The 72,089-nt window shown below is 39.1% G+C and overlaps 1 protein-coding gene across 1 annotated transcript; it reads left to right on the top strand.

Annotated features, from left to right (window-relative positions):
- Positions 1-38,320: 38,320 nt before the first annotated feature.
- Positions 38,321-65,117, top strand: LOC113100225 (pyrin-like). The gene is made up of 10 exons (XM_026265016.1): positions 38,321-38,650; positions 38,834-38,941; positions 45,021-45,074; positions 45,870-45,911; positions 54,480-54,521; positions 59,973-60,014; positions 60,147-60,188; positions 60,446-60,502; positions 61,316-61,342; positions 64,415-65,117. Exons 1-10 carry the CDS (start codon positions 38,623-38,625, stop codon positions 64,948-64,950), a joined length of 978 nt encoding a protein of 325 aa, XP_026120801.1. The 5' UTR covers positions 38,321-38,622; the 3' UTR covers positions 64,951-65,117.
- Positions 65,118-72,089: the final 6,972 nt, after the last annotated feature.

The following is a 72,089-nucleotide window of genomic DNA, read 5'->3' as shown; positions in this document are numbered from 1 at the left end:
ATTTTGCTTTTAGTTCTAGTCTTGCTTGTGCTATCAGTCATGCGGGCTTTTAGTCTGCTTTTAGTTCTAGCATTGCTTGTGCTATCAGTCATGCCTTGCTTTTAGTCTGCTTTTAGTTCTAGCCTTGCTTGTGCTATCAGTCATGCCTGCTCTTAGCTTTTAGCTTGTAGCTTTGCTACCTAGCTTTAGCTTGTAGCATCTAGCCATGCGGTTAGTCATCATTGTTCTTTGAGCGCGGTTCCAGCGTGCCTGCCTGCTGCTACTATGCCACAATGAGAAGGAACCCAACCTAGTCTCGTCAAACTTTATTTCTTTTCTTTTCCGTTTGAGAGTTTCGTGTTCTGAGTTAAGTTTTGTAACGTCGACCTCGTCTGCGCGTTTGAACTCCAACCAGCCACACAACTCCAGCTTCAGCCAACGCCCAAGCACGGGCTCCCCAAGACGTCACTTCAGCCACTACTGAACTTCCAGCCAATCAGCGACACCGGGATACCCCTTTCAACGGGAGTCCCTTTCACAGCAAACGAAGGCAACGTATTCCCAGATATTTGTTGTGCTGGTGTATCTAATATAATTTTAACCCCATTGAGGAACTCAGTGCGAGCGCTAATTACGTGATTGATGGTTGTTCATGTTTATGCAATTTAACGTATTGCTGTAAACTTGGGATTCCATATTTCCATTCTCTTAAACTCATCTTTCCCTAACTTTCGATCTTCCTGCAACTTGTGTGAATGTGTGTGTGCGTGCGTTTATGTGTTAGATTAGTTTATATGTCTTAGATTTGTCTAATAAAGCCTTATTCATATTGAAAAGAGAAGTATCTTGTGTTTTGTGCTTACAAGTTAATGTCTTAAACTGCCGATCTTGTTACTGTGCTAATTAATAGTGTTTTCACTATAGTTTGGATATTAGTATCCAGTGCAGATTTGATGTTAAACAGCTCATTCACTGAACCGCAGGTGCGTCTCCGTGAACAGCCGTGAAACAGTGATTCTGTTCAAATTCCCTTTAAAATCTTAAATGATTCCCTTTGAGCTAAATTGACCTGTTTCCGTTACAGTGGTGAGCCATGATCAAATCAGACAGGATGCTCCCTATAAACTCAATCATGATACCCTGACCAATTCACCTGCTTATTGTGAACTGTTTCAAATCAGTTGAACTTGGATTTTATATTAACTTTTCACTTTTATTATGAAAACACTAAACACTCAGCGACAGGGTCAACCATGAATACAAATATAAACAATAATCGACCAAGGACCATGGCAAAAACAAGTCTAAATACGTAACTAAAACAAAGAACACCTAAACACAGTTAGGACAAGGGTAACAGAAAGAGAGCTACAAAAACCATGAACAAAACTACCAAAACATGTGACATCTTAATACAAAATTCTAAACAAGAAACATTACACTAATACAAAACAAACACAACATTACCATTCTGTAACCATTATTTTAAACATCCATCCATCCATATTCTTCCGTTTATCTGGGGCCGGGTCGCGGGGGCAGCAGTCTAAGCAGAGACGCCGAGACTTCTCTCTCCCCAGACACTTCCTCTAGCTCTTCCAGGGGGATACCGAGGCATTCCCAAGTTAGCCGAGAGACATAGTCCCTCCAGCGTGTCCTCTGTCTTCCCCGGGGCCTCCTCCCAGTGGGACGTGCCTGGAACACCTTCCCAGGAAGGCGTCCAGGAGGCTTCCGGAACAGATGCTTGAGCCACCTCTGCTGGCTCCTCTCGATGTGGAGGAGGAGCGAGTCTACTCTGAGCTCCTCCTGAGTGGCAGAGCTCCTCACCCTATCTCTAAGGGAGCGCCCATTCACCCTGAGGAGAAAGGTCATTTCGGACGCCTTTATCCGGGATCTTGTCCTTTCAGTCATGACCCACAGCTCATGACCATAGGTGAGAGTAGGAACGTAGATTGACCTGTAAATCGAGAGCTTCGCCTTGCAGCTCAGCTCCTTCTTTACCACGACAGACAGGTACATCGACTGCATCACTGCAGAAGCTGCACGTATCTGCCTGTCAATTTCCCAATCCATCCCTCCCTCGCTCGTGAACAAGATCCCAAGATACTTGAACACCTCCACTTGAGGCAGGAGCTCTCCTCCAACCTGAAGGGGACATGGCACTCTTTTCTGACTGAGAACCATGGCCTCAGAATTGGAGGTGCTGATTCTCATCTCCGCCATTTCACACAGGGCTGCAAACCATCCCAGTGCATGCTGAAGGCCCTGGCTCGATGAAGTCAACAAGACAACATCATCTGCAAAAAGCAGAGACAAAATCATGTGGTCCCCAATCCGGACACCCTCCGGCCCCTGGCTGTGCCTAAAAATCCTGTCCATGAAAATAGTGAACAGGACCTTGTTATAAAGGGCAGCCCTGCCGGAGTCTAACATGCACCGGGAACAAGTCTGACTTACAGCCAGCAATGCGAACCAAGCTCCTGCTCCGGTCATACAGGGACCGGACAGCCCTTAACCCTCTGGAGTCTAAGGGTATTTTTGGGGCCTGGAGAAGTTTTGTCATGCCCTGAAATTTGTGCTTTTTTCAGTTTCTTATAAATATCTAAATGGCTAAAGTCTAATCTCACTGAAATCAGCACAAACTGGGCTATAATAATATGTGAAATGCATGTATGTACATGATTGTATTTTTGTGAAAAGAAAAATGTTATTGCATGGTTAGTGAAAAACTAAAAATGTTAAAAGACTTGAATAAGGCCATAAAACATAAAGAACAATGGTTCCCAGGATTTTTGAGAACTGGAGCTTGTAGCCTAGAATTTTTTATTTCTAAATTATGTGAAAATCATCTTGTTTACTCACTTACAGAAAACAATATATTGATTTAAATTTTCTAAGACACTTTTTGTTGGTACAAGTCATATGCGAGTCATATCATTGTGATTTACACCTGAGAAGACAAGGGCCTGCATAATGAGTGTCATAATGAGCCTTTAAGGCCCCGTCCACACGGAGACAGAGTTGACCCCAATCCGATCTTTTTTTTCCTCGTCTCAAGAAATAGCCGCGTCCATACGAAACCGCAAAATGATGTAGTATACATGCCAGACCAGTATGTGGCGCTGTAATTCTGCCACAGAGATACAATAAAAAACGGAGAAGAAGACTTTGACTATGCTCATAAACCTTGCGCGTGGTACACAAACGAACATGGAACAATACATTTATTAACCTTTGTTAATGTTAGTTAATAAAAAGACAATCGCTCAGTGTTTGTTCATGTTTTTGTTGCTGTTACGTGACAGAGCTGTCTGACTAGGGGGGAGATGTGGGCTGATGAGTTAAACAGTTTATTAGGAACAATCAAAGCTAACTTTCAAACTAATTTTTTTGCATCATTACTCCAGTCACACAATCCTTCAGAAAACCTTTTAACAATCTTATTTTCTACAAAAAAAAACATGTATTGTTATTATTATTATCGTTATTATTATTAATAATATTGAAAAGAGCTGAGAATATTTTTCAGGTTTTTTAGGGGGAATAAATTGAAAGAACAGCATTGTTTGTTACATTTGTTACAGTTATCTTTAATTGTTACATTTATATTATTTACATCAAGCTTTTGAATGGTATAGTATTGTATATTGTTATTGAAACTTCATAATGTTTCACTTGATTATACATTTAGTCAGGAATTGTAGTTTGGAAAAGTCTTTGGAAAAAGTCTAACTAGTAAAATGTTTACACGATATGTGAAAACTAGTACATGTATATAAATAAATAAAAAGAGACTTACTTACGTTTATGATCTCTACTGAATAAAGTGTTTCATTATTTTTTTTCTGAGGAAATCCATTTCTCAAATCCTCAACCACATCACATCTTTTTGGGATAAATTATGCCGTATTCCTCTCATCTCGAAACAAACAGTAAAATAAAAAAACTTGAACAGTCTCAGTGCTTTTTCTTCTGTTGTATAGGCGTATTCAAACAGTGTGCTTCAGTTTGAAACATTAGAATCTGAATAGAGCGTTCAGTGCGGGGGCGTTGTCTCAGAAGATAATGAAGAGAGACATAAAAAACAGACATTGCGTGGTTTTCATATGGATTACTTTATCACAGAATATTTGTTTTCAGCGGCACTTGTTTAGTTTAAAAGTAGACATGTAAAGTGTTCTATAGATATCTCTCTCATGTCTCTTCGTTGAGTATTCACAGAGTTACAGTTCATTTTAATGATGTGTTTGTAAATGAAGATCAGTGCAAAGGCTGCACACAGCACACCTTGTTTGTTATATTTATTTTTTTAAGTGCACAAAGTTTTGTTGTTATTATGTCTGTATCCAAAAAAAAAGTAGACCCTTTACAGATTCGATTGATGTATTGATCTTATCTGTACGATTAAAACTGAAAGTGTAATTTAAGCTCTTTTCGGGGTTATCATGAGAAAATGACTCATAACACATATACGCGTTAATCGACTTCAGAGGGTTAATCCGCTTCCACCTCCTCCTCCATTGACTCCATTGACAGTTTTCTTCACAAATAAGACAAGAACCATCAGTGACCAATTATCCACACCGCAGAATGAGGATAACGTCACAATTACCAATGCACACTCTCTCTACTCCTTCTCTCCACTCTCAGAGATGGACGTTTCCAAACTTGTCCTGTCTAATCATCCTACTACTTGATCCGATCCCCACTCACCTCTTTCAAGCGATCTCTTCTTCAGTCATACCTTCACATACTCACATTATCTGCTCCTCTCTTCACTCTGGAACATTTCCCTCAGCATTTAAGCAGGCTCGGGTAAGCCCACTGCTTAAGAAACCATCTCTAAATACAGTGCTTCTAGAAAACTACAGACCGATCCCCACTCACCTCCTTCAAGCGATCTCTTCTTCAGTCATACCTTCACTTACTCACATTATCTGCTCCTCTCTTCACTCTGGAACATTTCCCTCACCATTTAAGCAGGCTTGGGTAAGCCCACTTCTTAAGAAACCATTTCTAATTACAGCGCTTCTAGAAAACTACAGACCGGTATCCCTTCTCCCATTCATTGCAAAGTCACTTGAGCAAGCTATGTTCAACCAGCTCTCTATGTTTCTTGTACAGAACAACCTCCTTGACAGCAACCAATCTGGCTTCAAAAGTAGCCACTCAACTGAGACTGCCCTACTCTCAGTTACTGAAGCCCTGTGAATGGAAAGAGCAGCTACAAAATCCTTAGTTCTCATCTTACTGGCCCTGTCTGCTGCTTTTGACATCGTTAATCACCAGATTCTTCAGTGTGTCTTGGAGGGGTGATGTCACACCAACTTGTTACTGGGGTTCCTCAAGGCTCAGTACTTGGACCACTTCTCTTCTCCATCTACAATACATCATTAGGATCAAAGCATGGCTTTTCTTATCACTGCTACGCTGATGACTTTGTACCCAACTCTACTTCTCATTCCAACCAGATAACTCGACGGTAGCTGCTCATATTTCAGCCTGTCTGAGTGACATTTCTAGCTGGAAGAATGACCATCACCTTCAGCTCAACCTTACTAAGACAGAACTCCTGGTGGTTCTAGCTAACCTATCGTTTGTTCACAATTTCTCTATAAAGCTGGGTTCATCAACCATAACTCCATCCAAGACAGCCAGAAATGTAGGAGTTGTGATGGATCATCAGCTAAGCTTCACAGACCATATTGCTACAATGACCCGGTCCTGCAGATTTGCCTTATACAACATTAGGAAGATTAGACCCTTCCTGTCAGAGCAAAGCCACTCAACTTCTTGTCCAAGCTCTTGTTCTCTCCAGACTGGACTATTGTAATGCTCTCCTGGCAGGCCTTCTTGTACTATCAAGCATTTGCAACTGATCCAGAATGCAGAAGCGAGGGTTGTCTTCAATGAGCCAAAATAAAAGCTCACGTTACTCCTCTCCTTATCGGGTTACATTGGCTACCAGTTGCTGCTCGCATCAAATTCAAGGTACTGATGCTTGTCTACAAGATGACCACTGGCATGGCACCAACACACCTAAACTCACTAGTTCAATCTTATGTGCCCTCCAAAAGTTTGCATTCTGCTAGTGAACGACGCCTTGTGGTGCCATCCCAAAGAAGTTCAAAATCACTCCTTTTCATGGAGTGTGCCCAGCAGGTGGAATGACCTCCAAATCTCAATTCGTACAACTGAGTCTTTACTCATTTTCAATAAACATCTAAAAGACACATAGTTTTCGACAGCACTTAACCAACTAATACTAGCACTTTTCTTTCTGTACTAGACTAAATGAGACTTGTCATGGCACTTGTATACTGTTGTTGTTCTCTTGTTGATCTGATTGTTTCTATTGTTCTCATTTGTAATTCGATTTGGATAAAAGCGTCTGCTAAATGATTAAATGTAAAATGTAAATGTAATGATGATTTTGTCCTGTTCAAGTGCTTTGTAGTCAGAAATAAAAGGAATTATGGAGCACAGTCAGTTCATGAATTCATTCTTGTCTATATCTAGGGGAAATATTGTTAATAAGCCTTTCTGTCAATTAGGCAAATTTCACTGTATTCAAATGCTTATTTATATACATTAGCATACATGGTTGTAACGGCAAGAGAAAGAAATGTAGATGTAGTGGAATTTTTTTTTACAGTACTACAGCTAGCTATGTTTCTCCCCTCTGCTCTATTTCAAGTTTATGGCCCACCTAACCCAGAAACTCAAAAATCAAAATATCTCCAAGTTTCCCAGTGGTAAATAAGACTCAAGAGGTCGTTCATCTCCAATTTCCGACTAGGAAACTCGTATTTATGATAATTTTTTGGAGCATTTCTCTGCCTTGACAAAAAGTTGATTCTTAAGCCAGCATTGGAGGACGCGGCAAACCTGTTGAACATGAATCTGGAGAGAGGGCGAGAAAACGAATAAGACGAATAAGTTGAGCATATCCCGAAGAACATCATTGATAAGAGCCTGAAAGAAGGCGGGGGCGTTAACCAAGTCGAAGGAAAGAAACATTTATTCAGTGTTTCTGAGTGGCGTGTTAAAAGCGTTCTTCCATTCGCCCCCCTTTTTAATATGCATGAGATGATAAGTGTTACGGAGTTCGAGTTTGGTAAAAACCTTTGGCCCCTGCAGGACTTCAAAGGCTGAGGACATCAGTGGTAAGGGATAGCGATTCTTTATGGTGATGTCATTCAGCTCCCGATAATCAATGCAGTGGCGCAAAGAGCCGTCCTTCTTCTTGACAAAAAAAACCCCCAGCGCCGGCCGGAGACAAGGAAGGAACGATGGTGTCGGCTCTAAGGGATTCAGATAAATAATTCATTCGGGAGCCGAAAGGGAGTAGAGCTTTCCCTGTGGGGGCGTGGTTCCCGGGGCGAGGATTGATAGCGTATTCGTACGGGCGGTGAGGGGGAAGAGACATGGCTCGGGAACGACCGAAAACCCCTCACAACTCCTCTGATACACCAGACAAATCACCTGCCTCCTCCTGAAACTCCGAAACAGAAGACACAGGGGAAACAGCAGAGACTAAACACTCAACATGACATGACACTTTCCAAGACTAGATAGATCCCTTGGCCCAATCAATGTGAGAGTTATGGAGCTTAAGCCAAGGATGGCCCAGAACAACCCAGAGTGAAAGGAGAACGAAAAATAAAAAAGGATATTGTCTCTCTGTGGTTACCGGAAATGGTAAGAGTCAATGGAATAGTCTCCTTCTGTACTCTAGGTACGGAGCGGCCATCAAGGGCAAAAAGAGGAGTGGAGTCTCTTAAGTGTGTGAGAGGAATACCTTGCTGAAGCGCCCACTCCTGGCTTTTACCGGACACGTGGAAACAAAGTTCTTGGAGCTTGCACAGTATATGCAGAGACTGTCACGTTCTTTAGACAAGATCCGAAGGCCTCCCAGCAACAGCGGCTCTGCATCCTGGGCTAGGTGGGGGGAATGGAGTTGGCAAGGGGCGAGGAAAAGAGAGCATCGTCAAGGCAAGTGAGCTCAGTGCCGTTGGTTGAATCGCCTCTCCACACGAATGGCTAGGTCGACAAGGTCGTTGAGCCGAGTGTGGATCTCATGGATGAGGACTTCATCCCTCACTTTAGGAGTCAGGCCCTCCAAGAAGCGTTCGACCAACTCAGGTTGATTCCAGCTGTTGGTGGTAGCTAAGGTTCAGAACTCCATTGAAAAGACTGACATGGAGAGTCTCCCCTCCCGGAGTGTGGAAAGCAGACAAGAAGCCTCCTCACTGTAGGCTGATCGGTCGAAGACTCGAATCATCTCCTCCTTGAAATGCGAAAAACTTGAGATGCAATCCGTCTCTGTCTCCCAGCTAGCCATTCCCCATTCACGAGCCCGACCAGAGAGCAGAGAGAGAACGTAGGCAACCTTGGCTCTCTCCTTAGCATATGTGATGGGCTGTAGGGGAAAACACCACCTCACACTGAGTTAAGAAAAAACAACATTGCGTTTTCCAGCCTTGACCCTTACGCACAGATTGTTCCAGGTTCTCTGAATCTTTGAATGATATTATGCACTGTAGATGGTGATAACTTCAAAATCTTTGCAATTTTTCTCTGAGAAACTCCTTTCTGATATTGCTCCACTATTTTTCGACCCAGCATTGGAAAAATTGGTGATCCTCTGCCCATCTTGACTTCTGAGAGACACTGCCACACTGAGAGATCCTTTTTATACCCAATCATGTTGCCAATTGACCTAATAAATTGCAAATTGGTCACGTTCCAGCTGTTCCTTATATGTACATTTAACTTTTACAACCTCTTATTGCTACCTGTCCCAACTTTTTGGAATTTGTAGCTCTCATGAAATCCAAAATGAGCTAATATTTGGCATGACATTTTAAAATGTCTAAATTTCAACATTTGATAGGTTATCTATATTCTATTGTGAATAAAATATAAGTTTATGAGATTTGTACTGTAAATTATTCCATTCCTTTTTTACTCACAATTTTTTTGGAATTGGGTTTGTACATTGTGATACGTTTTCTTGAGTTAAATAATAGCTCAACAAAGGATACAGACATTAGACAAAGGAACAAGGAGGTTATAAATACTCACAAGTGAATTACAATAGAAAACACCTGGAAATATTCATTTTCAGTTATCTGAGAAAATAGAAAACTACTACAACATGACAACAACTGGCACAGGAAACAGGACAATGCAGGAACCATGACATTAGGCCAGGGGTTTCCAGACCTGTTCCTGGAGGGCCACTGTCCAGCAGCGATTCCATGGTGGTGCAAAAATGCCACCACCAAGGTGAAGAGACAGAGATGGTCTCCGTGGTCATGATGGACCAGACATGGACCGCTTCTGTGACAGAGCAACCCAAGGGCCAGCACAAGAAACACAGAGGACAGCGGAAATATCTCTCTGACAGCCAGAGCTGAGAGCATTGTACCTCGGAGCGCTGGGCTGAGGGGTCTTGACACCACCAGACTACTGAACGCTGAGACCACCAAACTTATAATCACCAACATGGAGACCAAAGATCTGGGTGAGTTTCAAGTATGTGAGTGAATGTTTTTACAAGCATAGTGTTTACAAGCATACACAACCACCTCTGACCTCCAAAATTAGTAGTGTTACCAGAAAAGCCTGTTACATTGTCTTTGACTTCTCAGGAACAATAACTTGTATTCAAAGTATTCAAGGAAGTTTCAAGTTAAAGATGAAATAAGATACAATAATCTACATCACCTGTGGCAGTTTTCTTTCAGCACACGCTTTTTTGAAGCATAGTTTTTTTTTTTTTTTTGTCACGGAAATGTTTCTGAGTGACTTATGAGGGATGATTGCATAATTAAACTATTGTTCGCCAGTCAAACACACTGAACAGCAAAACATTAAGGCTTTTACAAATAGACCAGCTCTAACATTGATAACTACAAGAGTTTTGATGCATTTGAAAAGCAAAAGTTGAGTAAATTTTTACATGAAATTTCATAATTCATTTGTCCACATACAATCAAAAAATGTGAAATAACACATTGTTACTTAAATTTTTTTAATTAAATGTTTAAAATAATGGTTACAGAATGGTCATGCCGTGTTTGTTTTGTATTAGCATCAAGTTTCATGTTTAGAATTTTGTATTGTTTAAGATGTCCCATATTTTGGTAGTTTTGTTCATGGTTTTTGTAGCTCTTTTTCTATAATCCCTGTTCTAACTGTGTTTACTTGTTCTTTGTTTTCCCATGATTAGTTACGTATTTAGACTTGTGTTTGCCATGGTCCTCGGTTGATTATTGTTTGTATTTATGGGCTTTGTGCCGAGTTCCAGGTTTGTCTGTTCATATCATGGATTGTTTCAGGTGTGGATATATTAAATAACTTTAAATCTGCAAATAGATCTTAGTGATAATGATTCGTTTTCATAGCACATTACAGGTAAACAGGGGTATACAGTATTCAAGTATTGTTAAACTATATTTTGTCAATCCTGATTTTACTCGATCTCAGCGCAGCTTTTGACATTGTAGACCATTCTCTTTTACATTCTCGAATTGGAAAAAGTTTTTGATGTTACTGACACTGCTTTAAATTGGTTCAAGTCTTATCTATCAGATTGTAGGCAGTTTGTGTCCCTGTGTGTGCCTGCAGGTCCAATATTGGCTTAGTGCAGTTTGGTGTTCCACAGGGTTCAGTTTTGAGTACTTTACTTTTACTTAGATCCCTTGGTCTTAAGTTTATTTTTTACGCAGATGACACTCAGATTTATATTCACTCAAAACCTGGAGATAATTCGGCTGTTGCCTTTCTTGAACAATGCATATTGGAGGTAAAAATATGGATGTCTCAAAATTTTCTTTGTCTCAACAGTGACAAGACTGAGGTTATGCTGATTGGTTCACCCCATCAAATACGTAAAGCTAATATCTTCAATTTAAAGATGGATGGGTCTATTATGAAGTTTCAAGCAAAATTTTAAAATCTCAAACTTAACTTTTGATCCTCATGTTCAGAACATGGTTAAAGAATCATTTTTTCACCTTAGAAACATTGCAAGACTACGTCCCATGTTGTCTTTTTCAGTGGCTGAAAAACTGATCAATACGTTTGTCTTTTCTCGAATAGACTACTGTAATGCTTTGCTCGCGGGGGTCTCAAAATCTACTTTAGGCAGATTGCAGTATGTTCAAAACACAGCTGCCAGACTCCTGACAAGTTCCAGGACAAGTGAGCACATCTCTCCAGTCTTGGAGTCCTTGCACTGGTTTCCGGAGGTTTCGGATTGATTTTAAAATTCTTATGCTTACCTACAAGGCCCTGCATGGTTTAGCTCCAGAATATCTGACTGAACTTTTAACTGTCTACACCCCAATGCGTAATCTTCGTTCATCGGATTCTGGCTTTTTTACTATTCCTGTAACTCGTTTACGCTCTCTTCTGTGGCACCTAAACTCTGGAACTCTCTTCCTACTGAAATCAGACAGGCTGAATCCCTTATTATTTTTAAATGTCCTCTTAAAACGTATTTTTTCCGGTTAGCATGTGATATGTTTCTCTGATGGTCAATCTCATTGTATTTTTTTTTTTTTTTTTTTTTTTTGTATGCCTTGGTAAAGCACTTTGAGATGTAACTTTTAAAGGCGCTATAGAAAATGTAATGTTGTACAAACCATAAGGCAAAACCGGGCATGTTTAGTATCACTGGACTCGGCAAGGATTCAGGAGTCAAAAAAGCCGACAACAGTGAAAATTATTTGACCAGACCCAAAGTTATAAGCATGTGAATATTTGATTTGACCACTAGGTGATGCTGGCTCAAAACTTCTCAGGCTCATTCAGGGCATTGTGCTGATGACCTATGCCCAGTTTGGTAATGATATGTCATTTTATTTGTAAAATATAGCTTTTTAGTACAAAGTTCTACATTTACATTTACATTTAATCATTTAGCAGACGCTTTTATCCAAAGCGACTTACAAATGAGAACAATAGAAGCAGTCAGGTCAACAAGAGAACAACAACAGAATACAAGTGCCATGACAAGTCTCAGTTAGTCTAGTATAGAACGCATAGCCAGGTATATATAATTTTTTTTTTTTTTTTTTTTTTTTTTTTTTTTTTATTAAATGAAAAAAGAGACAAGAAAAGGAAAAGTACTGGTGTTAGTAGGTTAGGTGCAGGCGAAAAAGATGAGTTTTTAGATGTTTCTTGAAAATGAGTAAAGACTCAGCTGTACGAATTGAGATTGGGAGGTCATTCCACCAGCTGGGCACAGTCCAGGAAAAGGTCCGTGAGAGTGATTTTGAATTTCTTTGGGATGGCACCACAAGGCGTTGTTCACTTGCAGAACGCAAACTTCTTGAGGGCACATAGGATTTAACCAGTGAGTTTAGGTAAGTTGGTGCCGTGCCAGTGGTCGTCTTGTAGGCAAGCATCAGTACCTTGAATTTGATGCGAGCAGCTACTGGTAGCCAGTGTAACCTGATGAGGAGAGGAGTAACATGAGCTTTTTTTGGCTCATTGAAGACAACCCTCGCTGCTGAATTCTGGATCATTTGCAGGGGCTTGACAGTACATGCAGGAAGGCCCGCCAAGAGAGCATTACAATAGTCCAGTCTAGAGAGAACAAGAGCTTGGACAAGAAGTTGGGTTGCTTGCTCTGACAGGAAGGTTCTAATCTTCCTAATGTTGTATAAGGCAAACCTGCAGGACCGGGTCGTTGTAGCAATGTGGTCAGTGAAGCTTAATTGATGATCCATCACAACTCCTAGGTTTCTGGCTGTCCTCGAAGGAGTTATGGTTGACGAGCCTAGCTGTATAGAGAAGTTGTGATGAATCAATTGGTTAGCTGGAATCACCAGTAGTTCAGTCTTTGTAAGGTTAAGCTGAAGGTGATGGACATTCATCCAGCTAGAAATGTCACTCAGACAGGCTGAAATGCGAGCAGCTACCGTCGGGTCATCAGGCTGGAATGAGAAGTAGAGTTGGGTGTCATCAGCATAGCAGTGATAAGAAAAGCCATGCTTCTGAATGACAGATCCTAAAGATGTCATGTAGATGGAGAAGAGAAGTGGTCCAAGTACTGAGCCTTGAGGAACCCCAGTAGCAAGGTGGTGTGACTTTGAAACATCACCCCTCCAAGACACACTGAATGATCTGTCAGAGAGGTAGGACTTAACCCACAGGAGAGCAGTTCCAGAGATTCCCATCTTTCTGAGGGTGGACAGGAGAATCTGGTGATTAACAGTGTCAAAAGCAGCAGACAGGTCCAGTAAGATGAGTACCGAGGATTTTGAAGCTGCTCTTGCTAGTCGCAGGGCTTCAGTAACCGAGAGCAGAGCAGTCTCAGTTGAGTGGCCACTTTTGAAGCCAGATTGGTTGCTGTCCAGGAGGTTGTTCTGTCCAAGGAACATAGAAAGCTGGTTGAACACAGCCCGCTCAAGTGTCTTTGCAATGAATGGAAGCAGGGATACCGGTCTGTAGTTTTCAAGAAGCGCTGGATTTAGAGATGGTTTCTTGAGCAGTGGGCTTACCCGAGCCTGCTTGAATGCTAAGGGAAATGTTCCAGATTGAAGAGAAGAGTTGATAATGTGAGTAAGTGAAGGTATGACTGAAGAAGAGATCGCTTGAAGGAGGTGAGTGGGGATAGGATCAAGTGGACAAGTAGTAGGATGATTGGACATGAGAATTTTGGAGACGTCCATCTCTGAGAGTGGGGAGAAGGAGGATAAAGAGTGTGCATCGGTCATTGTGAAGTTTTCCTCAGTCTGCGGTGTGGAGAATTGGTCACTGATGGATCTTGTCTTATTTGTGAAGAAAGCTGCAAAGTCGTCCGCTGTAAGAGTCGATGGAGGAGGTGGAGGCGGCGGATTAAGAAGAGAAGAGAAAGTCTTGAAGAGTGTCCGAGCATCACAGCAGCTGTTAATTTTGTTGTGGTAGTAGGATGTTTTAGCTGTGAAGACATTTGCAGAGAAGGAAGAGAGGAGAGATTGATACACACTGAGGTCCATAGAGTTTTTTGATTTCTGCCATTTCCTCTCTGCAGCCCTGAGTTTAGAGCGATGTTCTCGGAGAACCTCGGACAGCCAGGGGGCAGATGGGGCAGTGCGTGCTGGTCTAGACAACAGTGGGCAAAAGTTGTCCAAGCAAGATGTTAAAGTGGAGCAAAGAGTGTCCGTAGCACTGTTAATGTCCAGAGCAGAAAACTGAGAGAATGGTGGAAGAGAGGATGAAACCACAGCAGATAGGTGAGATGGAGAGAGTGAGCGTAGGTTCCGTCGAAAGGTGACCTGCGTTGGAGTGTGTGCCACTTCAGGAGTAAGTGCTAGGTTAGCAGTAATGAGGAAGTGATCAGATGTGTGCAGTGGAGTAACTGAAGTGGTGTCCACAGAGCAACAGCGCGTGTAGATGAGGTCAAGTTGGTTGCCCGATTTGTGAGTCGCTGTAGTGGACACTAAATGTTCGACACCAAAAAATGGTTGACATGGGAAACTTTTTATCATTCGACAAGGCATGCTGCACCTAATCTAAAGAGACCAGTTTTGTGATTTTAGGCCAAACCATTCAGAAATTATAATCAAAAATATGTATCTCCTAAAACATCGCCGAAACACTGCAGGCAGTCTCAGGTCATGCTTGTTATAACACACCAAGTTTGGTCTCAATTTGCCAAACCATTGCGAAGATGCAGCCTCAGATCCATTTTTGCATGCTTTTCGTAGAATTAATATGTGCGTTATTCAATAATTTTCCTTCTGTGCCTTGAATTTTCAACTTTCGGTTCTATGGGCTGCCATAGAATCAGGACTATGTTATTTGTTCATTCTCTTTGGCCTTTATTTCATTGACTGAAGTACAAAGGAAAAAAAAACATTTTGCCAGCCAACTTAGTTTTATTTTGTAAAGTTTCTTTTTATTTTAGTCGTGGTATTGAAGGTGGAAGAGAGCACTAGTCATTCACTCCCCCCACCTACTATCCCTACCTGTTGTATCTGTATCTACCTTAACTTACTCTCAATACCATAGGCATATTAGAGTATGCAAGATAATTTTATTCAAAGGACAGTTCAGCCAAAAAGCGAAAGTTCTGTTCCAGGTTTGGAATTTTCATTTTTGGGTCAACTATCCCTTTAGCGAAGGTTTTAAATATGACTAGTATTTTTTCCTCAATGTGATAAAAGTAGTTACTAAAAGTAGTTTTCTAAAGTACCTCAATTTTTCTTCTACTAATAACATTGTCAACAGTTTCTCCTTTCCTTCTATCCCTAAATCAGACCAGACCCCTGTACTGCAGGATAAATCTGAATGTACCAGCACTGATCACGTTTTAAACAGTTTAAGCTGAGCAGGGAGGCCCTGACAGTGCTGCAGGATATTCTGAGAAGTGGCAAAAGGACAAAAAAAAGTACATAATTACTATTATTTACACATGTGAATATGCAAAAAAATGCATACACTCATTAACAAAAAAATACATCTGCTTAATATCAATGGCAAATAAAGTTCTTGTAGGATTCCTAAAGAAAACAAAATCATTGTAAAACAATAAAACAAATACAGATGATGAACATTCTCAGAACTTTTCAACTTGGATTTCAGAGATATTTCAGTTTGTATTTACCGTATTTTCCGGACTATAAGTCACACTTTTTTTAATAGTTTGGCTGGTCCTGCGACTTATAGTCAGGTGCGACTTATTTATCAAAATTAATTTGACATGAACCAAGAGAAATGAACTAAGAGACATGAACCAAGAGAAAACATTACAGTCTCCAGCCGCGAGAGGGAGCTCTATGCTGCTCAGTGCTCATGTAGTCTACACTGAAAACATAGAGCGTCCTCTCGTGGCAGTAGACGGTAATGTTTTCTCTTGGTTCTAAATAAATGCGACTTATAGTCCAGTGCGACTTATGTTTTTTTCCTCGTCATGATGTATTTTTGGACTGATGCGACTTATACTCATGTGCGATTTATAGTCCGAAAAAATACGGTATGTTCCGCATGGAATCACAGAGAACAAAATGCTAGCACCACCCCAAATGCACAAGTTTTTTTTTTTTAAATATCGATATTCCGTTTTTGAGAATCGATACAATATCACCAAACAAAATATTGCGATGTGTATCAATATTTTCTTACACGCCTATAAACCATGCCTGTTAACAACAACATCACAATGAATTTTGGCAAAAATGTGTCTATTAAATTGTTAACTTAGTTTAAGTCTTTTCCCAGCAGGCAAATTTTCTCCAGAATAGTACAAAAACAAGAGAAAATGAAAACGCTTAAAAAATATATATATAAAAAGACAGGTTTGCATAAACTTTAACTTGCATTAACATAATAAAATATGACACAGAAGGACATGCATACAAAATACTTAAGTGCTAAAGTTTGATTAAAACATTTGTAGACATCTCTTACATGACAGCAATACAAAAACAACAAATGTAGATACTATTGTCTTATAGGGTTGTCCTATTGTTTGTAGGCTTCGTGTAAAAAGGAAAATACCCTGGCTTTTGTATTTGGGTAAGTATTTGAGTAAATGAAAACAATACTTAAATTTCAATGTGAATTCCCCCACATAACTATCACCTGCCTTGTTCTTTGAATATAAACATCCTTGTAGTCTGCACGCAAGTGATTATGGGAAATGGTAGGGTGCAAAGTGTCTTTCAGATGAACACTTAATTTTCCTGGGAAATTAAGGGGGCATTTAAAGTCACTTTAGAAATTCATCAGCCTTCACCATGTTGCGGTGACGCAGTCAGCCTTGGAATGTGGCCCATGCGGGCACATTCTGACTTTGGGACAGCTTACGTCATAATGCAATCGCACTTCACATCTGTAAAATCTTCGGTTTGGTAGCCTTTGACACTCCACTCTGATGGAATTGCACTTCAAATGCACACTCCGGAGTCCATGTACTTCAGTATGTGACAGTTGCTGAGTCAAAGGGCTAGCTCCACATACTCACAACATGTTCCTTGAAGACCAGCACAGGAAAGTTGCAATCTGAATGGTTCATTAAGTCCAGTGCAAAAAAAGTTCATGAACAAACTGTCCAGAAATTGTTCATGGTACACCAAGTCCAAAAACTCACAGGTGTGGTGCTTGAGGGAACACCCGCCATGGCAAAGAAAAAGGGCCGCATACCCATTAGATCCATAGCTGTAAGGAGGATTTAGGCTGAGTGGATTCCGTAAGCGGGTTTTTATTATAGGATCTGAGCATAAAATCCAAACAATATTCACAACTCGTGGTCGGGTCACAGGCTTGGGTCAAAACACAGGCAAAACAATCCACTGGCAGACAAATCCAAAACAGTAATCCAAAAACGTGAGTCAAAAGAGCAAAAGCAAAGATCAAAACAAGTATCAACAATGCAACAATGAAAGAACGCTTGGTAAGGCAGTGAACTGGCAATACTTGTGAGGGAATTTTGGGCATACTCTGCCCATGGGAGGAATATGCTCCATATCTCCTGTTCATGGCTACAGTATCAGTACAGTATCTACCAATCTCCTGATTAAGACGCTCTACTTGACCATTAGCTTGAGGATGATAGCCAGATGTGAGACTGACGTTGATGTTTAAATGTTTGCAAAAAGCTCTCCAAACACGGGATGTGAACTGTGGCCCACGATCAGTCACAATATCATCTGGTAGTCCGTAAATCCTAAATACTTGATTGAACAAAACCTGGGCAGTTTCCATGGCAGTGGGTATTCCTTTCAATGGAATGAGACGACAAGACTTAGAGAAGCGGTCAATGGAGACCATAATGGTGGTGAATCCTTGAGAGTTAGGCAGATCAGTGACAAAGTCAATAGACTGGTGTGACCAGGGCCGTTGAGGAATTGGTAGCGGTTCTAGAAGTCCTGCAGGCAATTGTCGAGGTGTTCGTGACTGAGCACAGATCTGACAAGCACGTACATAGTTACTGACATCTGCAGATAATGTGTGCCACCAAAAAGAATTTCTGACCAAAGTCGTGGTGCGATTAATTCCAGGGTGTCCAGAAGCAGGGGATGTGTGAACCCATTGAATGGTTCTGTTACGCAGACTGGTTGGAACATAGATTTTCCCAGCTGGGCACTCTGGAGGGGATGGTTCTTCGTGTTGGGCATGTTGAATCTCTTCCATAATGTCCCACTGGATGGGTGCGATGATGATGGATGGTGGTAAGATGGTTTCTGGTCTCATCTGTGAATTGGCAGAGTCATAGATACGTGACAATGCATCTGCCTTACTATTTTTGCTCCCTGGACGGTATGTGACTGCGAAATTGAATCGAGTGAAAAAGAGTGCCCATCTTGCCTGACGAGGATTCAAACGCTTGGCATTCTTGATATACTCTAGGTTTTTGTGGTCTGTAATGACCTGAAAGGGATGAAGGGCGCCTTCTAGCCAGTGTCTCCATTCTTCAAGAGCGGCCTTGATGGATAATAATTCCTTGTTACCAATATCGTAATTTCTTTCGGCTGGAGTTAACTTTCTTGAGAAGAATGCACAAGGCTGTAACTTGCCAGGTGTTCCATGACGCTGAGAGAGGACAGCACCGATTCCACAGTTGGAGGCATCAACCTCGACGATGAAGGGAAGTTTAGGATCTGGATGCTTAAGAATGGGAGCTGTGGTGAAACTGGACTTGAGCTTATTGAATGCTGAAGTAGCTGCCTCTGTCCGTACTAACTTCTTGGGTTTTCCTTTAAGTAGTGAGGTGACAGGTGCAGCTATGGTACTGAAATCACGGATGAATCTATGGTATAAGTTTGCAAATCCTAGAAATCGTTGTAACTCCTTAACAGTGCTGGGTATGAGCCAGTCTGTGACAGCTTTTACCTTGATGTCATCCATCTCAACTCCTGAATGGCTAATATTGTATCCCAGGAACTTAATTGATGTAACGTGAAACTCACACTTTTCCGCCTTGACAAAAAGACCATTCTGGAGTAGGCGTGAAAACACAGTTCTTACATGAGAGATATGATCCTCCATGGAGCCAGAGTAGATCCTGATTCAAGAGATCCTTGAAAACCGCATTAACAAAGGACTGGAAGATTGAAGGTGCATTGGCCAACCCAAATGGCATAACCAAATACTTGTAGTGCCCCCTGCTGGTGAGAAAAGCCGTTTTCCATTCATCACCCTCACAGATTCTGATGAGATTGTAGGCAGATCTGAGATCCAATTTTGTAAAATAGCTGGCCTCACGTAATTGCTCAAGAGAAGAAGGGATAAGAGGCAAAGGATGGCAATTCTTAACAGTGATAGCATTGAGTGCTCGATAGTCAATACAAGGTCTTAAACCACCATCTTTCTTGTCAACAAAAAAACCCAGATGCTGCAGGAGAGGTGGATGGCCTAATAAACCCATAAGATAAGGCTTCTTCAATGTATTCTTCCATGGCCTTGGTTTCAGGAATAGACAGCGGATAAACACGACTCTTAGGTGGAGAGGTGTTAGGAAGGAGGTCAATGGCAGAGTCCCAGGGGCGATGAGGTGGCAACTTGGTGGCCTTGTCTTTGCTAAACACCTCGTCTAAGTCAGCATACTCAGTAGGGACATTAGTGGGTGGTGAAGGTGGATTCTTGGCTAGATGAGTCGTGCAGACTGGAAGCTTGGTGGGCAGCTCTAGACAGTGAGAGTGACAATGAGGTGACCAACTGACCAACTCCTTCTCCCTCCAGGAAAACTGTGGCTCGTGCGTAGACAACCAAGGATATCTTAGGATAACTGGGTTTCGTGGTGATGATATAACATATAGAGTGATTTCTTCCATGTGAAACAGGCCAACTCTAAGTTTTATGGGAAGTATTTGATGAGTGATATGACCTTTACCGACAGGACCATCATCAACGGCAGTAACAGCAATAGGTGGCTCACATTTGATGGTAGGAATGTTCAACTGCTTAACTAAATCTTGATGGATCACATTTGCAGCAGCTCCAGAATCTATTAACGCTGAAAAATGATGGTTTTCATTAGCAACTGACAAAATGATGGGAAGTGACAAGCATAAACTGATTTGTAAAGTATTGAACATGTGACTCACTCGATAACTTGAAAAGGGGTTTGCAGCAGGTTTAACAGGACAATTGGAACAGCGATGTCCTGATTCACCACAGTAGAAACAGAGTTGATTGAGTAATCTTCTTCTCCGTTCTTCAGGTGGTAAGTGAGTTCATCCAATTTGCATGGCTTCAGAAGGAACAGACTAACATGGTGTTTGCGCAGTAATAGTAGTCACATAAGCGAAGTTAGACTTGGGACTTGGTTGAGTTCATAAAAGATTGTCAATCTTGATAGCAAGGGTAACAAACTGGGAGAAGTCGAGGGAGTCATCTTTACATAGTAATTCCGCTTGTAATTTAGCAGACAGACTTGAACGAAAGATGTGCTTCAAAGCAACATCATTAAACCCACTTTGTGCTGCGAGAGTGCGAAACTGGATAGCATAGTCAGAAGCTGGATTGTTGTCTTGGCGTAACTGAGTTAGTTGAGTTGCTGCATCCATGCCCCCAGCAGGATATTGGAAGACATCACGAATTAATTGAGTGAAATAACTATATGACTGCTGGATATGTGTATCATGATCCCAAACAGCAGTAGCCCACTCTAATGCTTTCCCGGTAAGCAAGGTCATGATAAATGAACACTTTGTATGGTCTTGATGATAAGTTTCAGGTTGGTTAGAGAAATAGATAGAACACTGTCGTAGGAAACCAGTACAGCTGTCAGGAGAGCCATCAAACTTATCAGGTAATGCAAATCTTACCGGGTCAGGTCGTGGGGCAGGGAGAGACTGAATGTACTGTGTCAAATGCTCATTGGTGGCTTGTAGCGTCAACAACTGGTGTTGAAAACCATTCAGCAGATCCTTTTGATACTCGATGGTAGAAAGGAGTTGAGAGACTTCCGCTGGATCCGCACCAGGCGAAGTATTCTGTAAGGAGGATTTAGGCTGAGTGGATTCCATAAGCGGGTCTTTATTATAGGATCTGAGCATAAAATCCAAACAATATTCACAACTTGTGGTCAGGTCACAGGCTTGGGTCAAAACACAGGCAAAACAATCCACTGGCAGACAAATCCAAAACAGTAATCCAAAAACGTGAGTGAGAACAATGAAAGAACGCTTGGTAAGGCAGTGAACTGGCAATACTTCGCAAAATGGCAGTGCAAACAATTTACTTATATACAGGGTGACAGGAAATGATGTGGCAGGAACAGGAAATGGCAGAGTTCAATATTCAGGTGAAGGCTCCCTCTGGTGGACTGGAGCCTGATCAAACGTTACAATAGCTGTGGTCAGTTGTTCTGTTATGCAAGGGGAACGAAGCAGGCAGAGAATGCGGATCTAAGTGCAGGTAGAGTGGTGAAAACAAGGTCAAAGAATAAACCGAAACACGGGGAGGACAAGGAGTAGAACAATGCCATAACATTACTGTACATCAACTGACAAAGCACAAGAAACACAAGCACTACTTAAACACAAGAGAACATGCTATGCAAGATAACGAGGGGGCATGGTAAATGGGAAACACCTGGGTAACCTAATCACAGTGAACCAATACGCAAATGGACTACAAACAGACTATAAAACAAGGCACGGAAACACTTCAACATAAAAGTCCAGACAGACCACAGAGAACATGTAACAATAGTAGGAAACTAAATCAGTTTGGAATGCAGAGTCTGTGTTGGTCCTGAAATTACCGTAATCATAGTAATACACAAACACTAATTTAAACTTGGCCATGTATTTCTGAACCGCGATTGGTTAGACTGCAGTCAGATACATCATCTGTCTCGAGCATCTTTCACACTGCTGTCTGACCAGCAGACAGTCATTATCTGACCTGGTCACGATCAAACATGTTAGATAAGCTTGGTAGTGAAAATTAAATGTATGTTCTTTCTCAAGCCATCATAAGTTTAAATAGTACAACAGTATGTTGGCTTTCTTAAGTCAACATAAAAAGGGTAAGTAAAAGTGCAGTTATTGCTATCAAAATATTACAGAACTTTTGCAGAGAATATTACAGAGATTTTAATTAGCTCTTTTTAAATTACCAAGCTCTGTTCTACAATATAAAAACATTACCATTACAATTAACATAAAATAAGGTCCAAAAGTGAAAATGTCACATTTTTAATTTATCATCATGTTGGCTTTAGTCCAACCAGTAATGTTCAATCTTCTGGTGAATCCCTACACATAAGAAATCTGAATAAAATATGTGAACTGGAAATTGCTTTCGATGATCTGACTGTAGAGTCTTTACAGTGAAGACATGACAAGAACATCAAAAATAAATAGTTTGAGGAGAAGAGGGAACCCATCTCAGCAGCTGAAGATCTGATTCAGTTTCTTCATCAACAAGAGTGTATAAATAATCGATAAATGAAATATGTAAAACAATTAATATAAGTTAATGATTCCATGGAACATAAACTAGAGGGGGTTTCTAGACATTTAACTGATATTCTGTCAGATAACATGAAAACGAACCTGAAAAATACTTCTGAACAGACCTGACTGAGTTAACACGGACACCATTGAAGGATTTCTGAGACCACTGATGACATCTCCCAATCTAAGAGATAAGGGGAAATCAACTGATTTGGAACTGGCTTCTGGGATGTTAGAGATGTAAATTAGAGGATCCAGACATCCAAACGCTGTATAAATTCAACAATCATCATAAATAAATCATTATAAATAAATGTCAATTTTTTGCTCTAAATTTCATCATTTAGATTTTGGTGAATAAGGGAAAACTAGGTCGATAATGATATCTTTATGATCTTATGAATTCTCATATCAGCATAATTTATTCCGACACTCAAGACAATTGAAATTATCAAAAAAATGCCTGTTAATTAGTAGTGTCTGTTTGACCATGTGTGACAGAGTACAGTGTGCATTTATACCAGTTAAGCCAGTTTTCCTGGAACAGAAAGTGATTGTAGATGTGTGTGTGAAATGTATTTGGTAGGTGTTTGTGCAAGTATTCTGAGGCAAAACACATGGATGTTAACACACCATCTTGTGAGTTTCTGATTATAATACGTTTTTTTCTTTTTATATTTTTCTTTTAGCATCCGTGTCATTCAGAGATGAAGTTCATTTGGTTGATGCTGCTGATTATTAGGGAAATAACAAATACAAGATCAGGTAATGATTTACTCCTTTCAAAGAGCTTTGTTTTAAAGAAATGAAGTGTGTGTTCATGTTTAAAAGAGTGATGAAGATATAATCATTATACAAGGAATAATGTACAGTAAGCTATTTATATATTATTCCATCATATTACATGGCCACTCACCAAATAGACCAATTAGTCATCATGATATTGATATTTTTTGTAGAAATTACAGAGACCGAACATTTAGAAAAATATAAGCTTTCAAGAAGAGTGGTTAGTTATACAGTAATGTCTTGGATAAAGTTTTTTTTCATAAGTATTTAACCACTGAATGTTTCAATTGATTGATTCATCAAGAGACCAATATTTTTCCCCATTTTTTTCAGAGAGCTATGCAGTAATATTTAATAATACATAGCCAAGTGCAAACCTTGCTGATTTGCATAAAAAAATGTAGAATGAGAAAAAAATGTGTCTTAGGAAAAGTGTATCTCTGTAGTGTTGTCTCCCGCTGATCTGAAGAATCACACTCAGTCTCTTCAGTCTTATTAGTTAACACTATCTAGTGACTAAATAAGTCACACTGTATTATCACCAGTGACCAGATTATGTAATTTCACTCTGGGGGAGCAACAGGAACAAAACATCTCCCTCCATACTTGACTAGGAGGGAGTAAAAGAGCCAGCCTCCCTTAACCCTTTTTTAATAGAAAACAATGTTATAAGCATGAGTGTGCAATTGGTTCAGCACTTGCCTGTTGTCACATTATGCATAAAATGCATAAAAATAAATACAAAACATAACAAATTGAATATCACAAGATTATAATAGTTGATCTTCAGCCCAGATACCTTATGCATTGTAGAGGGCCACCCTTGGGCAGAAGTTAGGCTACCCAGGGAATGCTTCATCATTAGACCTCTTCATCATCCTTCAAAAGTTTGCTCATTTAAGATTAGTTTGCTTAGCCATCCTTCATAATAATCATCCAGGCTCCTTTCTGTGATCATTTGTTGATTGTTTGGAACTTTCATCACTTCCATTTGCTTAAAATTGTTGAAGATTAATGTTCTTAATGTAGGTAATATACAGGAAAATAATAATCCTCCTACTAATATTGCAACTCCTAAAAACATTCACAGGTTAGCAAACCATGCTCCAAATTTCAAATCAGTCCAATTCCAAATTTGTTTGTCTCTTCCAGCATTTGTTGTAACTTCCGCTCTTCATTTTTTAATTTTAGTAATAACCTCACTTAAAGCTCCTCCAGGGGCAAGTACAACATTGATCTCCAAACATAACACAAACTCTTCCCTTGTCTGCCAAGAGCCAATTAAGAGCCTTTCTGTTTTGCCATGTCATTCTACTTGTTGCGTGCACTTGGTCCCCTAATAGTGATAATGCATAATCTGTAAAAATAATGAATCTTTGTTGATTATAATAGATGTAATTAATCCACGTATCTTTGTTTGGTTTACCCTTGACAAGATTCAAATGGCACCCTCTAGTCAATTGGCCCTTTCAGAGCCAAAACCGCTAGGCACAAATTTGGAACTGTGGCACCTGGGGCCACCTGAGCAACACCCCAAAGGCGCTGGGCCCTATAGCCAAGTGTAAAATTTGGGGTCTTTTGCACAAAATCTCTCCCTAAGTTCTCTTTGTCACTAACACAGTCAGAGCCGTTTCAGTGCTTTTATGCTTGAGGAGAAGTGCTTTTGTTCAGAAATCCATATGGCTTCATCCTTCGGGGCCACGAGCAAGGGGCCCCTGATATGTGAGAATCTCAAACTTCAGAGCCTTACAACATGTTGTCCAGGTACAGGAGACACCCCGCTTTTGTTTAACTGCCCTCTGTGCTCAGTGTCTGTGCAGTTTTTGTAATCACCATTTAAACTAAATATCCTGTAACAAGATTTCTTAATCACCCAGTTTTGATATCACTGTAAGTGGGATCTCATTGCCCTGGCTATTGATTTGTGCCGCTAATCAAATTTCTGCGTCAGAGAATACTTACACATTTAAGGCTGAAATGGGGGGACCTGCAGTATTGTAAGATAAATTTTGCTCTGTAATCGGGTGAGACGGGACACGCAATCTAGTCTGAGCACACGGAATTTAGGGTACGCAGAAATATCCCAGTCATGCTTTAAATAACAGGCTAATGGGAACCAAAATCCACCCTATGGTCCCATCAGGTAATTATGCATCCATTTGCAATTTATTAGAATAGGACTTTGTCCGAGAACCTTAAATATGTAATTTCTCAGAGGAATCTGGCAGGAGGGGGTGTCGCGAGGAGCATTATATCAGGGAACCTCGTACGAGTGGCCAAATACGTTGCCACAAGCAGGACCTGCTTAGGAAAGGCATACTTGCGCAGGCCCTGAAGCCAGCTGTGTGCCAGTGCATCTGTGCTGAGTGTTTCCTCGGTCAGGGAGTAGAACTACTGGCAGTGATAGGTTTCTGGAAAGGCAAACAGGTCTATCTGAGTGGCTCCGAAACTTCTTCAAATCAGCTGGACCATCTGGGGATGGAATCTCCATTCTCCCGGGAGCGAAGCTCATGACTGTTCTTCAGCCGTACGGTTGAGCAGACCCTGGACATAATGAAACCTGGTCCGGAGCTCAGAGATGGTCATATTCCCACAATGAGAACATGACTTATCCACAAATGTCACCTCAGCACGTTTAATGCCCAGACATGTGAGGCAGTGATGGTGACCATCACCTGGAGCCAGGTATTGACCACATCCAGAAACACACTGGTGAAAAGGAATCTTTAAAAAGATAATCTCTTTTAGAGAAATTGGCTCTTTCAGAGAAATGGTCTTTTAAGTGCTGAGGTGCACAGGGGAGATGGCTACTTGCATCACGACAGGGTGTAGTGCAGCCTGAAGTGCGCAACACACTCAACACAGGAATGACTACCACTGAAGTGCCGTATGCCAACACAGAAAGCTTCCAAGAGTGTGTTGAATTTGTAGACACTTGAAGACACTAGTAGGAGCAGAACGATTTTGTCACTTGGCTCTGAAGCGAAAAGCTGGTGTGCATTGCTAATAAAGATAACATCTATTTGAATTTTTTTTTTTACTTTTTGAGCTCCAGGGCGTCAGCGGCCATTCAGTGCTCATGAAAGCACCTCACCTTGGCCAGATCTTCTGGAATTTGCAGCTGACTCTGATGTCTCTGTAATGGTTAGACATGAGATATAATAATTTTAGGTAAACCTAACGAGCAGTCTTTATTCTCAATAAACGATTATTTGTTGCAGAGCATATATTTTTGGCTGTAATAACAATATTATATACATTTAATAATTAGTATATCTTGAACTTTTGACTGAATTGCCTAACAACTTTTACGACTTTTAAGGCCTGAAGCCTTGTGCCTACAGCCAAATCATAGCCATGCTGTGTCATACAGCCATATTTCACTGCCACTCATGTGATATTGCTCCTATATTATTCTTTTGGAGGTTTACAGCTACTCCTAACTGTCCAGTAATGTATAAATGTTATAATAAATATTTCCTTTTGTAGACAGAAAATCATATATTTTTGCAGGGTGAATAAATTATGACACCTCAGGTGATGACACAAATCCTGTAGAGGACAGGGTCATTTAATTTGTGTACATGTGCTTAACCCTTAATCAATTTTTCGAAAGTGCATTAAAATAAAAACAGTAGGCCTATAAAGTCCAATACAAAGAACTAAGAAAGCAACAGAAATTGAATCAAGCCAAGTTTAATTATGTTTTAGATAATCCTGCTCTGTTGTGCTTTGGGACACGAGCTAGACAGCCTATTGCTTGTTTCAAATCTCAATGTTTTCTCTCTCTATTTTAAAGAAATTACCGTATTTTTCAGACTATAAGTCGCACCTGAGTATAAGTCGCATCTGTCCAAAAATACATCATGATGAGGAAAAGAAACATATATAAGTCGCACTGGACTATAAGTCTAATTTATTTAGACCCAAGAGCCAAAAGAAAACATTACTGTCTACAGCCGCGAGAGGGCGCTATATGCTGCTTAGTGTAGGTGTATTAATGTATTTTTAGTAAATATGTGGTAATAAAATAGTAATCAATACACCAATTTTTATTTATGGTTATTTTAAAGTTAGGGAACAAATTAGTACAACATGGCCACAATTTAACTAAAGTCATGCTAACGAAATCTCAATTAATTGCCTTAATATTTTTTTGTTATGTCCAGGACAGTGGCGACACTAGAAATTCTGGGCCCCTTTCAACCTCTGGGCCCAATTTACTCTATCCCCCTTTTTCCCCTGGTAGCAACACCCCTGGTACAGGGCTCCATTCAAGCAAACTTGACATGCCTCTCCTTGTCTAACAAGCACAAACCATGATAATATTGACTATGAATAGAAATATGAAAGACTACTTTTTTTCCTCAAAACTTCAAACAAAAATGGTTCAATCTAATGTGAACACTATTGGTTTAAAATCCAAATGTGTGTAATGGAGGCCAGCAAGTAGGTGCTGTGCAAATAATTCTCACTCAGTCATTTAGCTTCCTTTTAGTGCATCCTCCTCCCATGCTGGAAACCTAGGTTCAAGGCCCACTTGGAGCAAGTATGAGGTGCGGCGATGAGGACCAGGGGGAGAAGGGTTACATTGGTGCCGTGACCCATATGGGAGTGATGATTAGGGGGGTGAGTGTAAAGAAGGCCAGCGAGTAGGTCCTGTGCAGGTAAACCTCACTCCCCTGATCTCAAGAGATGCACTAGCAACAGATGCTAGTGGTTTCAGTCACTTAGCCTCCTTATTAGTGCATCCACCTCCCATGTCGGAGACCCAGATTTGAGGCTCACTTAGAGCAAGTATGAGGTGTGGTGATGAGGATGCGGGAGATAGGGGTTGAAGTTGAAGGATCAGGTTTAAGAGCAAATCACAATCAATTAATACTGGTGATTTATTGTGGATGAATTGTGAAGTTTTCTAATGTTTAGTTTGTAATATGGTGTAGATGGTTGTAAGAGTGTTTTTCCCCATCTTTTTTGAAAGAGGTGAGAGTAGTAACGCATGTACATTTCAATACATGCATGCTCTCTATTCATGCTCTCTTTTTTTCTATTACAGAGCAGTATGCAGTAGTGGGACTTTCAGATCCTGTATTTGCTGTAGCTGGTGAAGATGTGATTCTGCCCTGTGCAGTCAAACCCAACATCAGTGTTGTGGATATGAGAATTGAGTGGTTTAGACCAGATCTAAAAGACTCACAAGTGCATCTCTATGAGGATCATGAATACAAAAACATAGAGCAGATTCAGTCCTACAGAGGGAGAACAGAACTGATTCATCGAGAACTACAGAGAGGAAACGCATCACTCAAACTCTCAACAGTCCAAGTCTCTGATGAAGGAATTTATAAGTGTTTAATTAAGTCTAAGTACTGGTATGATGACACCACTGTTGATGTCAAGGTTGAACGTGAGTGAACCAATGAAAGCTAACCTATCACTTTGGATCTACAGTAGGTGGCCATCCAAAATGATCGTTCTGCCAATGCGAGTGCCACCGCTGTCGCATCTGCTAAGTACATTTGCAGCTTTTGACCACTGAGTTGAGCTTTAACCACAAGTTACAAAACAAGTGCATCAAAGCACATTTTCACAAATAGCCGTCACCTTTGCCTCACCGATGTGTTAAATTTGACAGCTGCAGTAGAGGAAAATGAAAGAAAAAAGATTAAAATATTGGTAATACTTTAGAATAGGTAACACTTATTAGTTGCTTATTAGCATGCATATTACTAGAATATTAGCCATGTATTAGTGCTAATTAAGAACATATTAATGCCTTATTCTACATCCCTAATCTTACCCAATACCTAAACATAACTACCTTACTAACTATTAATATGCAGCAAAATAAGAATTTATTGAGACAAATGTTGTAGTTAATAGTTAACAAGTTTTAACTATTCTAAAATGTTCCCTTTATATTTAATATTCACAGATGAAAGATTAGTAGCCTACGTATGAAGTTATGTGTGTTTCTTAAAATGAATTCCACCCACCCATTCAATTCTCTAACCTACTCACCATATATTAGATTTGACACATTTAATAGGTGTGCAGTATTATTTATATAATATGAATTATGTGTTATATTATTCTAAAGAAATTGTGATTTGCTTTTCTTCGGAGCATTGAAAGTGGTAGCCTATTTTAGTGAGCTACCATATAATTTTGCTCCAATTATTTAGGCCTAATAAAATTTTTTTTTACAAAATTAAGTAAACCTGCACAATTTAGTTAAATCATTGAAACTCTAAAGAATGGACTGATTGATAAAACATCTTCATGTTTAAACTCAAGTTCTCTTTATAATCAACAAAATGCACATAATGTAAAAAAGAGCTTCATTAATTGACAACTTCAGTGATTTTAAAGGGAGCCTTCTTTACTTGCTTTCATATGATTTAAGTAAAGTAAAAAAAAACACTGTCCATATGAAAGAGCAAGAGATAGACAGCTTTATTTTTCAACCCCCACAAGTTATACAGATCTATCCCCAAAAAACAATCCCCTGGACTGGATTCAGTCAGATTTTTTGGCTGCGGGGAACTCTGCTTCACAGCGAGCGCAACTCATGCTAACTGACCCAGTTTGATGTAACCGTCTGCCGTTTGATGTAAAAAGTCAGTTTTAGGCTAATACAACATTTAGCAAGGCAGGAAAACATTCAGTCTACCTGAAGGACGACGTATTTCATTGTAAGTTCATGTTGTTAAATAGAAAGTTAAAAAAAATAGTGTAGGCTATTCTTAAAATTGGACCTTAATATATTGAAGTACAAATCTAAACACCAGAAGCAACCTACACTCTCTAAGTGTTCTTTCATTGAAATGTATGCATTTTATTTATTCATAGGCTATGTGGTGGAAATAATATTTTAGTTCAAACCTATAAGTGCCATTGTTTAAAAATAAAATGCTTTATTGGCTAACGTTTCTGTGACGATCGCGTTCTAGATAAACACAGGGAGAGAGAGAGATCCAATAGCAGGTATGTCTTTATTTAGGGTAATCCAAAACGTGATCGAAAACAAGCCAAGGTCAAAACCAAAAAGCAGTCCAAAACAAACAGAGGAGGGAACAGGAAAGGGAATGGAACGTGAACTCGGAAAACGAGGGGTCTCGGAGGACGAGAAGACTATGAAGAATCACGGAGAACGAGAAGACTGGAAACAGGAAAGGTAAGGACTCCATGCAGACAACAGGAAAAGACTGATAAATATAGGGAGGCTAATGACAATTAAGTGAAGGCACCTGGTGCAATTATCAGGAGTGCAATTACTGTAATGAAAGGACAAGACTATTGGAATACTAGTGCCTACGGTGAAGTGCCTAAAGGGAAGTGAGCCCACTAGTGGACTCCCAGGGAAACAGAGACTAGACAGCGTGACATTACCCCTCCTCCACGGAGCAGCTGCCAGATGCTCCACCCGAACCCAAGGGAAGACCAAATACACAAAGAGACCAGGAGGGAGGTGGAGCGGCGGAGGACCAGGGGGAGGGATGGAGGGCCAGGTAAAATGGGGAAAACAGAGACAAGAGGACCAGGTAAAATGGGGAAAACAGAGACAAGAGAAGTTCAACACAAAACAAGGAGTCCAGGAGGGAGGTGGACCGGCGGAGGATCAAGGGGAGGGATGGAGGGACAGGTCCTTAGAGGGAAACAGAAAGAAAGACACAGACAAGAAACCCAGGAGGGAGGTGGACCGGCGGAGGATCAGGGAGAGGGACGGAGGGCAAGGTCCATAGGTGGAAAACAGACAGAAGAACAAAAACAAAACAACCACAAAAACACAAGTCCAGGAAGGACCTAATGTGACGCCCACCAGGGCGGAGAAGAAGACCACCACATCCGTGCGGTAGAATAAACAGGAGGACAAGTCTGGTTGGGAAAGTCTGAAACAGAGAACATGAACAAGTTAAGGGTAGCCTCCGTGGCCAAAACAGGATCAATCGGGTGCTCAGAGAGTTCGACTGAGACGTGACGAGACTCTGGAAGTTCCGCAGAGGCGAGGAGAGGAGAGACTCTAGTAGTTCAGCAGAGACGTGGAGAGGCTCTGGTAGTTCCACAGACAAGTGACGAGACTCTGGTAATCCCATGGTGTTTATACTGGATTCCAGAAGATCAATGCTGACTTGACTCTGCTCATGAAGATTATTGGGGACTTGCCTTAACAATAAAATTAAAGGAATCCAAGTCAACAACTCTCAACACAAAATTAGTCTATATGCAGATGATTTACTATTATACTTACAAACTCCATCCCAATCACTTAACGAAGCATTCAATGTCATCAACAAATTCTCAAAAATCTCTCACTACAAAATCAACTGGAATAAATCAACTATACTTCCGCTATTAGGAGACTATGTGGACTCTGCAGCTCATGAACCCTCCCTTCCCCTCAACACGGATAACATCAAGTATTTAGGTATATCAATTTCCCCCAGGCTGTCAGAGCTATACAACCTCAACTATGCCTCACTCCTTAAGAAAATAGAAGATGATTATAAACGATGGATCAAGCTCCCACTCACAGGCCGTATAGCAACGATCAAAATTAAGATACTCCCCCAGATCAATTACTTATTTTCATTGATCCCAATTACCCCGACAGACTATTGGTTCAAAAAATTTAATTTCCTCACCACTCACTTCTACTGGAAAAATAAAAGACTAAGGATAGCACTTACAACACTCCAAAACGCAAAACACTTAGGCGGACTTGAAGCACCAAATTTCATGCACTACTACCTGGCAAACCAATTACAATACCTATATAAATGGACTCAACAACACACACATTCCAATCCATGGCTTGATCTTGAGCAATACTTGTGCTCCCCCAACTCAATCGCAGACCTCCCCTTTCTACCACAGTCAATCAAAAAACTAGACTTCTATCATAACATTACAATAGCAACAACTCTGACAGCCTGGTGGAAAACCAACAAAATCACCCCAAGCTCCATGTAGGTATACCCCCATCTGGCACAACCCTGACCTCCGTCTTTAAAATAAACCAATCCACTTCCCCAAATGACAACAAAATGGCATCACCCACCTTCACCACGTATTTGAAAATCATAAATTTATGTCATTCCCCTGAATTGTCCAGAAATTCGGGATTGGGAGAGACCAATTTCTCCACTACCAACAGCTTAAATTTTTAATTCAAAGCAAAATAACTCTAACACCCTACAGCCTTCTTAAATAAGTTATAAGTTATAGGAGATAGGCAACCACACAAGAAAACTTATATCTAAACTCTACAGCTTCATCACTTCATCTAACCCCACAATAACCCTGCTCAAGGGGAAGTGGGAAAGTGTCCTCATGCTATCCTCCGACCCAGATTTCTGGACACAGATCTGCAGGAACAACTTCACTATGACCACCAACACCAATTTACAACTCATACAATATAAAACCATCCACAGAATCCACATCACTCAGAGTAAACTATTTAAAATGAAATTATCTGACACAGACATCTGCTCACAGTGCACCTCTGGGAGCACAGACACCTATCCCCACACAACCTGGCTCTGCCAGCCTGTTCACTCTCTTTGGACCACATTAACCAACACACTATCTTCGATTCCTGGACTGCAGAGTCCCACTGTCTCCTGCACTCTGTCTCCTGGGAGACACTTCAGAAACCTCTATCCCTTTCAAATACAAATCCCCAGTTCTTGTCTCTCTAGCAAATCGCTAAAAATTTTTTTTTTCAAAACTGGAAATCAAAATCTTTTTGCCATTTTTCCCATTGGACTAACCTAATTACAGAATTCATTTTGACAGAAGAAACCATAGCTCATAAAAAGAACAATATATCTGCCTTTAAAAAAACCTGGAATCCCCTCATAACCTTTGTACAAATTCAACAGCTGATGTAACCACGTACTTTCTCACTCACCCTCTCTCCACCCCTCCCCTCCAACCATCCTTACCCCCCCCCTCCAATATATCTGCCTTAACAACACCTAACAGTCACACACTTACAGACATACCAATCTCACACTTATAACTACTCTCTGTCTGTCTGACTGTTTGTCTGTCTGTCTGTCTATCTGTCTGTCTGGCCGTGTGTCTGTCTGACCGTCTGTCTGTGTACCTCCCTGTCTCACTGTTACGGCTTGTCACTCTTTATTATTTACAAACATATGATCAGTCTTATTTTATTATATGAATAAAAATAAAGTTGACCTCCGAAGACGGGGGGATGGTGGCTGGGCCAAAAAAAAAATGGTGACTTGCATTTGTTCTTGAAGATCATTGGTGACTTGAATTCTCCCATGAAGAATCCCGGTGACTTGAATTCTCCCATGAAGAACCCTGGTGACTTGACTCTGTCCTTGAAGATCAGCAGTGGCTTGACTCTGTCCTTGAAGATCACCAGTGACTTGACTCTGTCCTTGAAGATCACCAGTGACTTGACTCTGTCCTTGAAGATCACCAGTGACTTGACTTGACTCTGGAAGGTCAACGGTGACTAGCCCTGACTTTGGAGGGTAAATGGTGACTAGCCCTGACTCTGGAAGGTCAATGGTGACTAGCCCTGACTCTGGAAGGTCAACTGTGACTAGCCCTGACTCTGGAAGGTCGACGGTGACTAACCCTGACTCTGGAAGGTCGATGGTGACTAACCCTGACTCTGGAGGGTCCACGAGCACCTGACTCGACTCTGGACGGTCCACGAGCACCTGACTCGACTCTGGACGGTCCACGAGCACCTGACTCGACTCTGGAGGGTCAACCGGAACCTGACTCAACTCTGGAAAGTCAACAGGCACCTGACTCGACTCTGGAGGGACAACCAGAAACTGACTTGACTCTGGAGGGTCACCAGGAACCTGACTCTACTCTGGAGGGTCCACAGGAATCTGACTCAACTCTGGAAAGTCAGCTGTGGCTGTCATCCTGTGCAGAGGCGCTGGGCAAGCAGCCATCTTGTACCATGACTTTGGACTGGCGGCCATCTTGGGACGTCCCGCTGGACTGTTGGCCATTTTGGGCAATGGCGCTGAGCTAGCGGCCATCTTGTTTTGTGGCACTGGGCTGGCGGCCATCCTGGGCAGTGGCGCTGGGCTAGCGACCATCTTATGCTGTGGTGCTGGGCTGGTGTCCATCTTGTGTCGTGACGCTGAGCTGGTGGCCATCTTGTGCTGGGGCGCTGGGCTGGCGGCCATCTTGCATCGTGGCGCTAGGCTGGTGACCACCTTGTGCTGAGGTGCTGGGCTGGCGGCCATCATGGGCAGTGGCGCTGGGCCGGCGGCCATTCTGCATAGCGGCGCTGGGCTGGTGGCCATCTTGTGCAGCGGGGTTGGGCTGAAAGCCATCTCGTGCTGTGGCGTTGGATCAGCAGACGCGAGCTTCCTCTCACCTTTCCTTCCGCCATGGTGAGACGGTGGCTCCGATCCTTTCCACACAAGCCCAGGGTCGAAGGGGGGCCATGGTGGAGAGCGATGTCGGACCTCTTCTCGACCACTAACTCCTTTGCGACCTCCCCTGGTCCCCCGGAAAACAACCAGGCGGGTTCCCTCAAAACCACTCCTATCCTGCTAGGTGGCTGGGGAGGAAACATAAAAAGACATACCGCTGGATCTAAAGGATGGAGTCCTTCTGTGGAGATCGCGATCCAGATAAACACAGGGAGAGAGAGAGATCCAATAGCAGGTATGTCTTTATTTAGGTTAATCCAAAACGTGGTCGAAAACAAGCCAAGGTCAAAACCAAAAAGCAGTCCAAAACAAACAAACAAACAAAGGAGGGAACAGGAACGGGAACGGAATGGGAACTCGGAAAACGAGCGGTCTCGGAGGACGAGAAGACAATGAAGAATCTCGGAGGACGAGAAGACTGGAAACACGAAAGGTAAGGACTCCATACAGACAACAGGAAAAGACTGGTAAATATAGGGAGGCTAATGACAAATAAGTTAAGGCACCTGGTGCAATTAGCAGGAGTGCAATTACTGTGATGAAAGGACAAGACTATCGGAATACTAGTGCCTACGGTGAAGTACCTAAGGGGAAGTGAGCCCACTAGTGGACACCCAGGGAAACAGAGACTAGACAGCTTGACAGTTTCATAGACCTTCAGTTGTAATGCTTTAAAATGTTATGCCATTTGTAATTTCACAATATTTTCACCTCCTAAATTACTACCCAAATTCTATAATGGTGAAATCAAATGGTAAAATAAATGGTACAATTTTACTTTTTCATTTTTTTTGAATGACTGTAGCCTACATAAATGGGTAAAGCAAAACAAATATGATAACTTTTTAACTGCAGGCCTATATAATTTTACATTACAAATATTTGTTCCCTTATTCTTTTATTTAAAAAAAAACTCAGTTGTAGGTAGAATAATAGATTTAAACAAATAAAAATAAAAATATTATATGATGAAAAAGTCATAATAACATTATTAATTCATAGAAATAATTTAAACAATTAAAACCTTTCTTATACTAGATTTTTTTTATGAACAATTCCTGTATAAAATGGGACAGCAACCTTTATAACAAACATTTTGAAATCGTCAAAAGTTGAGCAACAGAGGCGGCAGGTTCTGCACCAGAGTGCACAAAGTAAATTTGCATGCACAAAGTCAATTTCAGATGCAATGGGAAAAAAAAATAACCTGTATAAAAACATACGAAACATGTAAATAGTTAACAACATAGCCTATATTAGGCCCAGACTCTGTTATATATTGTAAATTTGTTAACCCACACTATTTCGTTTGATGCATGTTTATTTTGGCTTAGCTACAAACAAACAAACAAAAAAGTATAATAACTTAAACTGAAACATAAGGTAAGGTTGGGCTTTTATCTCTCCCACAGGAGAAATCCAAATGTTTCCATATTATACAAGAATAATAACAGTTTATAAGAATTATTGCAAAATGCTGGACCGTTCTCATTTCACTTTTGCAAATGGAACCTGAAGATTTTTTTATAACCAATAATGAATTGAAATGAAAACATTAAGCTTTTAATCCTTGTATGAGTATGATTATTTATAACACACAATGAACACCATATCAAATCTACTTCATTTACAGTATAATGAACTGTATCATATCTTGACATTGTTTATTTAAGATCTGCACAGTATCTTACTACAGCTTGTGACTGGTTAGATGTTGAGTGTTTTTTAAGTGTTTCCTGTGGAGCTAATGTCAATTAATTGATGTGAGATTAAAAAAAAAAAATTAAATATTTAAATGGTAACATTTTATTTTCATGGTACCCTTAATCAATCAACTATAAGCAATTATGCAACTACATGTCTACTAACTCTCATTAGAGTATTAGTATGCTCAATAATGGTAGAATCTTGTATGGTACAATAAGCTGAAGTATAGTCAGTGTTAGCATATATTTACAGTAGCAGACCAAGTCAGCTGTCTAAAGGGTACCATCAAAATAATCAAACTAATAATACAATAAAATTAGTTTAAAGCAAATGTGTCATATTACAGATTCATCTGATCTGATATCTGATCTTATGGCTGTTTGAGTTTAAAAAATGTTATTATTAGTATTACTACTTATAAGTGGTATTTGACTGCTTTAAGTAAAGTAGCATCAGAAAGATGGGAAGATATGAGGCTTATAATATATTATAACTATGAGAAATATAATCCATTTTAAAAGTGGATGCAACGTATTTATTGTTTTTTATAAATCATCATAATCTTAAAAGCTACAACCACAAATAAGTAAGTATTATAATTTATTAAAACTGTTCTTAAGAATATTCATGATGATGAATACAAAATATTATTAGGTTTTTTATGATGCATTATATAATGTATTATAAATACGGGCTTCATAGAGTGTTACTGGTCTTTCTTTTAATTTTTAATGTGTAGACTGTAGTCTATGACTATCCCACGTTTAGAAATTAACTCACTGTAAATTTTATAATGGTTTTTAAGGATTTTACAATGTTATATTATAATGTTGTTGTTGTTTTACTTCATCCTTTCATCTCCATTTACAAACCAATATTTTACAATTACATTCAGTTTACAATCCATCCCTTTGCACTACCTGGTGGTATTTCGTGATTGATTTTAACACGCAACTGACTTGCAGTTAATGCTGCAGCCCTACGGCGGCGGTAAACATGCTGATATATTAGCCATTCTGGTTGTCCACCTACTGTAGGTTGCTATCCACCTTTTTCCTGAACACGGAAGTTGCAAGACTCATTCTGGAACAATGCTTTAAATGTCCAGTCTTTGGTCCTTCTAGTCAAAATAATGTATTTTCCAAGCTGATAATATAACATCAATATGGTTTTAAAAAGCACATGGCACCATAGTTTTATCATTTTACTGAGTCACAAAGGGATACTCAACTGCAAAATGAAAATTTTGTCATCAATCAATACCCCCATGTCGTTCCAAACCCGTAAAAGTTTTATTTGTCTTCAGAACACAATTTAAGATATTTTGGATGAAATTCGGGAGGCTTGAGACTTCCCCATAGACTGCCAAATAAATAACATTGTGAAGGTCCAGGAAAGTATGAAAAGCATCGTCATAATAGTCCATCTGCTACCAGTAATTCAACCGTAACATTAGGAAGCGACAAGAATACTTTTTGTATACAAAGAAAGCTAAAATAATGACTTTATTCAGCAATTCCTCTTCTCTGTGTTTCTCCAAATAGCGCCATTTTGACAAATCTGAGCAGTACACAGGCTTTATTTCTCATGAGGGTAAGTGATTTATCCAAAATATCTTAAATTGTTTTCTAAAGAAAGCTTTTACAGGTTTGGAATGACATGGGGGTAAGTGATTAATGACTAAATTTTCATTTTGCGGTGGAGTAACCCTTTGATGATCAAAAATATTACATGAGGTGACCTGAGGTTAGCTGAGTCGAAAACACATGAGTGCATATATCCTACATACAGCTCCCGATTTATACTTTTATATTTAGTTATATTGAAAAGTCAGTTTAAATAAGTTAGAATTTTTTTTACCCCGTTTTAACATGGATTTCTATAGAGACCAGAACAAATAGCATACAAAGGAAAGTTAGAATCCATGGCAGCGCTCATCGGTTTCTCAGGAAAAAGGTGGATATTATGATGTTTTATTCTTGTCATCAGAATAAAGATGTTTATAGCAAGATAGAACATGTTTACTCAATGAATGTTGTTGATGTGAACCTGTAGTTGTTGGAAGTCCTCCAGTGATTACTACAGATGGGTTTGATCATTCAGGAGGGCTTCATCTACAGTGTGAATCTGAAGGTTGGTATCCTGAACCTGATCTTGAGTGGCTGGACAGTGAAGGAGTCAGTTTAAGTTCAGAAACTATAGAGACACACAGAAACACAGACAGATTCACTGTGAAACACACCATTACTGTACATCAGAGTGTCGGCAAGATTCACTGCAGAGTCAAACTGAAGCATCACATGTTGGAGTCACTGATAATCACCTCAAGTAAGTATTGACGCTTTTGTTACTGTACTTGTCTGTCATATTGTGGTATTTTTGATGCAGTGTACATTTAACTATTTTTGTACCTTTTAGAGCTGAACATAATATATATTTTAATCCACGTACAACTGAACTGTAAATCAACTGTACTTATCCAATGTGCTTAATTACGGTTTTGTTTTGCAGGTAAAATGTTTCATTCTTGGAGGACATCAGTAATCCTGATTTCATTTGCAGCTGTGATCCTTGTGATTGCCGGAACACTGATAGTTGTGTTTGTTCATAAAAACAGAGGTGAAAATTCTTATTTTAAACAATTCAAGTAATATAAATAAGGCAGCCTAAGGATAGTTTTGCGATAGTCATGTTTTTTTAAACGTTTTTGCATGTCTGTAGGTTTTCCTTAGGTGACTCTTATAGACTTTAGTCAGGTTAGTGAGATATTGAGACTATATATACAGGGAGTGCAGAATTATTAGGCAAGTTGTATTTTTGAGGAATAATTTTATTATTGAACAACCATGTTCTCAATGATTCCAAAAACTCATTAATATCAAAGCTGAATATTTTTGGAAGTAGTTTTTAGTTTGTTTTTAGTTGTAGCTATTTTAGGAGGATATCTGTGTGTGCAGGTGACTATTACTGTGCATAATTATTAGGCAACTTAACAAAAAACAAATATATACCCATTTCAATTATTTATTTTCAGCAGTGAAACCAATATAACATCTCAACATTCACAAATATACATTTCTGACATTCAAAAACAAAACAAAAACAAATCAGTGACCAATATAGCCACCTTTCTTTGCAAGGACACTCAAAAGCCTGCCATCCATGGATTCTGTCAGTGTTTTGATCTGTTCACCATCAACATTGCATGCAGCAGCAACCACAGCCTCCCAGACACTGTTCAGAGAGGTGTACGGCTTTCCCTCCTTGTAAATCTCACATTTCATGATGGACCACAGGTTCTCTATGGGGTTCAGATCAGGTGAACAAGGAGGCCAAGTCATTAGTTTTTCTTCTTTTAGACCCTTTCTTGCCAGCCACGCTGTGGAGTACTTGGACGTGTGTGATGGAGCATTGTCCTGCATGAAAATCATGTTTTTCTTGAAGGATGCAGACTTCTTCCTGTACCACTGCTTGAAGAAGGTGTCTTCCAGAAACTGGCAGTAGGACTGGGAGTTGAGCTTGACTCCATCCTCAACCCGAAAAGGCCCCACAAGCTCATCTTTGATGATAGCAGCCCAAACCAGTACTCCACCTCCACCTTGCTGGCGTCTGAGTCGGACTGGAGCTCTCTGCCCTTTACCGATCCAGCCACGGGCCCATCCATCTGGCCCATCAAGACTCACTCTCATTTCATCAGTACATAAAACCTTAGAGAAATCAGTCTTGAGATATTTCTTTGCCCAGTCTTGACATTTCAGCATGTGTGTCTTGTTCAGGGGTGGTCGTTTTTCAGCCTTTCTTACCTTGGCCATGTCTCTGAGTATTGCACACCTTGTGCTTTTGGGCACTCCAGTGATGTTGCAGCTCTGAAATATGGCAAAACTGGTGGCAAGTGGCATCTTGGCAGCTGTACGCTTGACTTTTCTCAGTTCACGGGCAGTTATTTTGCGCCTTGGTTTTTCCACACGCTTCTTGCGACCCTGTTGGCTATTTTGAATGAAACGATTGATTGTTCGATGATCACGCTTCAGAAGCTTGGCAATTTAAAGAGTGCTGCATCCCTCTGCAATATATCTCACTATTTTTGACTTTTCGGAGCCTGTCAAGTCCTTATTTTGACCCATTTTGCCAAAGGAAAGGAAGTTGCCTAATAATTATGCACACCTGATATAGGGTGTTGATGTCATTAAACCACACCCCTTCTCATTACTGAGATGCACATCACCTAATATGCTTAATTGGTAGTAGGCTTTCGAGCCTATACAGCTTGGAGTAAGACAACATGCATAAAGAGGATGATGTGGTCAAAATACTCATTTGCCTAATAATTCTGCACACAGTGTATATATATATATATATATATATATATATATATATATATATATATATATATATATATATATATATATATACATTTAGGCCTCTTACTTCAGTGATTGCTATTGGAATGTGAAGAGACTTTCAAAATATGTTTTTGAATCAAATCACTTACACTGCCTTTTATGAGATGCTGATTGGTCATTTGATGAAATGGAAAAAAGGGCTTGTATGATATGATGACACCATGAATATGATAATTATTGCACTGTGTCATCAAGCGACATTAAGCAACTTTGAATATGGAAGATGGATGTGGGAAGTCGGTCCCTGTACTTGTTGGCCAACGGATTTTCATTTTAAAAGGAAAAAAACAAAAACGAAAAACGTCTCGTTTCCCAATTTCCATTAGTAAATAGGAAAACAAAAAAATGGAAAACATCAATTTTTCTTTTTTTCTTTTGATATTAAAAGACGGAAAACGGAAAACAATCTCGTTATCCTATTGTATTTATAGATGGAAATCGGAAATCAAAATACGTATGTATGAACTAATCCTGCATTCTGCATTGGTACTTTTTCGTGAACCGGAAGTTACTCCCGCCCAGAGCTCCCGCCACGCCAAGAAGACCCGTCCTTCACCCAAGGTAATGTAAATCACGTAATTGATGTTCAAGCTACTGCGACAATGGAAACAACAAGTTATGTTCTCTTTTGAGAAGGCAAACGTGTCACAGTAAGAGATGATGACATGTCTGTTGACAAAATATGCAGGATATTTCAGGTACTGAAAGAATACACAACAATAACAACATAAGTAACGTTTGTTATAATTTACAGTTTTGCACGCAAAGACATAACGCAGTATGTTCCTGCACAACCAGAGGCTGCAGTTTCAGGACCGCAGATCTATTACCCTGTTGGTTTAGTTTGCAGTCACGTTACTTTGTATATAGCATCAATATATTAATCTCAGTAGTATTTGTTTTTAAATGTGATTTTTGATTCAAAATGCAGCAGAGGTTAATAACTAAGTGAGCTTTGAGTCACAATTTTAAATTTAAACATGAATTTACACAAAATATATATGAAATATACATTTTGTGAAATTGATGTATATCAATTTTAAAACAATTGTAAAAAAGTAAGAACCTTAAAAGTCTTAGTCTCTTGAATTATACAGTATATTGATTAACCTCCTTAAGGCGATTTAGCTCATTATCAGGTAAGTTAAAAGTTGGAATCAGCATATGGAGTCACGTTGTTGAGAGGCAAGACAAGACACAAAAATGATTCAAGAATGTTTATATATATATATATGTCATTTTTGCGACAACATCACATGCACCAAAGTGAACCCCTTTTCCATCAGTTGCTGCATGGACAGAATGGCTGTAGGCTTCAACTCTAGACAGAGAGAGATAAATAAGAAACATTTGTTTAACATATTTAACTGGTGTGTGTGTATATATATATATATATATATATATATATATATGAAAAGTGAAAGTCCTTGCAGCATGTGGTGCATCTCTTCAATTCGGGCAGGGATCTCCCTTTTTGGTTTGTTATATGTATCTAGAAAAAGAGAGAATCTACTTGTTAGAATATTTTGAGATCATGAAAATATCCCTAGTGCCTTTTTTAATCATCTGTCCTACAATGAGCCTAACCAAATCCATAAAATCACTTCATATTGGCCATGCAGAACATGACAGAAACTAACACATGATAGCAATAGACTGTATGTGGACTGTATGTGGAGTAGACCTGCAGATTAGGTCAAATTGTAACAAGCTATTAAAATGGCCAAACGCATCATTCATCATTGCAAAACAATGCCAAAACAACAGGCTAACATATAGTGCAACTAGACAGTCAGTGCAGTTTAATTATGAAATATATTTTATACATAAATATGGTAAAACAATGACTATTAAGCCAGTATTCACACTAATACATTAACCGGCAGGTAAATCTTACAAACCTTACATCAATCATGCTCTTGTCATCTGATAAGTTTAATTAATGTGCAGGCCGTTCCACCCCTATTAGGTTTTCTGACATTTTAATTAAGCATTTTGTTTATATTCGTTATTAAACTAACAATGAACCTGATGGATTAGCATTTGTCTTTTTACTGTTTGCCATTTATTTTAAATGTTCATTAAACTTATGGTATTTTCCTTCTATGCACTTCAACAGGTTGATGGCAGCAGTCTGTACATTACAGATGATGCAAACACCACAACATTTCCAGAGCCATCTGGACGTTTTTGCATCCTCAATCTTGTGCATCGCGGCCATTATGAGGTCCACGGGGATCCAGATCATAATCAGCTTCCTGCAAGCAGAGCCGTACCCACTACTGCAGTTCCTTTTGCCTTCATGCGCCGCCCCGCACCTGCCGCGTCTGCTTCCACTGAAACACCACAACCTTCCCCTGGAACTCCACGATATATATATATATATATATATATATATATATATATATATATATATATATATATATATATATACCAGTTGAATGTGTTAGACAAATGTTTCTTATTTATGTTATCTACAGCCATTCTGTCCATGCAGCAACTGATGGAAAACGGGTTCACTTTGGTGCATGTGATGTTGTCGCAAAAATGACATATATATATATAAACATTCTTGAATAATTTTTGTGTCTTGTCTTGCCTCTCAACAACTTTTAAACTATCGGCTGTAATTTAGTGACTCCATACGCTGATTCCAACTTTAGCTTACCTGATAATGAGCTAAATCGCCTTAAGGAGGTTAATCAATATACTGTATAATTCAAGAGACTAAGACTTTTAAGGTTCTTACTTTTTTACAATTGTTTTAAAATTGATATACATCAATTTCACAAAATGTATATTTCATTTATATTTTGTTTAAATTCATGTTTAAATATAAAATTGTGACTCAAAGCTCACTTAGTTATTAACCTCTGCTGCATTTTGAATCAAAAATCACATTTAAAAACAAATACTACTGAGTTTAATTTATTGATGCTATATACAAAGTAACGTGACTGCAAACTAAACCAACAGGGTAATAGATCTGCGGTCTTGAAACTGCAGCCTCTGGTTGTGCAGGAACATACTGCGTTATGTCTTTGCGTGCAAAACTGTAAATTATAACAAACGTTACTTATGTTGTTATTGTTGTGTATTCTTTCAGTACCTGAAATATCCTGCATATTTTGTCAACAGACATGTCATCATCTCTTACTGTGACACGTTTGCCTTCTCAAAAGAGAACATAACTTGTTGTTTCCATTGTCGCAGTAGCTCGAACATCAATTACGTGATTTACATTACCTTGGGTGAAGGGCGGGTCTTCTTGGCGTGGCGGGAGCTCTGGGCGGGAGTAACTTCCGGTTCACGAAAAAGTACCAATGCAGGATTAGTTCATACATACGTATTTTGATTTCCGATTTCCATCTATAAACACAATCGGATAACGAGATTGTTTTCCGTTTTCCGTCTTTTAATATCAAATGAAAAAAAGAAAAATGCATTGTTTTCCGTTTTTTATTTTTCTATTTACTAATGGAAATTGGGAAACGAGCCGTTTTTCGTTTTTGTTTTTTTCCTTTTAAAACGAAAATCCGTTGGCCAACAAGTACAGGGACCGAAGTGGACGGGAATATTCTTTAAACTAACACAATCAATTTGTCCATGTTAACACACACTGTTTGCCCGCACTCATTTTGAACAGGTTTCTTCTGTATGTGTAAACAAATAAGGTGTCAGTTTTCACCAAGTTTCTTTAGTAAATGTTAAAACAACAAATTTAAACATATCTCTTAATGCATGCACATCCTGGCCTTGTTTGAACATGCAATACATTTTAAAGCAGATTTACCTCTAAATTGACCCACATATTAATCCCTTCTTTAGTTTATTGCACCATTGCATTACTGATATCTACTGTGCTAGTGTAAATTACTTAATGTTACAATGTAAATTAAGCCTTTTTTACCTGAGAATGTTGTACAAAACTAAATACGACATGACAAATCATGACATAAGACTGACATCACACAACGTACCAATGCATTATCCCTCATGAACAAATATGATGTCAGATGTTTGCATATATACATTACAGTGTACCATTACAACATCCTTCATGAATAAACTTGATGTCTGATATTTGTACAACATATGCAAACATTATCTCAAATACAACAACTGCTGTGTGTGTTGTTGTGTTGCTGTGTGTATGTATGGCTGCCATACGTACAGGCTTACTCATCTTCACTGATTATATGGAGTACAGAGGAAAATTAATTTGTCCCAAACATTATTGAAGGCAATGTGTATAGGCTATATATTTAATGTTATTTTCTCTTGTTTTTATTCAGAATTATCTTCAGAACACAATCAACTAGAGAATGCCAAGAAAGCAATACAATATGGTGAATTTATCTTGAAGTATTTCATCCACAAAACATTTAAAGGGGTCCTGTTATGCTGTTATGCAAACTCTTGATTTTGTTTTAGGGGTGTACTAGAACAGGCTTTCATACTATGTTGTTCGAAAAACCTTATTTTTACACATTTCTGTAATATAAAATGCGCTGTGATTGGTTAGCTGGGTAAATGTGTGCTTTGATTGGTTAGCTGAACCAGTGTGTGCTGTGATTGGCTAGCTGGGCCAGTGTGTGATGTGATTGACAGCACTCAGCACCTGGTTGGAAAATGTCCTGCCTCTCACCATAACTGCCTGCTGCGAGCTTAAGTTTAAATATTGCTTCAAAATCATATCAAATGGAAAAGCAATTTAAACCCAGATAATTGTAACCGCTAAGTTCATCTGCCTTGGGAACACTAGCATGTCTCAGAAATAGTGATAACACTTGTTGGCTTCTCTAGTGCAGCTTAACTAGGTCTCATCCCATTTGTCAATCTTTGTGATATCACAAATCCTGGAAAATACTTGTTGTAGTCCAAACGAGTCATTCGTTATAGTTTTTGAAAAGTGATATCTGTTAAATAAAATATCTCCTTTTACATTGGACTTTGAGCTTTGTAACTTTGCAGATATTTTTTATGCTCAAACAGCAACATTACAGACTAACTAAAGTTGAAAAAGTATAATAGCACCCCTTTAACACACACTGTATTCTCAGAAATTATAATATACTTAATAGTTAATGCTTCTGTTTTCTGAATTCAGTTTTTCTTGTCTTTATTTTATATTTTCTCTTTAGATCACGATCAATTGCAGAATGAGAAAACGATGATACAAGATGGTAAATTTGTCTTTATTAAATAATTTAATTCAGCATTAATGTCAAATCTGTTTTCATCCACAAAACATTTTATAAACATACTGTAACAAGTAGACAGACTCAGGACACAGACAGGTTAGAATCAACAGACGGGTTTATTGTGTAGATGTTTGTGAAAGGCAGGAGCAGGAAATGAATGGCATATATTTAAAGATGTTAACGCTATGTTGAGACGAGTATCTTAAAGGGGGGGTGAAATGCTCGTTTTCACTCAATATCCTGTTAATCTTGAGTACCTATAGAGTAGTACTGCATCCTTCATAACTCCAAAAAGTCTTTAGTTTTATTATATTCATAAGAGAAAGATAGTCTGTACCGATTTTTCGAGGCACGACCGACTGGAGGCGTGACGTGTGGGCGGAGCTAAATAATCACGAGCGCGAGTAGGCTTTTGCGTTGAGAGCGTTTGGAAGCTGTGACACCGTGAGGAAAAAAACAACCAAAACAAACCATGGCTAACAGTCAGATTCAGCGTATATTTATGATCCAGAATCAGATCCCGAGGCTGAAACTGAACGAGAGCAGCAGCAGCAACGACTCGCTCCGAGCGGGGCTCGAGCCCGGGTCTCGGCATGGGGGGCGGACGCACTAACAAGGAGGCAGAGATATTTTAAGCAGTTTTACTCACCGCCTGCGGTTACAACACACGATCGTGACCCTTTTTCGTTGGGATTGCATCATCCTTAAGAAATAAACGATACGCAAATCCGTCGTCAAACTAGGCCATGTTTGTAAAACAAGCATCTTCGAAATGCAGGGAACAAACACAAACACTTGCACAACTCCGTTGATGCTCTGTAAAAATAAACTCCATCCACTGGTCCCTTAATGCTGTTTTTTGGTAATCTGTGCAGGGTTGTCTTGCCCTGGCAACCAAAAACACACTTCTTTTGTGACATTTCGCGACGCTCTCGCTCTGATCAGTGAAGTCTGTTGTGCTCTCAGTGCTCTGCTATACGGGAGCGCGCGCTCTTCCGGCAGAAGTGCCTTAGCACCCATATAAGGAAATTCCGCTCCATCTAACGTCACACAGAGCCATACTCGAAAAAAACTTTCCGAAACTTGTGACAAACCGGAAGGAGTATTTTTGGAACAGAAATACTCCTTCAAACGTACAACTTAATTTTTTAAACTTTGTCCATGTTTAGCATGGGAATCCAACTCTTTAACAGTGTAAAAAACTCAGTATGCATGAAATAGCATTTCACCCCCCTTTAAGATGACAACACATCAGTTTAATGCTGCTTCTTTTAATACATCTGCTGGTTTTAATGATGAATGGGTTTTACATCACTGAGTGTGTACAGCTTTGCGCTGAGGTGGTTGCTCTTAAAAAGATTGTTTCAATACTGGAGAAGGCTTTTAAAGACTCTGTTGAAAGTAATTTTAACCTGTAAGTGTAAGGCTGGAGATTTTAAATTTGGTAAAATGGAGGAATCTATCAAGGATTCCATGGTGAAGCTAGAGAGAGAGAGGTCATCGACTGTTTTAAGAGGAGAGACAAGAAATGGATCAAACAAATGAAAGATCAAGAAGTCGCCAACTCTCCTCCCACTGTGACAACCAGCCAGGTGCCTCCCATGTCAACCCCTGGGCTTTTTTCTGGCCAACCATCCCAGCACATCTACCACTTCACGGACAACCAACAGAGCAACCAATGGAGAATTCTGCACCACCACTCCAACTGGGCCAGACTTCAACCACATCTTCTCCATCCTCCTCTTCTCCAGAGAGCAACTCCGCAGTGTACAGGGTGATGAAGGCAATCTCCAAGGACTTTCCATTTCTTTCCAAGAACACCAGGGCTTGCTGTACTGGCGGATCCAGGAGGAGGACGACGTCCACAATATCCAACTAGTAGTCCCTAAGAACCTGGTCTTCCAGACGGTACAGCACTTTCACCAGAGAACCACAGAGAAACACCATGGGCATCTGAAGACCCTTTTGCGGATCCTGGAAGTTGCCTGGTGGCCCTCAGTCCGCAGCAACATCTAGGCATTTGTCCGGGACTGCAAGTTGTGTGGTTTGGAGGCTAAGGAGTGTGCTGTCATCAACCCTACTAAGTAGAGTTGGGTCCGAGTCCACCTTTGTCGAGTATGAGTCAAGACCAAGTCCACAAACATCGAGTCCAAGTCCAAGTCCGAGTCCAAAAGGGGCCGAATTGGACTCAAGTCCGAGTTCTTAAAGGCCGAGTCCGAGTCGAGTCTGCCCGAGTCCAGAAAGTAATTCAATTAAAAAAGATTATAAATTGGTATTGTATATTTTTACATTCTATTAATATTTTAACCTTTCAACCCATTAAACCAATGGCAATATAAAAATGTAATAAACAAATACCACTGTTACATCTAGTCATTGCCATTGAACATTTTTATTTTTATTTAACAGAACTAGTTTCCTATCAAAAAAGGTTTCAAAGGTTTTATTGTATTACAAGTGCATGAAAATACAAATGAACCTGTTTTATTATTGTATCACACTATATTGTCCTCCAGTTAAAGCTGACATTTCAATTATTTAATGCCTCTCCCCCACATTTGAGAGAGGTAAAGTGCAGCCAATGAGGAGATCCTTAATGATGACATTATGAATTTCTTGTTGTCTTGGAGAACTTGCATCATAAAGTTGCATTGCTTGTTTGGTCAATTCTGGTCTTGCAAATCCTGCAATGCTGAGCTGCGCAGCATCTGTTGGATGCTGCTGCTGTCTTTGGTACTCGGTTGCATCGGTTTTCGGATCACCAGTACACTGAACCGAAAACCGTTTCTTTCGGATGCGTCCGATTCGAGAAACGAGGAGCTGATGATACTGCGCATTCGTGATTCAGCGTGAAGCCGACTGATTCACAGCGCGTCTGAACCGAACTGATTCTTTTGGTGATTGATTCTGAACTGATGCGCTAATGTTATGAGTGCGGGTAAACCAAGGGTTTGAATGAAGGGCAATCTGACGAAAGGTTCATTTAATAACAAATACATCGCAATGGATTATGTATAGTAAGTGGATCATGGTCTGCGCTGATGACACCTAATTTACTTTATATCTTCAAGACTTAAATCCTCGTATGCACATTATTGCTGTTACTGTATTTGGGTGTGTTGTTGCAAAACTTAATTGTAAACTTTTCATGATTATGAGGTTTTTAACTGACTGAAGTTATGATTAGTGACTTTATATATTTTAATCTTTGATAGACTTGATGGCATAACGTCATCGCCAATGCCAGTCATTACGTCGAGCGTAAAAGAAACGGTGAACTGTTTTTTTCAACCGGTTTATTGAATCAAACCGTCCGAAAGAGCCGGTTCGCGGAAAAGAATCAAACTTCCCATCACTAATCCACATTGATATCCAGTGAGTGGTGCGTGTGTTTCGTCTGCAAGCATGAGATGATATGCTACTGCTGCCTGCCCCTGTGGTGCAGTAAAATGACATAAGGGGAGACATGCATTAATTTATCATCTCAATTTTATGCTGATTTTATTGTTACACATGACGCGGACTCGACTGTACTCTGATTATTTTCCGAGTCCAAAATGTTCAAGTCCGTGTCATGTCCGAGTGCAAATTCATCCGAGTGCGTGACAAGTCCGAGTTCATTCAAAATTGCACTCGAGTCCGAGTCCAAGTTCGAGTACCCCAACTCTACTACTAAGACACTGTCACGCAGGACACATGTTTTAACCTGCTCAATATATTTGAATGATTTTACATTACAGTTTAAATAAGTTTTCATATTGTCTTAGTGATTTTATTCCTCTTAACTATTTTAATGTGTGTATGTCTTTAAATGGTCTGGATAGGTCTGTCTGTCGTGTGACTGATCACATGACAGGAAATAGGAAATGAACAGTATAAAGGAAGCCGCATTGTAGACAGACAGGGTCTTTGCACAAAAGCTGGATGAGGATTTACCTTCGGTGATTTACCATTCCAGAACTGCACTTTATTGGATTATCACCTTCTTTGGATTGTATATACACCAGTGGACATGTCTCACAATCACATTGGGACTGACCAGTGCTTTAAGTGGCCTATAAGAGGTGCTGGTACTCTATTATAGCATATGTATATATATATTATTTTATTTTTTTTGATGACTCCCTCCATCCCGAGGTAACAACAACTATATTGAAAGGGTTTTATATACAGCAGTCAACAGACGACCTTATAAAAAATAAAAAATCCTTTTATTAGTTTGTGGATTTGCTTGAGCTAGAAAGTGCTACTGAACATAAATAAAATGTGCAAATGTGTGGATTTAGAATAAATACCCTTAGAAAGAGCTACAGCATTACTTCATTAGCTTGCGCCTGACCTGCAGCAATATCATTCAAGCTTGGTGGGGTGTCAGACAGCGAGTCATCTGATTCTGACCGTGTTGTTTTAGTACTCAGAGTCTGGAGCCAGGAGAGCATATTAAGTGTTGTTCACTGTATTTGTATTTTTACCGAGCCGAGTGTGTGCGTTTCACACATCCTCTCTGACCACGTTGAGTTGTTGACACTGACAACGGCGCATGCGCTTACCACTTGTAAAACTCAAGTGAAGTGACATTCAGCCAAGTGTGGTGACCCATACTCAGAATTTGTGCTCTGCATTTAACCCATCCGAAATGCACACACACAGAGCAGTCAACACACACACACACACACACACTGTGAGCACACACACCCGGAGCAGTGGGCAGCCATTTATGCTGCGGCGCCCGGGGAGCAGTTGGGGGTTCGATGCCTTAGTCAAGGGCACCTAAGTCGTGGTATTGAAGGTGGAGAGAGAGCTGTTCATGCACTCCCCCCACCCACAATTCCGTCCAGCCCGAGACTCGAACTCACAACCCTTCGATTGGGAGTCCAACCCTCTAACCATTAGGCCACGACTTCCCCTCAAGGGTGTATGTGTAACCCCTCTCACCCGGGTCCTCTCTGACGCTCCTCGCACTCGCTCCGAGCGGGGCTCAAACCCGGGTCTCCGGCATGGGAGGCGGACGCACTGACAAGGATGCTAAATGGCTACAGCCACTAGCATCTGTCGCTAGTGCGTCTCTTGAGATCGGGGAGTGAGGTTTACCTGCACAGCACTACTCGCTGGCCTCCGTTACATATGGGTAATGTAGTCTCTGCACTCGTCCCACCGAGGGGGCTCGGTGGGACGAATTAGGAAGAGTTGTGTATTGTGAAGGGCGTTCTGAAAAGCGGCAGCGCAGGCAAAGGATTAAAACCTCTATTAAAACAAATGTCCAAATGAGCGTACCGGTACGCTAAAAGCATGTTCTGGGCGCACGGAGAGGTGGCAGTACGCTCAAGAGCTATATTTGGAAGTGGCGGTACTGAGTACCCGTGCATACCGGCCCACTTAAAGCACTGGGACAGACAGCACACTGGATCTCTTAAGGGCTGTTTTAAAGGTATGGAAAGGAAAGACTCAGTCTAGGATATCTAGTTTTATTTTGTTGTCTTAAGTCTTTTAAGTTTGTGAACATTGTAAATACATATTTGATTTTCACTTTGAACCTTGTTGTATTAATGTAATTAGGCCAATAAGGCTGATCGTTACAAGCCATAACTTTTGTCCTGCATGGAATGTGGGAGTGGAGGCTCTCCGGACATTCACATGATGTTTAGGACATCTGAATGCATGCTGGAGATTTTGGTGTGTTGAGTCCCAGACTCTCTCAATCCTCTGGAACCAATACGTGACTGAAAGAACCTCCGCTGATTCTCCAGACCAAGGGAACAGAGGGGGCTGATAGCAGAGTACACACTGGAAGGGGGTGAGATTCATAGTGAGCTGATGAAGATAATTCTGTGCGTACTCGGCCAAGGGGATTAGAATCATTTCCAGGAGTTCTAGTGGCTGTTGCAGACAGTACGGTGGTAGTGCCCCATCTCCTGGATCTTCCTTTTCATTTGACCATTGCTCTGTAGGTGGTATCCTTAAAGGATTGGGTGACTGATCCATTTTGCTGCTACAAAGATTCTGCCCATTGGAGCGCTCAACCTTTTAACAAGGTCAGAATAAAGGAAATCTTAGCCCTCTCTGTAGGGAAGCGTTGCATTTGCATCTCCAGGACGAGTGAAGACTGCAACAGGAATCCGCTGCAATCATCCGCCGAACCAGAGCAGAGTGCCGGATTGACCATGGGACCATGGGACTGGAGGCATGGGACTTTTCTTTCTTCTGAAGAAAAGACTGGTAAACTGATTCGGAAGCCGGTGCGATGGTGATACGAGGAGTGAGCACACGTCAAAGGGAATCCACCAGGTCTTGGAATGGGTCCACGTCTGTTTTATTCATGATGGTATGGTCTTGTCTTCTGTAACACATAGACTCAGGACACAGACAGGTAAGAATCAACATATGGTTAATGGATCAGTTTCACGAATCATTGATTAGTGGAAGAGCCTGGTGTTTCTGTGACACTGACACGGTTCACATACTTTTGTGTATATCTAGAGGTGGTGGACTCGAGTCACATAACTTGACTTGAGTCTGACTCCAGTCACTATTTTCAGCACTTGCGACTTGCTTGATTAAAGTATGAACTTGCCTTGAGTTGACTTTGACTTGAGAACAAGTTAATTAAGACTTGACTTAACTTGAAGTGGAAGACTCAACAATGACTTGAACGTATAATAATTAATCAACAATAAAAATTAATTGTTAAAAAAAATAATTATTGTGACTGTGCCTTTAACGCTGCACAATTCAAACTGCGCCAAACATGGACCGTGCCAATAAAAAAATTAGCCATATGCAAAATATGCAATGCAAGAATATTTGACACAACAACGTCAAATTTCATTCGACATTTCAAGAACCACAAGGAAAGGTAAGAAAGTCATCTCTTTACTGTCAGTTTCACTAAGATCTATAACGATTACTAATGTACGTTAATGAATTCATCTTTTATGTTTGTCATAATTTGGCCTTGGTTGCATATGTTTTTATTCTTATTAGAAATGTGACCATTATCATTACTGATACACATTGATGTATTGGGGAACTTGATTATAAAAGTGGCGTAGCCTGAATTTTAATGTTGATGGGCATCTTAAAATGAGCGGGCCACTCTATATTACATGTAGGCTATAATGTCTGTATTAAATGTGCGCATTTTCATTTACAATCTCCCAAAAAGTGAATATGCAGCCTATTATTGATAAAGCCATGAATAAGAATCTGAAAAGAAAGAAGCTTCAAATTAATATTTTAAAGTGCGTGAATAAATCCAACCACCTCTATAGATTTGTTTCACTTTCCATAATCTGTGACCGACAGAGGAGCATCTTGGCGGCAGGGATTTAAAACTTTACCACGACTCAAACTGACACAGGCAGAGACTGGAATTTTTAGAACAGGTAGGGTACAAGTAATTTCAAAACATTTCAGCCATTGTATATATATCGTGGATATATTATTTACCTGATATGATACATTTGGTTTTGAGTCAAGCGCTTCATTGTAGTACTATGGTGATATCTCTTCAGCGCGAGCAGGTCAAACTACAAAGCATAATTGCACATTGTTTCATGAAGAACTCGTCCACAAAATTAGTTCATTCAGAGCCACGCACATATGTTAATGTGCATTCGGGCTCTTTTTGCAGATAACTTATAACTCCTAATATTAACGTTATGTTGTATGAATGATGAAGAATATTCTAGGTACATGAAATTATGAGTTTAATCCCATTGATTAAAAATTTGCCGTCAAATGCTCACTTTACTTGTCATCTTCAGCGCGCACAGCTCAAAACAGAAATGCTGAACATTAATAACTACTGTCATATAGGCTAACTTTATAATGAGAGCACTATTGTAAAAATTGTGAACTGTTAGGGCATCAGTAATTATGGCTGTCGAATGTCTGACTTGAAATGTATTTTGCCCCGCCCCCAAACATATGATTCAACTATCAGTCGAATATCTTCAAGATTAGAAAATTCTGATTCCTTTGTCGGGGACACCCCTAATGTACATAGATGCTGCTCACATATTATTATAGTTTGTGCTGATTACAGTGATATTAAACCATATAGCCATTATATTGTTATAACCATTATATATTAGCCATTTAGATGCTTATAAGAAACTGAAAAAAGCACAAATGTCAGGGCATGACAAAATTTCTCCAGGCACCAAAAATACCCTTAGACCTCAGAGGGTTAATGTAGCACGGATATGTGTATGATTCATATGCAGCAAAAATATAATGAATAAGATACATAATAATTGTATACAAGTTCCTCTTTTCTGTGCAAAAATAAATATGTATCAAACAAAATTTTCCTGTATTTATTTTAGTACTGTGTTTTGACTTGAAACTTATCAGGACTCGACTTGACTTGCTTGATTTATCTGAACTGTGACTTGAGACTTGCTTGGACTTGACCATGTATGACTTGTCCCCACCTCTGTGTATATCTTAAGTAATGTAATTTATAGTTATCATATCTAAATCAGAAAATGTATTTGTTTCTGTTGTCTGAATCCTTTTTTTCTCATCTTTATTCTCAATTTTCTTCAGAATTCAATCAGCTAAAGGATGACAATAAGAAAATGCAACAAGGTAAATTTGTCTAAGTTATTTCAGTATTAATGTCAAGTCTGTTTTCATCCACAGACCATTTATTTAACAGACATAGCATGTTCACATACCTTTTGTATATCTGATGTCCTGTAATTTGTAGTTATTAAGTTAGCTTGAGAGAGCCAGCTTACTGAAATGCTATTTAAACTTATTAAGATGGCTTAAAAAAACTTCCTGATATACTATTTAAGTTTCTTCTTCTTCTTCTTCTTCTTCTTCTTATTATTATTATTATTATGTTGGCTTGACAAAGAATAATCTTGAACAGAGCAATAGTAGAAGAACATATCACTAAGCTTAATTGAGTGCATGTGAGCTTTTTCACATTTCACTGACATCTGTGTTGCACTGACACAGCTTAATGACACTCGATGGATATACATACAGAAACTACATCATTTGCATGGGTTTTAAAACCTTGTAAATTAAAACACTCCAGCAATTTAACAAAATACAGTTATTAGAATATATTAAAGATGTAAAATGAGTGCTTGTGATTATATATTTTGTTTAGCTGCAGAGCAAAGCATTTTTTCATATTCTGAAAAAAATAACTGTTGTACTTTTTCATCATTAAATTGTTTATATAATATAATTGTTAAATAACCATGTGACGAGTGGGGCGGGGCCGAGAGCTGTGGGAACGAAACAAAGCCGGTGGAGTGATTGGGAATTACTGCTTAAAAATGGAAGTTGAAAATTAAACTTTGAAAATAAGATGAAATAAGATACAGAATCACTAAATTTGAGTTTAATGTTGGTACATTATCAGTAAACTAATCATTTCATTTAAAAAAAAATGGCCATTTAATCTTAAATGTGGTTCAGAGATGAAGGCCATAATGCTAATAACGACCACGAAAGAGGGAGTCCACTTTGAAAATGTTTCATTTATGTGACTAAATAAAAAAAACATATTAATTGTATTTTGATAAACTTTAATAAACATTTTAAAATGCTTTTATCCAAAACTATTTACAAATGAGGAGAATGGAAGCAATCAAAAACAACAAAAGAGCAATGATATATAAGTGCTATAACAAGTCTCAGTTAGTTTAAAAAGAAAACAGATATATAAAAAATAATATAAAAATAATAGAGCAAGCTTTGTGTTAGAGGTATTTTTTAAATAATTGTCAGAATAAGTCAGAAGTAATGAATTTAGGTAAATGGGTGCAGAGCCAGTGGTGGTTTTGTAGGCAAACATCAATGCCTTGAATTTTATGCGAGCAGCTATTGGAAGCCAGTGCAAACTGATAAACAGAGGTGTGACGTGTATTCGTTTTGGCTCATTAAAAATTAATCTTGCTGCCGCGTTCTGGATTAATTGTAAAGGTTTGATATAACTGGCTGGAAGACCTGCCAAGAGAGCATTACAATAGTCCAGCCCGGACAGAACAAGAGCTTGTGCAGCATGTTCCCAAAGAAAGGGCTTGATCTTCTTGATGTTGAATAAAGCAAATCTGCAGGATCGGACAGTTTTAGCAATGTGGTCTGAGAAAGTTGATGGTGAAATTGTGATGAAACGATGGGTTTGCTGGAACCACAAGCAGTTCTGTCTTGGCAAGGTTGAGTTGAAGGTGATGGTCTTTCACCCAGTAAGGAATGTCTGTTAGACAAGCTGAGATGCGAACAGCTACAGTCGAATCATCAATAAAGCCAAATATAGTAAGTATGCAAAAACTGTAATATTCTAAATACTGATAGACCATCTTTATCTTAATTTGAATGGTATTGACAACATTTTTGAACTTAACAAATAATTGACAAATAACAAACATGGAAAACCATAAAAGGCATGACTTATTTAGACCTGCGGCAGTAAGATTGTTATTCATGCCTGCGCTAATGCTGTTCAAATTCGTCAGTCAGAGATCACTAAAAATAAAATTAAAGAGGTGTGTGAACTTGCAAGCACGATGTCAGACACTGTAATATGCTCTGGTCCCCTCTAAATTACGGCCTATGCTCTCAATGTCAAATGCAGAAATGTTAATCCATGCATTTATGACTTCAAGGTTAGACTATTGTAATGCTTTATTGGGTGGTTGTTCTGCACGCTTGGTAAACAAACTACAGCTAGTCCAAAATGCAGCAGCAAGAGTTCTTACTAGAACCAGGAAGTATGACCATATTAGCCCGGTCCTGTCCACACTGCACTGGCTCCCTATCAAACATCGTATAGATTTTAAAATATTGCTTATTACTTATAAAGCCTGAATGGTTTTGCACCTCAGTATTTGAATGAGCTCCTTTTGCATTATACTCCTCTACGTCCGCTACGTTCTCAAAACTCAGGCAATTTGATAATACCAAGAATATCAAAATCAACTAGGGATGGGAAGTTCGGATCATTTTACCGACTCTGACTTTTGAGTCATGTTCAGCAAAATGAACAAATCTTTTTTCGAGTCATTTCGTTCATTTTAGCAAAATGTAATTAAAATGTTACGTGTCACTTCCCCAACACATCTAGTACTTATGCAAACTTTGTTCACACTACAAACAATACAAAACTAAAATGCTGTAAGATACAGAAAAGATTCATTCATTCTTTACCTGGGTCTTCCGTCTGTGATTAGCTCACCTCACATCTTGTCTGACAAGTCTTCGGGTCGAGTCGTTCCTTAATCACGTGACAGACCCATAAGCTATTTCTATCATTTCTGTCATTGTGTTTTTGTTACTGTTTCTTCAGGATCTGTGGTTTGTTATTATTTTATAAATAAATAAAACCCTGTTATAAATAAAATATTGATGAATTTGTCTTTTTGACTGTCTATCAGTAAATAAACTCTAGGCTATATAATAATAATATAATAATCCAAGCCTACAATACAAAGTATTTATAGCCTAGTCTGTTCATTTTTACTCCAATTTTGAGTTTGCTGGTATAATAATTGCTTTTCCTAGGCAAACTTGACATTTTGGTCTAATATACAGTATTGTTCAAAATAATAGCAGTTCAATGTGACTAACCAGAATAATCAAGGTTTTTAGTATATTTTTTATTGCTACGTGGCAAACAAGTTACCAGTAGGTTCAGTAGATTGTCAGAAAACAAACAAGACCCAGCATTCATGATATGCACGCTCTTAAGGCTGTGCAATTGGGCAATTAGTTGAAAGGGGTGTGTTCAAAAAAATAGCAGTGTCTACCTTTGACTGTACAAACTCAAAACTATTTTGTACAAACATTTTTTTTTTCTGGGATTTAGCAATCCTGTGAATCACTAAACTAATATTTAGTTGTATGACCACAGTTTTTTAAAACTGCTTCACATCTGTGTGGCATGGAGTCAACCAACTTGTGGCACCTCTCAGCTGTTATTCCACTCCATGATTCTTTAACAACATTCCACAATTCATTCACATTTCTTGGTTTTGCTTCAGAAACAGCATTTTTGATATCACCCCACAAGTTCTCAATTGGATTAAGGTCTGGAGATTGGGCTGGCCACTCCATAACATTAATTTTGTTGGTTTGGAACCAAGACTTTGCCCGTTTACTAGTGTGTTTTGGGTCATTGTCTTGTTGAAACAACCATTTCAAGGGCATGTCCTCTTCAGCATAGGGCAACATGACCTCTTCAAGTATTTTAACATATGCAAACTGATCCATGATCCCTGGTATGCGATATATAGGCCCAACACCATAGTAGGAGAAACATGCCCATATCATGATGCTTGCACCTCCATGCTTCACTGTCTTCACTGTGTACTGTGGCTTGAATTCAGAGTTTGGGGGTCGTCTCACAAACTGCCTGTGGCCCTTGGACCCAAAAAGAACAATTTTACTCTCATCAGTCCACAAAATGTTCCTCCATTTCTCTTTAGGCCAGTTGATGTGTTCTTTGGCAAATTGTAACCTCTTCTGCACATGCCTTTTTTTTAACAGAGGGACTTTGCGGGGGATTCTTGAAAATAGATTAGCTTCACACAGACGTCTTCTAACTGTCACAGTACTTACAGGTAACTCCAGACTGTCTTTGATCATCCTGGAGGTGATCATTGGCTGAGCCTTTGCCATTCTGGTTATTCTTCTATCCATTTTGATGGTTGTCTTCCGTTTTCTTCCACGTCTCTCTGGTTTTGCTCTCCATTTTAAGGCATTGGAGATCATTTTAGCTGAACAGCCTATCATTTTTTGCACCTCTTTATAGGTTTTCCCCTCTCTAATCAACTTTTTAATCAAAGTACGCTGTTCTTCTGAACAATGTCTTGAACGACCCATTTTCCTCAGCTTTCAAATGCATGTTCAACAAGTGTTGGCTTCATCCTTAAATAGGGGCCACCTGATTCACACCTGTTTCTTCACAAAATTGATGACCTCAGTGATTGAATGCCACACTGCTATTTTTTTGAACACACCCCTTTCAACTAATTCAACTAATTGCCCAATTGCACAGCCTTAAGAGCGTGCATATCATGAATGCTGGGTCTTGTTTGTTTTCTGAGAATCTACTGAACCTACTGGTAACTTGTTTGCCACGTAGCAATAAAAAAATATACGAAAAACCTTGATTATTCTGGTTAGTCACATTGAACTGCTATTATTTTGAACAATACTGTATGTATAAGATGTCTCTTACCGGCTCAATACTGCATTCTTTTACTGTCTATGGTTTTAGCGTATGGGTCTGTCACGTGATTAAGGAATGAGTCAAAAACCCGATAGACCCGAATTATGAACTAATCAAGTCTCTTTCCGGCTCAGACTGACACAGGTGAACTACTACTAGCAGAACAGAACCTATAGAATATTGCACATGCGCGACTGAACAAATCATCCCCCAAAACAACTAGTTCTTCACAAGTCACATTAAAGATTCGTTCAAAATGAACAAATCGTTCAAGAACGGCACATCACTAAAATCAACTGCGGGCGGCAGATCCTTTTCCTATTTGGCGCATAAACTCTGGAATAACATAACTAACATTGTTCGGGAGGCAGACACACTCTTGCAGCAATACCCTAGCAACCACCCAGAGTACCCTAGCAACCGCATAGCAACTATCCAGAGTACCCTAGCAACCACATAGCAACACCTTAGCAACCACACAGAGTACTCTAGCAACCACATAGCAACACCCTAGCAACCATCCAGAATACCTTGACAATATTTCTGAGTCATATGAACTAATTTAAGCTCACATTCTAAGTAATATATCTATCTATCTGTCTGTCTGTCTGTCATCTAAAACATTCAAGCTTTAAGCTACTTCAAATTATTTCAGGCTGAAAACCGTCAGATTTTTTAAACTTTTAAAAACTTTCTGGTCAACTTCAAGTTTGTCTTGATTAACTTTTTTTTGTTTTGTTTTTTTATCTAGTTCAGTTTGTAGTTTGTCATTATTGAACAATTATATTTGAATTTAATGCTTCTGCTGTCTAAAATCTTTTCTTTTCTTTGTTCTGAATTTTCTTAAGCAAATGAACATCTACAGAACGAGAACAAGAAAATACAACATGGTGAATTTGTCTTTAAATAATTTCATTCACATACTTTTGTGTATATCATTCTGTAATTTCTACATATTGTTGTATTTATTGCTTTTGTTATTTAAATTCTGTTTTCTCTTGTCTTTATTCCCTTTTTTTCAGCACACAATCATCTAGAGAATGAGAATAGTAGAATCCAATATGGTGAATTTGTCATTAAGTTATTAATTCATTATTCATTTAAAATCTCTTTCAGCCTTAAATTTAGAGAATCAGTGTATTCATTTATTTTTGTGTATATCTTGGGTCTCATCATCATTTGTTTATTTAATGTTCATTTATTAAGTTAGCAAATGCAAATGTCTGTGATTTTAACATATACATGCAAATTATTATAACATGTTTTTTTTAGAGTTATAAAACATAATACAATTTTAATATTATTTTCTAATTTTTATCAGAATCTTCTTCAGAACGTGAAGAACTTTTGAGAAGGCAAAAGATGATTATAACACAAGGTGAGTTTGTTTTATATGGATTTATTAAAATATTAATTTGTTGTTTTTGTATTATTTTGAAAAACAATGAATGAATGCTCTGTGCATTCATATATGTATACAACAGTGGTGTAGTCGGTGCCATAAGCAAGTTTTTGCCGTATGCTTATTTTTTCCCTGGGCCATTTGCATACTAGGACTTCTAAGGATCAATATTAAGGTATACCCTTGGTATACCCAATTATTTTGTTGCTTCTTAAGTCTGTCATCTACTATCATGTAAACTACTTTAATGGTGTACCATATAGTTTTGTGAAACTCTTAATTCTTTGTTGTAATTGGCACATGATCACTTCTGTCATTCTACCTTTCCCCATCCATCATCTACTTAGTGTCCGCTGCAGCGAGAGGACTCTGCTCAAGGATGACAGAATCCATTAGAAGTAGGCCTTCTAAAAGTCTTTTGCCATTCTAGCTCAAAATCACTACTTGACAAAAGACTACTTGAAATATAATCTATTAATCAAATTTAGAGTGCACTGTATTGATATTACTAAATTACTATTTGAAATCATAATAAACCAACAACAATAAAACTTTTTTTTTTTTTTTTGGGACAGGGGTTGAGGGGCGACTAGGTAATCGTAAATCACTTTTTTCTTTAGGACTACACCACTGGTATACAATGCATTATATTGTAAACTGTATAAAGTCTTCCTGGATTTAGTTGATCTTCAAGCGGTGATTAAAGTTACTTAAGTCTCATTACTGATCTAAAGTTTAATTCTGTCCTGCAACTTACCTGTTCACCCCTTTTATATACCTTGCTTTTAGTGATCACGCATTTAAGAACACACTCTGGTGAGTAAAAATAACTTTTATATGACATAATTATTTATTTAAAAAAAATGTAATTTCCCAAATTCATCATCATGTCAAACATTAATTTATCTGTCAATATCTGGTGTATTGTCAGTACCTTTTCCAAATCTCTAGCACATGCTTTCCTGTCATTCTCTAGTTGTCTGTCAAAAAGGCCAAAAGATAAAAATAAAAACAACTTGTAATGCTTAACTAAAGAAAAGCGAGACGAAAAAAATCCACATCTGGGGATCCAACAATGACACAAAGAAAAGATTCTTAGTTCAAGCCACCTTTATTTATATTGTACTGTATACAACTTTACAGTGATAAACAGGAAAACAATAATTCAGGGATGTAAGCATTGATCATTTCTTCTGTAAAGCAACTGTTAAAAAATAGTTGAATTGTTCAGCTTAGGTCAGTTCGGTACTGATTCAGTTTCATTCAATAACTGTGTAAAGTTCAACAAGTATTAAAGTAGTTCATTTCAGCTGTATCTACCACCTGCAGTTGATTTCGATGTTCTAGATATCATTAACTGGTCAGCACTTTAAGATAACTGTGAATGTGAAGGACTATAATGTTATAAGAGCTCACTCAAGTACTGAGGGGCTGACAATCAGAGCATGATTCATAATTTAGAGATATTTCTAAGATGCAAAAATTTGGTTTTACAAATGCTAGGCATGTGGCTTTCAAATGACAGTTTGCTATTAAATAGCACCCCCTGATTCCTAGCTGAGCAAGCAGAGTATTTGGCTAGTTACAGAGAGAAGCCAGGAGCAACAAACAGGTGACCAAGAATGCTTCCTAACAGTGCAGTGCCAAACCGAGTTCATTTGGAAACATAACTGGAATGGTTCCTTACCATTCTTAGAAACCATTTTATCCAATGGTGGAAAAGCAACTTAGGTTATTACATGCAGCGGTTTCTGGTTCAGTAATAATAATTAAAAAAAAAGTTTAGTAGTAGGAAATTAACTATCCATTCTGTTTGTTTTGTAAATTATGTTTCATCAGGCCATGAGGAAATACAGAGCTGTATCATCAGCATACATATTAGTAAAAACTAAAGCCATGTTTTCTAATGGTATCTCTAAAAGGTAACATGTAAAAGGGTAAAAGAAATGGTCCTAGTACTGAGCGCTGTGGTATTTCTTACTAATCTTGTGATTGATATGATGCCTCTTCAATTATTACTACAAATTGACAAGTATGAACCATCCCAATGCAATTCCACTAATTCAAACATAATTTTGTAGTCTACTATGTTGTGGTCGATAGTGTCCAATGCAACTCTAAGGTCTAGTAAAGGTGCTTTCACACTAGCACTTTGGTGCACATCTGGGTTTGATTTACATCAGAGTCCGGTATGTTTGGATGATGTGAATGTGGCCTTCCAAACTCGGGTGCGCACCTGTGAACTGTACCTGAGTCTGTTTAAAAGGTGTGGTCTGGGGTACAATTCAATTGAACTCTGGTATGGTTCGCTGCTGATGTGAACATAATCGTACCAAATTGCAGAAGTGAACTGCTATTAATGATGTATTATTTGTTAAAGAATGTGTTTGTGTGTTTCACTCACTTTCCCATGATTGATGCACTGCTAGCAGAGAGCTGTATCTCATTTCATTTCAGACGTAAGTGCTGTTATGTACTTAAGCTTTGTAAACAAAACCATCAGTTCAAGAACATATATAAAATTAAAGAGAGCAATGCTATGCATTTTGCTTCCTTCTGCACCGTTGTTACCAAACAACAGGGTAAACAGCTGCTGACTTGATAACGCAAACAAACACGGTTCGGACATAAATAATAAAATGTTAACACAGGGGCAAGGGGAGGGGGAGCAATCAAATATTTGTTCGGACCAGGCAATCGTACCAAGTGTGAAAGCACCCTAACACTAACGGAGAGATACAACCACGGATGATAAGAGCAGTCTCAGTACTATGATCGTCTAAATCCTCACTGAAATTCCTCACAGCATACCATTTCTCTCTAAGAAGGAATATAGTTGTGAGGATACTACCTTTTCTATTATTTCTGAAAGAAAAGAGAGATTCAATATTGGCCTCAAATTATGTAAAACTCAATCAAAACCATCAGAACAATTTAGTCAATCAGTAGTAGATATGTGAACATGAATGTCGTTCATAATAAAATGTACATTGAACATTACGTGTACTTATAACTAAAGGGATACTCCACCCCAAAATGAAAATTATGTCATTAATAACTTACCCCCATGTCATTCCAAACCTGTAAAAGCTTCATTAATCTTCAGAACACAATTTAAGATATTTTGGATGAAAACAGGGAGGCCTGAGACTGTCCAAATAAATAACAGTGTCAAAGTCCAGGAAAGAATGAAAAGCATCGTCAGAATGCTCCATCTGCCATCAGGGATTCAACCACAACGTTTTGAAGCAACGAGAACACTTTTTGTACACAAAGAAAACAACAAATGTCTTTATTCAGCAATTCCTCTCCTCTGCCTCTCTCCAAAATCAGCGAAGCACCACCTGCATACTGCTCAGAATTGTCAAAATGGCGCTATGCTGATTTGGAAAGACACAGAGGATTGGAAATGTTGAATAAAGACTGTTGTTTTCCTCATGTACAAAAAGTATTCTCGTTGCTTCATAGTGTTACAGTTGAATCACTGATGGCAGATGGACTATTCTGACGATGTATTTTCATACTTTTCTGGACCTTGACACTGTTATTTATTTGGCAGTCTATGGGACAGTCTCAAGCCTCCATGTTTTCATCCAAAATATCTTAAATTTTGTTCCGAAGATGAACAAAGCTTTTACAGGTTTGAAACGACATGGGGGTAAGTGATGGTAACTTAGTTTGGGTTTGTCATTTCTGTCTCCATGCTGAAAATGGGAGGTGACTGGTAAGGGGTTAATGACATCATTAAAATTTTGCGGTGGAGTAACCCTTCAATGGAAGTATTTTTATTTTTGATTATCGTGTTGTAAAGTTACCATGATTTCTGTAAATTGCCTTTAATTTATATTATACACATCTGAAAAGCAGAATTTTCTATATTTTCAACAGTGGATGTGATTCTGGATGCTGCAACAGCTCATCCACGTCTCATAGTGTCTCAGGATGGGAAACAAATGCAAGATGGAAAAACACAAGAAGAAAGAATGGATGCAAATGAAGCACAATATGACAAGTTTGATGAATATCTTGGTGTTCTTGGGAAGGATGGATTCTCCTCAGGATGTTTTTACTATGAGGTGCAAGTGAAGGGACAGACTAAGTGGGATTTAGGAGTGACCAGAGAATCTGTCAACAGGAAGGGATTAACCAGTTTGTGTCCTATGAATGGATACTGGATAATCGGTCAAAGAGATGAGACATATTGGGCTTATGAGTCTCCACGTGTCTTTCTGTCCATGAGGGAAAAGCCTCAGAGGGTTGGTGTGTTTGTGGATTATAAGGAAGGTCTCGTCTCTTTTTATGATGTGGAGTCCATGTCTCATATTCACTCTTACAGCAGTCAGTCTTTTAATGATAAACTCTATCCATTTGTTAGCTTGGGGGATTTGTGTAATGAAAACCCCACACCATTGATCATTCCATGATGATTACTAATGGGATGAGTGACCAAATTCAATACAAAGTGTAATAGCAATAAATAATGCAATTTATTTACATTACCATTACAAGATTTTTATTGATCAAATTATTAATCAGTATTTAACCTCATAGATTGTTAGTTAATTGAATAAAATTATCTACCATATACTAGTAATCACCACTAAGATGAACCATATTATTGTAATGTGTTTTCCTTGTTCTTGAGAAGCTTTGTTAACTCCCTTTTACTCCTTTCATGTTAAAGGTTTCTGTATATATCATAGATGGCAGTAGAGCCTCTCATCTATGTGACCAACATACTCAGAAAACAACCGTTATGTTCTGTCTTTGTGTTTAGGAATAAATCTGAATATGGTACGATCTTCTCTCTCTGAGAAGCTGCACTCTTTGTCTGAGTTTTGGGAAAAGTATATGATAAGAGTAAGAGCCTAGCTACTTAATCTTGAAGTTGATAAGGATGTCTCTATGTATGTGTGTTGGTATCAGTCTATACAGACCCGGTGTCCAGGGAGATTCAGGATAACACCCAGGAGGAGAATTCATGTGAAGATCTTGACACAAGGGGGGCAGATATATGTTTGGGAGCGACAAGTTCTGTGCAAATATTAATCACTTTTTACCTAAATAACCTTTGAAGATAAACTTTTAACTTTATGTACATGTTAAGATTTTACTTGTTTTTTGCTATTTGAACCAATCAGAATCCTTTTTACCTATGTAATGAAATAGTTAATGACCTGTAATTGCTGTTATAAAGTATAATTGCTGTTGTATTGAGAATGTATAGAGAGTCGGCCTACTCGAACTTGAGTGTTGAAGCTTATTTCTGCTGATGAAACTACAAACTATTTTCTTCAGTAAATTTTTCCTCAGTTGAATTCATCTCTGACTCCTGGTCCTTGGGTTTCACTGTAAAATCCCATACAATCTAAAAAAAAATAGATTTAAAATACTTGTGCTTAAATGACTGAAATTACTTTTGTAAACAAATAAAGTTCTGCCTATATATACACACACGTGTGAATTTCTTTACAAAATAAAGGGTTTAATTCAACATTAATAATGTTGAGTCAGACAGACAGTGAATGAAAAGCATCATAAAGAGCTCTGCATATAATTAACTCAAGATGTAATGACTGTAGACTTCCTCTTGTTTTATTATTATCATTATTTATAATTACAGAATTACAGATTTAAATTACAGAACAAAATATTTACAGACAATTCAAGCTTTCAATGAACATATTTCTCATGTCTGTGTCAAATATTCACTGAGTTTAATCGTGTTAAATTTAAGTTATTCAAATAAAGAAAGCATCATAGCAGCACATAATGTGCTATAATATCTTCTATAATGGGAAAATGACTTAACTGCTATATAATATATCCCCACCGAAAATCTCTGAAATAAGAGTCATGACAATAACTTAACAGGAATTCAATTGAGCTGCAGCCTTGCATCATGGAACAGAAACACTGCAGATGACATGCAGTGAGGCGATAAATGGCTATGGAGTACATAACAAACTACACACCTGGTTGTCAGTTAAGATAGGGGGTGTAGGGGTAAGTTAGGGGTCGGGGAGGGGTTGCACTGTTAATGTCCTTTAGTTTTAGTTTAATGTAAGACCACTCGAGTAAGTATCTTTATAGATATGTGAGAAATGTGTTTTCTGCCTTCCGTGGTGAAGCTGCTGACAAACTGGTCTCATAATATTAAAAACAAAGAAACAACTGAAAAACAAAAAAAAATATTTTATAACCATTTTTAAACATTAATATTAGTCCCGAGTAGGGTCTGGCTGATACAACAAACAAAACTTTAAAAGCAACAACAACAACATTGTCACATATTTTATTTAATCCCAAACACTAAGGCCTGCAATATCCTGTCACACATATCAGCTTCTGGGAATTTGTGATCTGTGTGTATTAAAGGAGTCATATGATGGGATTTAAAATGTTCCTTTCTCTTTGGAGTGTTACAAGCTCTTGGTGCATGAAGATCTTTAAAATTGCAAAGATTTAATTCTCAAACCCAAAGAGATGTTCTTTAAAACGCCTCATTTAAACAAGCCCCCACGTCTACGATATGGCGATTGTGACGAGTGGGGCGGGGCCGAGGGACGTAGGAATTAGGAGTGAGGCCAGGTGTAGTGATTGGAGATGAGCTACACCTGCGACCCACCACCGGTCTCGAGTCCCACGTAGGAGATTGAAAGATATAAAACTGGAGTGACGACAGTGAAGGACGAGAGAGGACCAGGCCTGGGCTTTATTTTATGTTTTGGTTTTTATTGCACTGTTTTGTGTTTATTTTGTTATTAAAGCTTTCAGTTGATTGTCCGCCGGTTCCCGCCTCCTTCTTCCCGATGATTACGAAGGTTGAATTCATTACAGTGGTGCCGAAACCCAGGAGAAGGAGGGACGCGCTGCTGAAGATCCCTCGCCGCTTTGGTGAATCCGCAGTGCCATCGAGCAGGCGAGGAGTGTGCCGCCATGGATGCTCGAGTTGGTGGGCTGGAGTGAGTTGCCGGGGACGGGCGAGCTCGCTGCCGGCCGCCCGTGATGTTGAGGGGCGGTTGCCGTCCGTGAGGGAGCGGAGGAGTCGGCGCCGTTCGCCAGGGGGCCGGAGGCTGCTGCCTTCCGCCTGAACGGGGAGGAGCAGGGATCGGGGGACTCCTGCCGGCAGCCCAAAAGTAGAGCGCAGTCTTGAGGGTACCCCCGGCCTGCGAGGGGCGATGGGGGTATGTGACGAGTGGGGCGGGACCGAGAGACGTGGGACCGAGGAGTGAGGCCGGTGGAGTGATTGGAGATGAGCTACACCTGCGCCCCACCGCTGGTCTCGAGTCCCACGTAGGAAATGGAAGGATATAAAACTGGAGCGATGAAAGTGAAGGACGAGAGAGGAACAGGCCTGGGCTTTATTTTATGTTTTGTTTTTTATTTGTGAGCATCAGTCGCCGTGAGGGGCTGACGCGCTGTTTTGTGTTTATTTTATTATTAAAGCTTTCAGTTGATTGTCCGCGGTTCCTGCCTCCTTGTTCCAGATGATTACGAAGGTTGAATTCATTACAGCGATATTTGCATAACACCATCCAAATGTTCACGCAAAGAAAGAACGCAAAACCTTTGGTTCTCGCTCATGCACCAGTGCCATGTTGTGGAGACCCTGTTTCATTATAAAAGCGAAAATGTTTTTTTTGGCCTTCCAAAAGAGGACACAACTAGAAATGAGTGGTTGAATTGTATTTACAGCACTGTTCCATAACAGTTCAACCCACATATACAGACGTGAGCAACTCATTTTATGGAGAACCGTTTCCTGATCCCAGAAGAGAAGTCTACAATGCTGGCTGTTCTGACTCACACTCTGTAAGTACGTTTAAATATGGAAAGGATTTGCCACTTGATGGTTTACAATTAGTAATAGCATCATTAATAAATCATTAACAAACATATAATGCTTAACAGATCATTAATTAATACGTACAAATGTCATTAAATTTTCAGTTCATTCAAGCAGAATATTTTCAAATGTAAGACTTTGTAATAAAAATTTTAAGACCTGCCCAAATAAAATTAAAACCTTATGAGCGGAATAGGGCAATGTCTATGGCAAAATGTATACAGTAAAATTATTGTAAAAAAACATGATTTACAGTTAAGATAAAGGTTTTCAAAATAGCAAAAAGTTGTATACCCTAAAAGTGGCAATTTTAACAACCTATAAAAAAAATTTTGTAGGGTGTTTTGAGCTAAAGCTTCACATACACACTGGGACATCAGACTTATTTGACATCTTGTAAAAAGGGTCATAATAGGCCACATTAAAATGTTTTTAAACATTTACTAATCATTCATTACTTTTAGTTTAGGAAAATGCTTGCTAAAGACATAACACACATTGTCATGTGGGTGCAAAACATGTTTTTGATTGTCAACACTTATATTAGTATTCTATTATGTATCATTAAACTGAATTCCTTCAAAGTCAAGTCAAGTCACCTTTATTATATAGCGCTTTAAACAAAATACATTGCGTCAAAGCAACTGAGCAGCATTCATTAGGAAAACAGTGTCTCAATAATGCAAAATGATAGTTAAGGGCAGTTCATCATTGAATTCAGTGATGTCATCTCTGTTCAGTTTAAATAGTGTCTGTGCATTTATTTGCAATCAAGTCAATGATATCGCTGTAGATGAAGTGACCCCAACTAAGCAAGCCAGAGGCGACAGCGGCAAGGAACCAAAACTCCATCGGTGACAGAATGGAGAAAAAAACCTTGGGAGAAACCAGGCTCAGTTGAGGGGCCAGTTCTCCTCTGACCAGACGAAACCAGCAGTTCAATTCCAGGCTCCAGCAAAGTCAGATTGTGCAGAAGAATCATCTGTTTCCTGTGGTCTTGTCCTGGTGGTCCTCTGAGACAAGGTCTTTACGGGGGATCTGTATCTGGGGCTCTAGTTGTCCTGGTCTCCGCTGTCTTTCAGGGCAGTAGAGGTCCTTTCTAGGTGCTGATCCACCATCTGGTCTGGATACGTACTGGATCCGGGTGACTGCAGTGACCTTCTGATCTGGAAACAGACTGGATCTGGTGGCCACGGTGACCTTGGAATGACACAACATCAACACACATCAACAGTAGAAAATAAATACATTTTTCAAGAAATCATTTATCCAAACAATGACATATAAAAAGATTTACCCAGGTATCTCATAGTAATCAAACATACCCCTGTATACTGTTAACACCTTAACCTAATGGGTAAACAGACCCATTCCACCAAACCTGTTCCTAACCATATCTGTATTCCACCTCAATGGGCTAGTTGCATATCTCTGCCATCTCAGATTTCCGGTCTTGAGGGTGTGTGCTAAGATATTTCCGGTTGTGCTAAACGTCAGTGCAGAGAACCGGAGAAGTCCAAATATTACCTTCTATATGTTACAGGATTTATAATATCACTTCAAATGCAAATAAGATCTACATTGCTATTATCACTATACTATAAATGTTAACTGAGCCAGTGGATTTGAAACTTGTGTATGTTTGGGTCCGGTGAATTAATTAAATACACTAATGTTGACTACTGTTCACGAGATGAAAGTTTAACTCATGGTGTGTATACACAGCTATATAATGTATTTTTATCTTACAAAATATGTAAATGTACAAATTACTTATTTCTCGAAAATGTTTGTATTACATAGATTTTTTTAATTTAAATATTTACCTCGTGAGACGTGGGTTGCGATTTATCTTCATAAGTATCCAATGTGCACATACATCAGTTTGTTTCATTATTATTTTACACAATTAACTAATACATGGCTAATTTTAATATCTGTTTTATCTGATAATTAATGCAAAATAATAACAATATACGCTGCTCATAGATCGTTCAAAAAACAAATAAACAATGATAAAACACACATGAATGCAAACAGCAATCTTTTCTTTAATGCAAACCTACCATAATTACATTGTTTAATTATACAGTTACAGTTCTAAATTATGTTATCAAATAAAGTTAATAAAAAATGCTTTATTAGAAATCTAGGTGCATCTCATTTGACATTCAGAAACCTTGATCTTACATAACGGTCAGAACAAAACCAGCTCTTCGAAAATGTAAAGTATTGCATATTTGAGTGGTTGGTGTTTGAATGAACAAATCCCTGTAGACTGATTAACCCGACGCTGAATCGCATAATCAACAGAAGAATAAAGCAATCTCTGTGTTGTATCTTGATAAATTTTAACATATAATGTCTATTAATGGTTTATTAATGAAAGTTATTATAAAGTGTTACAATATGTTTTATAAAATATCACAATTTAAGTTCCCCTTCATTAATCTAAAAACTCATGACAGCACGATGGATGCAACGTGTATTAACATAAAAATTCTACACTCAACTGTTCCCTTGCAGTTTTAACCCTTAAAGACCAAGAACATTTTTGGGGCACCTGACATAACTGCACTTTTCTTTGTTTTTCAGACCTATTCTAGCAGTCATCATCAAGTGCCATATATAGTTATAAACAGGAGAACTTACAGTTTAAGTTGAACTAATTTAAGTCTAATTTAGTCTCAATTTTCCTTTTGTTTTCTCTAAGAATTAATGAAATTACAGAATTTTAAGAAAAATGCAAGCAACAATTGCTTGTTTTTTACAGTGTACTCAAAACAGAAACTCCTAAAGTTTTGATATTTTTCCTTTAGAAAGTTCAGACAGGAACCACTTTGGCAAGTTTACTTGAGTTTATTGAACAATTTATCTTTGGCGTTATGGTTCCTTATGGGGGTTCTTGCTCCCAGAATAATTGAACATACAAGAGCTTTAACATTAACCCCCAAAACATAATGAGAGTATTACGGCCTGAAGAAGAACCCCCAAAACCAACCTTGTTCCAGTCCTGCAAAGAGAAAGACAGTGTTATTGAGATATCATTAATGTAACCTACTGGCTAGCGAAGGGGTATCTCCCTTCTAATGAGGCAGTCAATAGCGGGCCTCTCTATAATTAAGGTAGCTGGTAATAGCAGCGAGGGTATTTTCTCCAGCGGGAGAACCGCAAACGAGCATCATGTCTCCTAAGCTTGGTATGAGTGGTAGGAGAGTAGCGTTTCCTTGTTTTCTTCCTGCAAAAGAGAAAGATAATGTTATAGAGATGTCCTTAAGCAGCCTATGGTAGGAGAGGCGTGTTCTCATGTCTAAAGCGAGGGAGAGAATAGCAAGTCCCCTCTTATTTTAAGTAGCAGGGGTGTTCATCCTCTGCTGAAGGATGAGCAGCAGTCCCCTGCAGCCATAGCAGCAAAGGGTGTTCTCTCCAGCTGGAGAGAACAGCAGGTCCCTTTCTTCTGAGGGGGAGTTCGTCCCTCGCTTGAGGGATAACAGCGCCCCCCTCAGGTATAGCGGCAAGGGGTAATCTCCCAGCAGGAGAAAACAGCAGCCCCTTTTCCTTTATAATGTATATATATTATAATCTCCTTCTCATTCAACTTTGCCTTCTCCATCTCCATTAACAACACAGCAGCCCCCCCCCCTTTTTTTTATATAGCAGTGAGGGTTTTCTCTAAGCAGCAGTTCCTTCCTCATTCTTCTCATTCTCCATTCC

This window comes from Carassius auratus, unplaced genomic scaffold, assembly GCF_003368295.1.
Source record: "Carassius auratus strain Wakin unplaced genomic scaffold, ASM336829v1 scaf_tig00217198, whole genome shotgun sequence".
Taxonomy (NCBI): domain Eukaryota; kingdom Metazoa; phylum Chordata; class Actinopteri; order Cypriniformes; family Cyprinidae; genus Carassius; species Carassius auratus.
The sequence above is the reverse complement of the archived record's forward strand: the minus strand, read 5'-3'. Positions and strand labels throughout refer to the sequence as shown.

Coding starts and splice junctions, on each gene's coding strand:
- LOC113100225 (XM_026265016.1), top strand. CDS start 38,623: ATGTTGGAGTCACTGATAATCACCTCAA. Junction 38,651..38,833: donor GTCACTGATAATCACCTCAA/GTAAGTATTGAC, acceptor TTTGTTTTGCAG/GTAAAATGTTTCATTCTTGG. Junction 61,343..64,414: donor GCATTTAAGAACACACTCTG/GTGAGTAAAAAT, acceptor TATTTTCAACAG/TGGATGTGATTCTGGATGCT.